Genomic DNA, 72,089 nt, shown 5'->3' with positions numbered 1-72,089 from the left:
AAAATTTTAAGAATTACAGTACACTTCAATACATAGTTGTTATGTTTTAAAAAGAAAACTGCTACTTATAATTACCTGAGAAATTCTTTTAAAATATTTATTCTAAAGCTTTAAACTGCTCAAGAGTCCCACAAGTTTGTAACTAACTACAGTTAGTACCTCACTTATTAAAAAGCACTGTTGAACACTATTCAGATCTATGATAAAAGATAACATTATGAAAAAGAAATATCTTCATGACATTTTACCTTAAAAGTATTGCAACTATCTCTTTTAAATACTATGTAACCAGTACCATCGTAAACCTCATCTTTTCTGCACAAGTCAAACAGGATCTGAAGTCAAGTTTGAAATTTCTCTTAATAAATCTATTTTAGTAGTGCCTGTCAGCCTGTCTCCCAAAATATTAATTCTTTCTTCTTCTTAAGAGCCTTTTCCGTACAGTCCATATAAATTTCCCCCCCCTCCCCCCCACTTCATTCACTGTTCTCAGAAACAGTGTATTTAGATCTGAAGTTATATGTGTCATTTTTTCCTTCTTCCTTACCCCCCTCTTCTGGTCAAGGCCTTGATCTTCAGCTGAAATTTTTTTTTTTTCATTTTTCACTTCTCCCTTGCAGACAGTGGAAAAAATATTTATTCATATGTACTTAAAATGGTTGCAATGATTTTTACATCTATCTGAGATAACTATCATGGGCCCAGTTGATACAAGGCCTTTCATGTATAAACATAATGTCTTCTGCAATAAAAGAAAATGATTGGTAAAATATGTCTCAAATTTATGTTGATTTGCTCACTAGGGAAAAATGTAACAAAATTTGTAGAAATGAAATGTGATACATAATATCTATTTGCTGAATATGATGACCTTAGAGGTTCGGGGCTTGTAGTAGGGTTAAAAAAAAAAAAAAGTCAAGGTGTTGTGCACTTACTGAGTTTTTATGCAAAAATCTGCCTGGAAATTTGCACCTAATATCTGAACTTTTTCTAGGAGAATAATGCAAGTGGCAAGGCAGGCCAAACAGATAAAAATGCTAAGCGTGCAAAAAGAAAGACCCAGCACAGTAAGAAAACAAAAAGAACTGTACTTCTATTGTAGAAAACTAATCTACAGTAAGATAAGGAAGAGCTTCAAAATGACTGCATTTTCTGATTAAATCACAAAGGTGACAAAGGAGAACATTAAACTAGATTAAGCTAGTCTGCAAAACCAATAGTAATAAGATCAATAAATTTAAGTTAAAAAGGCATGTGGAATCTGCCTGTTAAACTGATTGTGGTGATAGCCTATGCAGGAATAAGTGTTGCCCATTTCTTGGGATTTACTGGCTTGAATACTGATATTCAAGATCCATATTCAGCTATTTTTAAAGCTGAGCAGGGACAAAGATAGATTGTTTTTATTAGGACTTGAAAGATGAGTCCAAACTTGAACTGAAACACTTCTTTCTTAATCTGTTGTCTTGAACTATAGGGATAATACCATTGAATTATTTGACTTGAGGATATGCTAGTTAGTATTTGTACAATGCCTTAGAAATTCCAGAGAATTATCTTCAATACAATAGCAAGAATTATCTTCAGTAAAATTCAATAATGTCTAACAGAAGTAAAAGTGAAAGACTGAGTTTTTCATCAGTAGGAAAAAAACAACAACAACAACAAACAACAACAACAAAATAGCAGTAACTTACCAGGAAGCAAGTATAATATTATAGAAAACTAATGAGAATCAAATATCATTGAGATTCAAATCTATCAGCCTTATCAGTGATAGACTGAAGAAAATCAGATTTAAAGACAGCAGCACAATCCAGTGTTTTTATTCTTTCTGAAGTTTAAAGCTTTGTCACACAGACTCAAAACTTCAAGATTATTTTATGATAATGAAATCAGATAGCTAATTTTTAAATTATATAATGAAAAAGTAATGTATAAGTAGCATTTTTCATTATCTAATTCCTCAGTCTTCCATCACAAATGACAAATATTCTATCTGAAACCTTTTTACCCATTAACAATTCTCTCTACTTGTACTGTAATATAAATAAAGCTGCAAAGAACTAAAATGACACAAGGGAATACTAAGAAAAGCTAAATGAGCATGGAAATATATACTGCTTTTAAGCATATCTGAGGGAGGTCTACAGTGTTTCCATGGTTATATTCTGCTCTTCCATTGCTTAGGGAGATTCAGTAAATGAGTTACAATTGTGGTAATAGAATATGAGCACAAACTATTAGAATTACATATTGTAGTACTGTGGTCTACAAGGAGAGAAAACACAAAGGAGAAAAGGAAGTTCTGAGAAATCTGAATAATCCAAAGTAATACTTGTGTTTGAGATATGGTTTAGTGGGGACTGTTAGTGTTAGGTTAGAGGTTGGACTCGATGATCTTGAGGTCTCTTCCAACCTAGAAATTCTGTGATTCTGTGAGATAATTTTGCTAAACTCTACCATTTTGCTTGTATAGAGGTCAGTCCTAATAACTGATTATTGTCTCAGAATTGTCAACAGATATCAGACAATGAGATGAGGAAATTTACAAGATTTAGTAACTATTGGTACATTATTTGCATGAATAACAGGACAGTAATTCATCAAGAACTAACAAGATAATTAACTTAATTTTTTATGTTCCCTTTCATTAAGTTTCTGTCAGAATCTGTGCTTCAAAACATAATTAGTTTTACAGGACATGGAAGAAAAAGGAAAAAAAAAATCTTTTATCATGAACAAAATAAACTTACCAAGACTTTTAGGAAGGATAGGTAGGGAAATATAAGAGGGTGAGTAAATGAGGTCCTTCACTGTGAACTGGTCTGCTGAGGCTTTACAAACTGAGATCAGAGGTAAAGCAACAGTGCAGTGTTGTGGTGCATATCCATCGCAAACCACCTGACCAAGAGGAGGGATTGGATGAGGCTTTTTGTACATGACTAGTAGAAGTCTCTTGATCTCAAGACCTGAACCTCATGGGGAATTTCAACTATGCAATTATCTGATGGTAAGAAGACACAGCGCTGTCCAAGCAATGTAAGGGGTTCCTAGATTATGCTGGTGAAAATTTCACAAAGAGAGCGGGAGAAATCAACCACTCTAATGCTCCCCTTGTGCTGGTGCTTGCAAATAGGGATAACATAATCATGAACTGATTGAGTGTAGGATCTAAAGGAAAGATCTGGGAAGGTAAGCAGTACAATTAATAGCCTGGACTTAGTTCGGTTTATTTAAGGAATTGCTGAGCAGAATACCCTGAGTAATTGCCATGAAGTACAAAGGTGCCTATGAGACATGGTTTATCTAAGAGACAGAGAGAATTTATAAACAAGATATTGTAATGGTCAGGGAGACCAGGGATTTCACTAGAAGGCCCACCTTGTTAGATAAAGGCCTTCACAAAGAACTAAATTGCTAAAAGAAAAAAAACAAAAAAAAAAAAAAAAAATAAAGGAAGTGGAAACAATGATGGACAAGGATGAGGGAACCTTAAAGTATTGCTCGTACACTTGTGCATGAAATCAAAAAAGCCAGAGACTAGATGAAGTTAAAATGATCTAGTCATAACGTGTAACAAGTAGGAAATCTTCAAGATGGGCATAGAAAAATCAAGGAAGAGATCTGTTTGTACATACGGGAGAAAAACTAGTGGTGGACAATTTGGAAAAAAGTCTATGATTTACCTACTTTCAACTTCATAAATGATACCTGGGCACATATGGGAACGGAACAGTTTATGGATGTATTCAAATCTATGGCATCACATAGGGTTCACCTTAAAGTGCTGAAAAAGTTTTCTGATGTGATACTGAGGCTTCTGTTTAGCATCTACAAAAACATTTATCAAGTGAAAGGGGTCCCACATAACCAGACAGAGGATGATATTGCACTCATTTTTAAGGAATACAAAAGGGAAGATCCAGGGCTATGCCAGCAAGTCACCTTCAGTGTAGTCCTTGGAAAAATCTCAGAGTATATTTTCTTGGGGTTTCTTTCCAAGCATGTGAAGTAAAAGAACGTAATCAAGAAGATCCTTCGTGGAACAAACCATGTTTGGATTAAGGACAAACCATGTTTGACTAACCTTATTGCCTTTTGTGAAAACAGCTGTGTGGATAAAAAAAGGATTTAATAACATCTACTCTAGTATAGTTTCTGTCTCCTTCTGTCTCCTTTCATTCTTAGAAAAAAGATTTTGGGGGGTTTGCTACTCTGTATAACATCTGAACAGTTCAAGGCATAAATAACTCTACCCATCCTTTTATGATATTTCAACCTTTTTGCTTAGTTTTCTTTCAAGTAAAACTCTTCTCATAACTGAATCAATTATTTGAAAATGAACTTAAATGTAGAATTTTATATGTTGATAACTATTCACAGACCATTTGCCAAATTCTAAGTATTCATATATAAGTCCAAAAAATACGTGCTAATTTGCATAATACTGCAAAACCTTGCTATTTTTAAGATCAGACCGCTGCACAATTGCCATTGCAAGTACTTCACAAGTACTTGAAATAAATTAAATCGGACTACTAATGTAAATAAAGTTACTCTTTTCTCTGTATGTAAGATGAAACTTTAAATCAAAGTAGAGAAAGAAAAAAGATTAGACTGAAATAAATAAAGTAATGTTCTGAGGACCTGAGGAACACTAAGATACAAATAATCAGCTGAACCTTCAAATAACATTATTAAAATAAGTAACTTTATTGTTTACTTTTAATTATCTAAGAATAAATTCATACATCTTTATGGCTTAAAATGAATAACAATTGATAAATATATATCAATTAAATTAAAGGATTTTTTTGTTTCGTTTTGTTTTGTATCAATACAGTGTCTTGAAGAAGCTGACTGAATATATATGGGCTTTTCTGTTTCATGGGTCCTTAGAATTAAGTACATCTGACTGACCAATATGAAAGACTTAAAATAAAAATTTGGAAAATAAAATGTGAAATTGCGATTAAATGTACACTGATTATTTAATAAAACAACAGAGGCATATGGCATTCATTTTAAACATTCTTACCATATCCTTTTGTTATTTTTTTAAATCTTCTGTGAGCTAAAATGCTGTCCCATTCAGAAAAAACAGCTGTTAAGCAGGCATTGTCTTAATCAGGCAGATAAGACAGTATCTCCTCTGGTTAACTGAATGCAGGATTTATGCACTATGCCAGTCACTACACCCCAACCAGTTGAGCAAGGCCATGCAGAGGGCTAGGGTTCTAAGGAGGCTCCCAACTGCAGCAGGGGCCCTCACCCTAGCCTCTCCTGGCTCTCTCGCAGCGGACAGCCTGGGTCCTGTCACAGCACCTAGCCAGGCTGGGTTGGGCAGGGCCTATCCTTTCACCAAGGTTACTGACAAGAAGACACTGAATGTGAATTTTGCTACCACTAGCAGAAGCCCAGGGGCCCTGTGGTGCCTTGGGGGTGCAGAGTCTGTTGGGCCTGGGCCTGGACCTGGTCCAGGAGACTGACTGCCTCGGCTGCCCATGGCCAAGTGCCTCCTGGTTCCCCAAACAAGAGAGTCGAACAAGAGACCACCTGCCTTCTTGGACCATAAATATATATAACTACAACAGAAGTTACCACAGCTCCAAATCAGATCACAACTACATAACCTCAGATAACTGAGGAGAATTTCCCAGAAGAGAATTTCCACGATTTATGTCCCTTTCCTGGTCAGTGACATGTAATCAAGACCAGAATTTGTCTTCTCCAGACTCCTCTTTCTTTTTTTCCTCAGTTCTTTTCCTATTCATACTTCCTTTCCTCAGTTTATAGCAACTCCTCAGAAATCAGTAAAGGAACTGTGATCCATGTTAGGAGAATGAAATAATTCAGTGGAAAAATTATTGTGAGTTCTTGTATTCATGCAGAAATATTACCTCTTCTTGAGGTCATCTGAAACTGGTAGTTAATCACAGAGTCATAGAATCACTTAGGAAAAGACCTCTAAGATCATCAAGTCCAACTGTTAGCCTATCACTGCCAAGTGACTAAACTATGTCCCTAAGGACCATGTCTACACATTTTTTTGTAGGCCTCCAGGAATGGTGACTCAACTGCCTCTCTGAGCAGCCTGTTCCAATGCCTCACAACCCTTTCAGTGATGAAAGTTTTCCTAATATCCAACCTAAACCTGCCCTGGCACAACTTGAAGACATTTTATCTTGTCCTATCACTTGTTGCTTGGAAGAAGAGACTGAATCCCAACCCACTACAATCTTGTTTGAGGTAGTTGTAGAGAGTGATAAGGTCTCCCCAAGTCTCCTTTTCTCTAAGCAAAATAATGCCACTTCCCTCAACCACTCTTCACCAAACTTTTCTCTAGACCATTCACCAGCCTCTTGGCCCTTCTTTGGACACACTCCAATACTTCGATGTCCTTCTTGTAGTGAGGGGCCCTAAACTGAATACAGTATTTGAGGTGCAGCCTCACCAGAGCCAAGTGCAGGGGGATGATCCCCTCCCTAGTCCTGCTGGCCACACTATTTCTGATACAAGCCAGGATGCTGTTGGCCTTCTTGGCCACCTGGGCACACTGCTGGCTCATATTCACCCAACTATTGACTAATACCCCCAGATCCCCTTCCTCCAGGCAGCTTTCTAGACAATTTTCCTCAAACCTGTAGTATTGGATGGAGTTGTTGTGCCCCAAGAGCAGGACCTTGTTGAACTTGGCCTTGTTGAACTTCATGCAGCTGGCTTTGTCCCATTGGTCCAGCCTATCCAGATCCCTCTGCAGAGTCTTCCTACCCTTGAGCAGATCAACTTTCCCATCCAACTTGGTGTCATCTGCAAACTTAGTGATGGTGCACTCAATCACCTCATACAGATCACTGATAAACATATTGAAGAGAACTGGCCCCAGCACTGAGCCCAGGGGTATACCACTAGTGACCTGCCTCCAACTAGATTTGGCTCCATTCACCACAACTCTTTGGGCCCAGCCATCCAGCCAGCTTTTTTTTCCAGCAAAGCATATACTCATCAAAGCTATGAGCAGTTTCTCCAGAAGAGTGCTGTGGGAAACAATGTCAAAATCTTTACTAAAGTCTATGCATATAGTATTCAAATAAAATCCAGCGTAAATAAGAAACTATGGATGTATTTTCAGTACTTAGATGTTATTAAACTATGATGCATGAAACACATTATTGCTGTCATGATCAGAAAGACACCAGACAGTAATGCTTTTTCCTCTGTTTATGTATCCTCTTTGTGGAGTTCCTGCTGAGATGAATGTAATGGACTGCCTTGACAGAGTAAAAATTTGGATTTTTCTTTTTTTTTTTTTTTCTGTAAGGTTTTTGTTTTGCAAGGATATCTCACAATGTGTACAAAGGAGAAGGGAATTGTATCTTCCTTCACATCTCTGTATTTTTCTTGCAGCTGAAGCTGTTCTAAGGTTTTTGACCTGCCAAGCTGTTTTAGTGATAATCTGTTATGGTGAAGACTCTTAAAGACAGACGTTAAAGGATCAAGCTATGGAAGGATACTGCATTGCTTTCTCCTCCTAACTGTGCTATAGTAATATAGAGTATCGGTGCCTCAGGGCTACAAAAAGTAATGCTCAAGGCATTCATGTATAACATTAAGTACACATTGCCATGAATTTTGTGTTTATTCTAAGAAATAATTCCATTTATTTATCATCAGCTATGCTGTCCTTCAGAAAGATGGGAAGAAAAGCAGCTTGCAGACAAATCTATTAACAGCAGTGATGTAAAACTTTTCAAAAAAACTTTTCAAATTATAAAAATATGCAATCTTTCATGGTTAATATTAATTCATTTGCAGATATTTTAGTATTTTAATATTAAAAGGGTTTTAGGAAAATATTTGTGCTAAAAAGAATTTATGCTAGGAAAAAAACCCTTATGTTCAGAAATGTATGTCATCTTTGCTATGTTATTAGACAGTAAATGAAGCTACTACTTTGCTTCATGTTATCAATCTTTTCCATTCCAATTTGCACTTACATTATTAATTGCATACAGTAAATTTTATGATGCATGGCAGACCCAATAATCTGCTCCCATATGGCAGGAAACATTTCACATAACTTCCTCATATACATACTTACTCCCTATGAATAATTCTTCTAGATGTCTTCTACATGGAAAGGAGAAAAGAATGTGTGTTAGCATGAAAACAGTGTTTACACCACTGTTAAAGATTTACATAGAATCTGATTGTTGCTAAAATTAATAAGCCTTGTCTGAATTTTATCTACAAAGAGGGAAACCTACATGTAAAATGGTCTCTATAGAATAAGACTTCTGGAATTGATTGGAAAAGTCAGGAAGCACAAATTTGTGACTACTGAATGATGTTATATCATAAGCATTTTAGACCTGTAACTGAACTCCCTAAAGCTGGTATCATATAGTGAGATCATTCTTCCATTTAAAAAAAATGTAGACTTATCATGCAGATAGGGAATAAAGGACAATGTCCTTTGGAAGAAGTGGTACTACCAAATTCCACCATCCAAAAGAAAAGGAACGCCTTTCTCATACAGAGACTAACTCTCTAGGATACTCATCTGAGTCTCAGTAGACCCCATTCCATCGCTGTGAAGGTCAGCCAATGGAAAACCACCATCAAAGAATGTAACGTGGAATAGTTTGAATGATCACCATTTCAAAGTGCATGTCATCTTAGTCTTTTGATTATAAACTGCTTTGCAAGGGAAGAATTCAGCACAGTGTTATTCCCTCCTTATGCCTCACTTCTTTCGAATCTCTTTTTCACCTGTATGCTTCAATTTGTGGGCTTCAAAATCATATCTGGCATTTGTAAAAGGGCTTTGGATATCAAGAAAAAAGAAAGAGAGCATATAGCAAATTGGTGTGAGGAAGTACACCAAGGGAAGTGTTACTGTAGGTTTGACTGTTCCTGTACATGCTGCTTAACATCTGATCCTACTTACTGTCAGGTAGAAGTCGATAACTGAAATGGACCTTTAGTCTGCCCCCAGAAAAGCTGTCTTTAGGTCCTATACTACATTTCCAAATATCAGAGTCAAACCTAGATTCATAAGTAACTTGCAGTTTAGCACAAAATAAATAATGAAAATCAGATTAATTCCCTTGAAATCAGGAATTTCTTCAGAAAGAATATGTAATAGTGACCTGTAGATCAGAATCAGTATCACAGAATCACTAAGGTTGGAGTGGTCCTCTGGCAATCACCTAGTCAAAGTCCTTTACTCAAAGCAAGGTCATAAGCATCCATTTATGCAGTGATCATAACCCTTTGAACCTGGCAGTTCAGCCAGCTTTCAGTTCACCTCAGTGTCTATTTATCTATTCCAAGCCTCATGAGACTGTATATGAAGACTTTGGGGGAAACAATGTGGGAAAGCTTGCTAAATTCAAGACAAGCAAGATCCAATGCCGTCCTCTTGTCCACCAAACCATTTGTTTCATCATAAGAGGCTACCAGGCTGTACGACCTTCCCTTCACAAATCCATGTTGATTACTCCCAATCACCTCCTGGTCCTTCGTGTGTCTGGAAATGACTTCAGAAGATTTATTCCCTCACCCTCAAGCAGCCTGATCCAGGTCAGGCTGACTAGCCTTTAATTTTCCAAATCCAAACATTTACACAAAACTCTGTAAAGAAAAGCTGCTTAGCTTTGCATTGTAGTCATAAATATGAACTTTCAGAAGTCATGTTTTAGAGGTCTTACATAGTTATAGTTGGAACTAAAATATTCAGGCACTGCATTTCTGCCAGACAAGACAGACATAAAGACAAGACTGATGAAAAGACCGTTGGGGAAGTAAGCCATAAAAAGACAAATACATGAAGTAGACATGGTGAATTCTCCTTGTTCTTCTAAAAACAGTGTGAGGCATTTCATTGAGAGTTGTTAAATGTTAGTTGATTCAGCAGGAAAAGGCTTAATTTTAGTCTCTTTAGCATTTTGACAGAAAGAATGGTATAGAGCTCTGTGGCCATAAAATTAGTCAGATGAAGAAGCAAACCATGACACCTCTGCAGATCCAAACAGGCTTGAGTGAGACTCTTCTATGGACTATAATATAACTAAGTAAGCCAAAGGGTGTACATAAGCTGACCATGTTGCTTTATTGAGCTGTAGCCTGAATCAATATTATAGATTGACTTAGTATTCTTGGTATTTTCCCCAATTCTTACCTTTAACTGTGAATGTTAAACTGAAAGATTAGAGATTTGTTTCCAAAACCAACACTTCTTACTGTTTCAATTTAGTACACAATAGAAAATAAGTTTTCTGATACAGTTAGGAGATTTCCAGCCCCCCTGTCTCTCACCCGCACACCCTTCCCCCCACCCCCTGGAGCAAGGAAATCATTGTTTAAACTCTTTAACTGACTTTAGTTCCAGGAGGAGTGTAGCTCCTTAGTGTCTAGTTCATTAGCTATTGGAGTTTCTGTATTTGAAGTGGACATATCCACATAATCAGTGTTTGTTGTCTGGGTTGAGTCTGTGGTGTTCAATGGTGAAGCTCTACAACAGAGGCTGATTTAAATCCACACTGTCATTGGGGTTTGAATTCTAGTATCAAACAACTCTACGTATTGCCTCTCCTCTTGTTCCATCACCAGCCTATAAAGGACTTCATATTGACCATACTAGCCCTTAAAAAGATGCTTTAAAAATAAGTAATATGTTTCAGCCAGATAATTTTGTGAATTGTTTCCCTTTCAACCTGAAAAGGTACTAGGATTGACTGAAAGGACAGCACAGAGAAGTGTGGCTGAAAAAGTGAGGGACTATATTGGTGTTGGAGCCCAATTTATATAAATTAAGGCCAAATCCTGGGATGTGCAGGCCTACACTACAATTTCTTGCATAGTCTGTACACTCATAAAAGTCTCTCATTAATAGATTCTTAAAATACAGTACAATTTAATAATCTTTATGTTTTACATTTTATGAAAACAGAGAATGGGTTCAAGAGCTACTATGGAAGAGTATATAGTAAGAACACTTGCTAAACCGTTGATGTCTAAACTAATTTTAATCTGTATGAATTAATCTAAACAAATACCTGATATTTCAAAAGGTATATATTGATATTTAAACCTTTGTTCATACAAGATTAGAATTACAGAAGAACTCAAATTTTCTTAAACATTTTAATATCAAAGTATCCTTAGATATGTTTAAATATGAGTGGCAGAATGTCATTTATGTCCTTTTTCTGAAAACAAATATATTTTGGAAGGAAAATGTATTGGTTACCCTTTTGAATTAAATACAGTAGAATATATTTCAAAATAGAAGTTAAATGACAGAAGACTTATACTAACAAATAATTGTCAATTGTTTCCTTTTAACCCACTCGTGCACTCTGCAAAGGAAGCCAAAGACTTGAAAGTAACATTTTGATCTCTCAATGAAATTAAGTCAGAAGATACTAAATGAACTTTTTAATCACTAATTTTCAAAATAATTGTAGTTGGGAAAATAGCTATCTCACCTGCTGAGGGGACAAAACAGATTTATCCCAAAGAAGTATTTTTCTTAACACTTAGGAAAATCTTGTCATCAAAACTGATGATCAAGCTTGGGCAGAGGGAGGAAGGATTAGTTTTCTTAATGCATATTTAAATAACAATTTGACATTTTCAGCAAATTCTGGATACACTTGTGTTTGCATAGTAAAAAACTCTTCAGCATGGTAATCTTATGGGTTTATAATCAGTAAGTTGTTATTTAGTACCAGCATCATATGGTTACACTGAAAGAACTCTTTTGTGGAAAAAAAAAAAAAAAAAAAAGAGTACATTTCACATAACTACAATTTCCTTCTATCAACAAAACACACAATTCAGCTTTGTGCAGCAATAACAAGTATGAAACAGTGGGATCTTTCAGTCTGTCAAATTGTTATTAATTACAGAATGTTGTTAAAGGAAAACATATTATGCACAGCAGAATAAGCATAACAAAGGGACATTTACAGGGCAATCCAGCTGTCATTGAAATGAGCAGGAATTTTGCTGTTAACTTCAATATGAGTAGAATCAGCTTTATAAATTTAACCATGAGCAAAAAATGACAAGACTTTTGTAAGCCATCTCTCTCTCTGTGTCAACAGAAATAATCTGTTTCCACATTAAGGCACACAAAGTTTCTAGAAATATACTTCTGATGAGTGTATGACTTTTAGTGAATTCACAAGTATGTTTTACACATTCGTTTCTGCTTGTCAAAAGAGATTCCTCTCTAAATTTGTTAGCCATCAAACTGGTCCTGTCATGAGGATGAAATATCAGTTCTCTCTTACTAGAACAACTAACAGTTCAAGTTAACTGCTGGGGATCCTATTCAGTGTAGAAATGCTCTATTCTCTGACAAACAGTGTCTACCACTTGCCCATTCATACAAAGATATAGAGAAGATTTAAGAAGAATTTTAAGAAAATATATAAACATCTTATTTCAGTATTTGTATAATTTTATAACAAAACCAAAGTTAATTTCTACCTGAAAACTTAATTCCCTTTTCAGCTGTCAGCCAGCAATTTCTCTCAAGGTGCTCATCCTCTGGCTGAAGCTGTTCTGTAGCTTGCATTCCTTCCAACAGAAGCAAGCTTCAGAGAACTACACCTTGTTTTGGTCACAATATTATTTAGAGTGTATTCAGTATTTGGTCACAATACTCATATTTTATTAGTTGTATGAAACAAGTGCAATATCAATAGTTGCCTTTCAAGATATTGTATCTGCCCTTGATGTTTCAAAATAGAAGTTGAGACATGCTTTTCTGATTTCCTTACACAATTTTATTATTCTGACCTTCATCTTAGCGGAGGCTGCCAATAGAATATTCTTGAGCTTCTTTCAAAATAGATGGCTCAGAAGATTAAAGAGGGACCCTGAGATGCCATTTTTTCCCTTTGTTTATGTCTTCTCTCAAGAAACTAACTGAATTGTAGTCATAAATTTATGCCATAACATTTTACAAACTTCACATAATTTAGAGGCTTTTCAGAGTCCTACAGTATTTTTTTTTTAGTTCCTTTTTCTCCAGTAGCATGACTTACAATATAAACCTTTTCATGGGTCTGTAAAAAGTTACAATTTAGAAATTTAAACCCTTGTGTCTAACATTATTTCTGATAGTCTGCATTTCAATGTATTTTGATTTCTGTAGGAACCACACATGACATATTAATGGAAAAAGTAATTCATTAAGTACATGTGGCAACAAATTTTCCTGTTTGAGATATATATGAGATACTTTGAGATATTTGAGGTATTTTGGAGGAAATTCTTCACTCAGAGAGTGGTGGGGCATTGGAAGAGGTTGCCCAGAAAAGCTGTGGATGCCCTATCCTCAGAGGTACTCAAGACCAGGTTGGACGAGGCTGTGGGTAACCTAGTCTAGTGAGTAACCTCCATGGCAGGGGGTTGGAACTAGATGATCTTTAAGGTCCCTTCCAAACCAAACCATTCTGTATTTATATTCTATGATATTTTTGAAATGGAACTGAGTACTAATGGAGAAAACTGATTATGGTCAATTAGCAATTTAATTAATATAAATTTAAAATTAATTATTTTATTAATAAAATTTCTCTTACACTATATCTTAAATAGATTTCCTAAACCTGTTATTAGGATCATCATTACATAAATAAGCACTAACTTAAACAACAAAATAACCTGGATTACTTTTGCTTTGGATCATAATGAAATGAAATTTTTTTTCATTTTACTGGAGAGCACAAGTGACTATAAGTTTTCTATCTAATAAAAAAAAAAAAAAAAAAAAAAAAGTATTCGGAACAGGCCAGAACAAGAAGAATAAGTTATCATGATTAGATACTAAATTTCTCAGTTTACTTAACAGAATATTTTACATTACGATATGAAGTAAAAAGTTTATGTGCACTGAGAAAACTGGTTGTGTCTCCAAAAAGGAGGAGTGCTGGTAGCCCAAATTTAATTACATAATTACATGACTAGTGGGACTAAAACTGTCTGGGGTTAGCTGTAGAAATATGCCTAGAAATTTATAGATGTATTAGCATTTTCTAAGTGGCTAAGTGACACCGTTTACCTGTTGATAGTCATCCTGAATATACAATTCGGTGATCTCAGAATCACAGAAACACAGAATATCCCAATATGGAAAGGACCCATTGAGTACAACTTCTGGCTCCAAACAGAACCACCCAAAAATAAAACCATATGTGTTAGAGTGACCAACAGTAAATTACGTGCTGTTAAATAAACTACGTGAACAAAGTAGTTCTTGTTTTGTTTTGTTTTGTTTTTCACTTTAGTTTGGTTTGCTGATTTTTTTTCCAAGCTGTTACGTTGCATCCACAAAATGTGAATATTACAGCCAACCACTAGGTATCCTATTATTCATTCTGACAGATAAAGCAACAAATATTTCATAGATTTATTTTGTACATGCAATTTTTCATAAGTTTTCCTCAATAAACATTCAATAAACAGAATATTTATGCTGGTAAACCTGAAATCTAAGCCTATAGTCCCAAGGGCTACAGCCTAATCACTAACAAGTCTCAGTACAATTCCTTGCATTGTGAGAAAGAAACACTATCAGTGAAGTGAAGCATTATCAAAAGACAGAGATACCAATATGAGCACTAAGTATTTTTCATCAAGAATCTTCAAACCCTGAAGGAAAAAAATAAAGAAATCCAGGAGACTTAAATGTTTCTTAAATTGTGAGCCCTTCAGCTACAACTAAAACACTTCTTTATGCATATTGCCTATTGAAAACTCTGTAGTGTAAGATTTTTAAGAAAATTTGGAGCGAGTGCCTAACTTCCTTCTTACCACATCAGTGTACTCAGTTTAGTCTCCCGAGTTTCACTTCACTTAGTTAAAAGTTTATTAGAATTTATAATTACAATAATATAATGATATATAATGGATAACATATATAATATAATCATAATAATATTATTGTATCTCTTTTGAGTAAATGTCCTAACTCCTTCTGGGAATAGTTGATTATAATTAAGAGTTTCCAGGTTTTCAGGAGACGACTGTAGAATTATATAACATCTGACAATATAAATTTGTTGTATTTCTAATTTTTCTTTGTGTGGAACTTGGTATGAGAAAATAATTGGGAAAAGAACACATGGGAAAGAAATAAGAGAAAAAGAGAAAGAGGGACTACAGAAAGAGAAAGGGAGAGAGAAAGAATCACAGAATCACAGAATCATCTAGGTTGGAAGAGATCTCCAAGATCACCTAGTCAAACCTCTGACCTAACGCTAACAAGTCCTCCGCTAAACCATACCACTAAGCTCTACATCTAAACATCTTTTAAAGACCGCAAGGGATGGTGACTCAACCACTTCCCTGGGCAGCCTATTCCAATGCCCAACAACCCTTTCAGTAAAGAAGTTCTTGCTAATATCTCCAAACTTCCCCTGGTGCAGCTTTAGCCCATTCCCCCTCGTCCTGTCACCAGGCACATGGGAGAATAGACCAACCTCCACATCCCTACAGCCTCCTTTAAGGTACCTATAGAGTGTGATAAGGTCACCCCTGAGCCTCCTCTTCTCCAGGCTGAACAATCCCAACTCCCTCAGCTGCTCCTTGTAAGACTTCTCCTCCAGACCTCTCACCAGCTTCGTTGCCTGTCTCTGGACTCACTCAAGCACCTCGATGTCCTTCTTGTAGCGAGGGGCCCAAAACTGAACACAGTACTCGAGGTGCGCCTCACCAGAGCCGAGTACAGGGGGACAATCACTTCCCTAGACCTGCTGGCCACACTGCTTCTTATTGAAGCCAGGATGCTGTTGGCCTTCTTGGCCACCTGAACACACTGCTGGCTCATATTCAGCTGACTAGCAACCAATACTCCCAGGTCCTTCTCTGCCTGGCAGCTCTCCAACCACTCATCTCCCAGCCTGTAGCACTGCTTGGGGTTGTTGTGTCCCAGGTGCAGGACCCAGCACTTGGCCTTGTTGAACTTCATACGGTTGTCCTCAGCCCCGTTGGTCCAGCCTATCCAGAGCATCCTGCAGAGCTTTCCTACCCTCAGGCAGAGTGACACACGCACCTAACTTGGTGTGATCTGCAAACTTACTGTGGGTGCACTCGATTGATATTAAAGAGAACTGGCCCCAGTACTGAGCCCTGGGGGACTCCACTAGTGACTGGCCTCCAACTGGATTTAACTCCATTCACCACGACTCTTTGGGCCCGGCTACCCAGCCAGTTTCTAACCCAATGAATAATACGCCAGTCCAAGCCAAGAGCAGCCAGTTTCTTGAGGAGAATGCTGTGGAAAACAGTGTCAAAAGCCTTACTGAAGTCAAGGTAGACTGTCATGGTTTAACCCGGCCGGCAGCTAAACACCACACAGTCGTTCGCTCACCCTCCACCCTCCCTCTCTGGGACAGGGGAGAGAAATGGAAAGTGAAGTCCATGAGTTGAGATAAAAACAGTTTAATAAGACAGGAAAATAATAATAACAATAACAATAGGAAGGCTCTGCAGGAGGATCTGGATAGGCTGCACCGATGGGCTGAGGCCAACTGCATGAAGTTCAACAAGGCCAAATGCCGGGTCCTGCACCTGGGGTGCAATAACCCCAAGCAGAGCTACAGACTGGGAGATGAGTGGTTGGAGAGCTGCCTGGCAGAGAAGGACCTGGGAGTGATGGTTGTTAGTCGGCTGAATATGAGCCAGCAGTGTGCTCAGGTGGCCAAGAAGGCCAACAGCATCCTGGCTTGTATAAGAAGCAGTGTGACCAACAGGGCTAGGGAAGTGATTGTCCCCCTGTACTGGGCTCTGGTGAGGCCGCAACTCGAGTACTGTGTTCAGTTTTGGGCCCCTCGCTACAAGAAGGACATCGAGGTGCTTGAGCGGGTCCAGAGAAGGGCGATGAAGCTGGTGAGGGGCCTGGAGAACAAGTCCTACGAGGAGCGGCTGAAGGAGCTGGGGTTGTTCAGCCTGGAGAAGAGGAGGCTCAGGGGCGACCTTATTGCTCTTTACAGATACCTTAAAGGAGGCTGTAGAGAGGTGGGGGTTGGCCTGTTCTCCCATGTGCCTGGTGACAGGACGAGGGGGGATGGGCTTAAGTTGCACCAGGGGAGTTTTAGGTTAGATGTTAGGAAGAACTTCTTTACTGAAAGCGTTGTTAGACACTGGAACAGGCTGCCCAGGGAAGTGGTGGAGTCACCATCCCTGGAAGTCTCTAAAAGACGTTTAGATGTAGAGCTTAGGGATATGGTTTAGTGGGGACTGTTAGCGTTAGGTCAGAGGTTGGACTCGATGATCTTGAGGTCTCTTCCAACCTAGAAATTCTGTGATTCTGTGATTCTGTAATAATAATAATAATACAATGATGATAATAGTACTACTATTAATAATGTGTACAAACAAGTGATGCACAATGCAATTGCTCACCACCTGCTGATCGATGCCCAGCCTAACCCTGAGCAGTCCGCCCCCCCTCCCCCGGCTAGCCACCCCTATATATTGTTCTGCATGACACCAAATGGTATGGAATACCCCTTTGGCTAGTTTGGGTCACCTGTCCTGGGTCTGTCCCCTCCCAGCTCTTGCTGCACCCCCAGCCTGCCTGTTGGCAGGACAGAGCAAGAAGCTGAGGCGTCCTTGGCTTAGTATAAGCACTGCTCTGCAGCAGTTAAAACATCGGGGTGTTATCAGCACTCTTCTCATCCTAAGCCAAAACATAGCATTCTACCAGTTACTAAGAAGAAAATTAACTCTGTTCTAACTGAAACCAGGACAGTAGACCAAATCTACAGCCTTTCCCTCGTCCCTTAAGCATGTCACTTTGTCATAGAAGGAGATCAGGTTCGTCAAGCAGGACCTGCCTTTCATAAATCCATGCTGACTGGGCCTAATCACCTGGTTGTCCTGTAAGTGCTGTGTGATGACACTCAAGATAATCTGCTCTGTGAGCTTCCCTGGCACTGAGGTCAAACTAACAGGCCTACAGTTTCTCAAGTCCACCTTCCGGCCTTTCTTGTAGATGGGTGTCACATCTGCTAACCGCCAGTGGACTGGGACCTTCCCTGATATCCAGAACTGCTGATAAATGATGGAAAGTGGCTTGGCCAGTTCTTCCGCCAGTTCTCTCAGTACCCTTGGCTGGATCCCATCTGACCCCATTGACTTGCATGCATCTAAGTGCTGTAGCAGGTCTCCAACCATTTCCTCGTGGATAGTGAGGGCCATGTTCTGCTCCCTGCCGCCTTCCACCAGCTCAGGGTACTTGGTATCTAGAGAGCAACTGGTCTTGCCGCTGAAGACTGAGGCAAAGAAGGCATTAATCACCTCAGCCTTTTCCTCATCTCTCGTCACTAAGTTTCTCCCCGCATCCGGTAAAGGATGGAGATTCTCCTTAGTCCTCCTTTTCATGTTAATGTAATAAAAACATTATATATGATATATAAAATAATAAAAACATTTATATATTTTATATATATATGGTAATGAAAACATTTTCTTTAACAGCAGTAGCCAGATTGAGCTCCAGATGAGCTTTGGCCTTTCTAATTTTGACCCTGCACATCCTTAAAACATCCTTGTAATCCTTCTGAGTGACCTGCCTTCTTTTCCAAAGATCATAAATCTTTTTTTCCCTAAGCGCTAGCCACAACTCTGTTCTGCAAGGCCAGTCATCTGTGCCAGCTCATCTTTGGGCACATGGGAAAAGACCGCTCCTGAGCCTTTAAAATCTCCTTATTGAGGAGTGCCCAGCCTTTCTGGACTCCTCTGCCCTTCAGAACTGCCTCCCAAGGGACTCTGCCAACCAGTGTCCTGAACAGCTCAAATTCTGCCTTCTGGAAGTCCAAGAAAGAAAGAGAGAAAGAGAAAGACAGAGAAAGAGAGAGAGAGAAAGACAGAAAGAGAGAGAGAAGAAGAGGAAGCGGAAGAAAGAGGAAGCGGAAGAAAGAGAAAGAGAAAGAGAAAGAGAAAGAGAAAGAGAAAGAGAAAGAGAAAGAGAAAGAGAAAGAGAAAGAGAAAGAGAAAGAGAAAGAGAAAGAGAAAGAGAAAGAGAAAGAGAAAGAGAAAGAGAAAAAAGGGAAGGAAGGAAGGAAGGAAGGAAGGAAGGAAGGAAGGAAGGAAGGAAGGAAGGAAGGAAGGAAGGAAGGAAGGAAGGAAGGAAGGAAGGAAGGAAGGAAGGAAGGAAGGAAGGAAGGGAAAGAAAGAGAAAGAAAAGAGAAAGAAAAAAAAAAAGAAAAAAAGAAAGAAAAAAAGAAAAAAAAAGAAAGAAAAAAAGAAAGAAAAAAAGAAAGAAAAAAAGAAAGAATAAGGAAGGAAGAAGGAAGAAGGGAGGGAGGGAGGGAGGAGAGCCAATATCAGACAGATACATATCTTTATTCTTTTGTTCTGGAGAAGAAAGTTCCTCAAATGGCAGTTGTGGTATTCCTTTTACCTCATACTTGTTATTGAGGAATTAAAGAATATTGAAATTCTATGTAGAAAACCCATATGTTTACAGTTTTTTTTTCTCAGATGTGTATTTTGTGATGATTTAAATTCAAACTCATTCTACACTACACTACAATACATTCTACAGCAGATTTTATGTTTTTTTTTTTTTTTCTAACCCAGCTCAACCAAGTGTTTCAATACAACATTTCTAGTATCAGACTGTAGCAAATGATACTATGACTGAGAGCAATCAAGTGATAAGTAGGAAAAGCAATCATGTTTGGTCAGATGGAAGTTGCACCAGTGCAAGATAAAATGGGATAAGCAGACAGAAGTGATTTGTTTAGAAAATGAGTTATAATTACCATAAATACCAAGCTTCTTAGTAAGTTAATTAAAACAATCAGGGTTTCTGTTTTCTGGAACCAATTGTTTTCTTGACGTCCAATTCAAAAAAGTACGTAATATGTGAAATCACCTGTTTGTGTACATTGGTCCACGATTACACATGTGTTTAGGTCTTATAAAAGTTAAGCCACACTGAAACATTCTTGGTGTGCAAGAATAATTTCTATAATACAGTGCATAAAACATTCTGAAAAAAAAAAAAAAAAAAAAAAAAAACACACAAAAACAAAAAACTAACAATAAAAGAAAAAAAAAAAAAAAAACAAACAACTAACTCATGTATTTCTTTTAATTCGATTTATATAACAAAAACATGGCATGGCTGATGATAACTGAATTCTTTCTGAAAGTAAACTAGAAAGGGCTTTGGGGCCTGCATACTCATTCTGCAAAACAATATACAAAGTCCCAGGACTGTATAATTGTAACCATTAGAGTAACACATTTCTGTGCAATTGGGTTTTCAACTCACTGTAGAAATGCCAGAATTAATAGATTGTTTTTAACTATTAAAGCCTATAAAGACAATTCATTGTACTGAGGAGCCGATACTTTAATTACAATGAATTTAGCTGGTTGCATCCTTTGGTGGTCAGTGTACCTTCTGGCTTGATATATTTTTGAATTCTAAAGACAATTCTTTTGTTTGCTGTTCTTGATAAATAACAATACATAAACTACATGAGTTATTGACATACCTGTTTTGAACCTGAAATATGAAAACTTAAAAAAAAATAAAAAAAATTATTGTCATCACCTCAAATTGTAATACCTTTAATTCCTTCAATTTATTTTTCTATGCAGACAGAATGTTTGTCACAAAATTACAGAAACAAACTCATAATCTGTTTTATATCTGATTTGTTTTCTGTAGCACTCTCAGGGTTTCAAGATGCGAAAATCAGGTACAGTTCACTACATTTTGTATTTTTCAGTTATGGAAATCATCCAAAAGCTTGAATCTCATTCTGATAAAAAATTGTATGACCATGTTTTATAATTTAAAAGAGAGCATAAATAAACATTCAATTTTCTAAGTGTCCATTAGTGTTTCCCCCACAATCTTCAAATGTCCAGGAAGAAATGCAGTTGCATAAACACGAAGCATAAGCTACGTGATAGGGATATTCAAAGGGCCAGGTGTCCTAGAGGTTATCATCCAATTAAATTAACAAGCAACCAACATTTTTATTGTTTTTTCAACCTTTCAGTCAAAGAAGTACATGATGATTCTTTTCAACACAAGCTGTCAATAATGCAATAAAACTAATATTGTTTGAAGAAATTCTGTTAACCTCTACCTTTAGCAACCCTTACTGCCAGAATCTGCCCCTCTGGTTATACATTCCATCACTCAGAAGAGATTATATGGACCTCTCCTTCAGATAATACCCTACCAATATTTGTTATAACATTTTTCTTATTTTGTGTTGTGTTCTCTGTTGATTTTGTCACTGTAGTAGAATAATCATCACATGAGTCAGTCTACTGAGAGAAATAAGTCATTTGTCAGAATTACAACAGTTTGATGGCTGGAGTGAGGACAGAAATATCTATGAGAATTGCAGGCATTGAAACAACAGTTCTATAGAGAAGCAATTACAGTAAAGACTCTTGAGGTATTACCTGAGTTGAGAAAGTACACAGTGAAAATGTATTTAAAATATTCAGTACAAATATCAATTTCCTTAGGTATACAGAAAAAAATAAAATAAAAATAAAAATCCAAATTTAATCTGATAGTTCAGATTCTGTATAGCAACAGTCATTTACTGCAACATATATAGACATAAGGCTAGCTTCTGTTCTCAGGTGTAAAAAGTGGACGCTCAAACCTGTGACCTTTTGAAAGCTGAAACTCTGTTGGCAGAGACTGCAATAGGGAGATAGAAGAGAAGTGATGGTAAAAAATTTTAGGAACTCTTATTTAAACCTGTCCAACCTATGTAGATTTATGTCAGAACAACAGTATTCACAGAATAATTCATTTTTGGATTATGCAGCTTCACTTTACCACTCTCACAGAAGTATGTGGGGCTTTTGCCCCACTTCATGCACACCAAACAAATCACACTTTGTCAGACTTACCATATGTACTCCTCCAGAAAGAGCCATTTACAGAAATATTGAGTGACCTCTTCTTTGTGTGGAGGTCCTGAATCACAAAAACCAGTTATTGCTGAAGTCTGAGAGCAGCGTAATTTCATTCTGCTCCCTACACTGTGAAATATAGAACCATTGGTGTCATGAAATCGAAGAAGTATAAAAATGAAAGTCCTTACTGATAGAAGCATGTGCAGTTTATATTAAATTAAGAAGGATGGAAACAGATCTGTGGCTTTTGAAGTACACAAAAAACTACAGCAGCACTGAAGACACCAGCAGGTCAGGGGTGTAAATGGAAATAACTACTTTAGGGACAGGTTGTTCAGGACCCATATTGAAAATCTGTGTGTCACATATTTTCACAAAATCAATTTATTTCCAGCAACTTGGGAGCTTTAGGGTTTATGAAATATAGTTATAGCCCAACTGTCAGCAAAGAACAAGTTTTCTAAAAGTAGAAAAGCTATTGAAGGCTGTGCCCCTTCAAAACAGACAAAACAAAACAACAAAACAACAAAACAACAAAACAACAAAACAAAAAAGGAGAAACAAATAAGCAAAACTCCAAACTATTTCCTTCCGTAGAAGTTTAATGAATCTTTTGTGATATTTACCTAGTAAACATATATATATGTGTAATATGTGTGTTCATGTGTGTGTGTAGATAGAATAAAAAGCACACACATTTCTGTGATCATATGGGGTAAAATATTGATATGAATTAATGAAAGACATTTTACTCTTCTCAAAAATAAGTGACATTTTTTAGAGAAGAATCTGAGACATTTAATATCATTTAATAACAAGCTTAACTGTAGCTAACAAATTTTGGTATATTAAATGTATTTTAAAATGAAATTTAATATATCCAAATATATTTTAAAACAATTACAAATTAAAAATAAATAAGAGCTATTTTTACAAAGGATATGTTAAATATCATAGAGTTGAAATTGCATAAAATTAATTCAGCAAACTATATTATTAAATATATATCTAAGTACAGCCAAAACCATTAAGAACTGTGACAGAAAATCTGTTCTTAACCATTCTGTTTGAGAGTTTTACTAATAATAGTGACAAGAACAGTTTTGTGACTTCTTTGGAAGGGTGCACAGATATATTCAACATTACCATAGAACAGTCCTTTATTATTATTATGTTCTTTATTATTGTTTTATTACTATTTTATTATTATAATATTATATTTATTATATTATTTATTATTATTATTATATTTATTATTAATATATCCTTAATATCAGCTATGATTCAAAAGACTGAATTAGATTTTTTTACAACCTCACTGATCTCCCCAAGTAGCATTTTACTTTGTGACAAAAGTCACAACCTGAAATGAACAAACCACAAGCGAAGTTGGAGTATGCTCCCTCTTAGTATCCAAAAACCAATTAGAATCATGTCTGATATTTCAACACATACATCTACTCTCTTGCAGTATATTTTTTTTAACAGGGGAAGATCAAGGGATAGTCTTGCTGCAGCCTGGTAGCACAAAGGTCTGTGTAATTAGGACCTTCAGAAGGAAGAAGTTGCCAAACAGCTCTTTGCTTTTGATGGTCTCTTAGGGCTGTCTGCAGAAAATGGTAATAGCTTTTAGCTACAACATTTGGGGCACAGTGCAGCATCTGAATTGAAGGTCTTAAAAATAGCTTATAAAGCCCCCTTTATGCCTGCCCCTTGCCTGTCTTGCTTGCTTCCTCTTCACTGTTCAAAGCACTCAGCAGTTAAAGAAGACAGTCAGTAAGTGCAGACTTTAAGATTCAGAATCTGTATAAGAGTTCTCATTTACTGGTGCAGGCTGTGGTGCATTTACTTACCTCTGAATGATGCTTCACATCAGGCAGATCAGAAAATCTATTTTTTTTTTCATCCTAGACTATCACATTCCGTATGGGAAATATATTTCTAAGGGAACATCCTGTAGGAAACCCTGTTCTCTGCTTTTCAAAGTATATCAGATCCTCAGTTTCAAATGTTGTCCAAAGTGGGACAGAAAAGTGAACACAAGGTCAAGAACTGTCTTGAAGCAAAATTACATTTCTGCAAAAGTCAAGAGAAAAGAAAACTCAACAGCTTACTCTTACTCTTTTCTGGAACAGCCCTCGCTAACACTCAATCTTCTGTCACATCACAGAGAAATGACTAGCATTTTAAGAATCAATTTCCTGGATAAATGATATCATTGGGCAAGTGAGTATCAAATGCCTTACCTGAAACACAGAAAATATGTATTTCTATAGCTGCTGTGCTTGGGACATACACACACTTTCTAATGAATATTTATGTATGTAAAACTACATGTACACAGGCACATACACACATACATACACAAGTGCGTATAGTTCTTAAGCCTGTTCTACACATGAATACCCTGCAACACTGATCTGAATATTAATTTGTAAACGTACTTAATTTCATCTTACTTATTAGCAGTCTCAAAATAGTGCAGAGTATTCTCACACCCCTCCACTTAACATCAAGGAAGTCACAGCAGTTGCAGGATAAACCATATCACTAAGCTTATGTCAGGAATATTTTCTCTATGAAAGCATATTTTCAGAGAGGAAAGAGTGTTTTCTACTTCTTGCATCTTTTTTGCTGTTAAAATTCTGCTCTTTACACTATTGAAACAAGTTTCCCTTGTCAAGTGTCACTCTTTTTAAGCTTCCATTGAAGAAACAAATATAAACTTCTAATATAAATCCATCACATTGATCTGGAGAAATCTTCAACAAAAATCATAAAACATCTTTTCTTATATACTAGTGAAAAAATATGCCTCCTTCTCTAATAAGAACTGTGCTGAAACTCAGAAAATTGGGCTAAAGGTGTATTCTCATAAACATAATTTTATGTATTTTTGTACATGCTTCACCATTACATAAATAATTCTTTTCCCATTTAAATATTTTCAAAGAATTTTGTCAGTGAAAAATATTCTTTCTTGTTATTTTTTTATTCTCATTAAAATAATTCCAAGATAATTTTCCTAAAAATGCATTTATTTCAATATTATATAAAAACAGCTTTTTGCAATCCAACATTCACATTAAATATAAGAAAACAAATTTTCAATAGCTTTTGAAGAGCTGAAGATCAGTAAGATTCAAGACTCACTGCTTATCAGCTATGGGAAATATAGTTGTTATATACACAGGGTATGACTGTTTTTAGGAGTGTTATGGTTTAGAAAGCAGAAGTAAGCTGGAATGTTTATTTTAAAAGATCAGAGGAAATAATATAAAGTTGAAAGTACGGCATACAACAATAGGAGGCATCATTTGTGTGAAAAACATTTAACAATATGGATTTATTCAAACGCTGGTCAAAAGAGCTACAGGCATAAGATGGCAAAACTTTTAAATAAACCCCTATGTGAAAGAAAATTATTTATTTTAAGGCAAAGAACATATAAAGCCCAACACACAAATCTCCATGTAATATTTGCTATCTTTTTGATACTACTACACTACTACTGCTTTTCTCTTGTTTTCTTTGTCTTCATATTATGCATTTACAACTTGTATTCCTACATATTATTATAGGGGAAAAGAAATCACAGCAGTGTTTTTATTGTTTACAACAATAGCTAATTGTCCTTTTCTAGAAAATGTCACAACTAAAGTTCCTGTCTGAAAAATTTGCATTCAGTCCTGGCTAGCAGATTTGCATGTTTCTTTGTGAAAAAGAAACTACACCTCCCATAAGGAAGTGGAAAATAAAAGAGAAAATAGAGTTTAGTATTGAAATTCAATTTTTATAAAGAAATGTCTCAGTTCCTTTCAAAGACAAAGATAGGTTGGACTGATCCACAATATAATTGGTTTTTTGTTTTTCTTTATATCCAAATAATCACCTAATAAAAAATAAATAAAGTGAACTGTTCTGTTTTAAACCAACATGAAAATTGAAACATATATATATGTTTAGTAATATGTAAACTATTAATTGCAGTGTTTTGTAAATATGCTTAAGAAGGCCTTCAAATTTTATACAGCCTAATCAGCCAGGCTCTGGGGCATAGCCAGAATCTGAAATATCACATGAGATTTCCCTTAACCCTAGCAATCTGAATAAGTAAACTAAGGATGAAAGTGATGACAGTACAAACCCCCAATTTTTCTACCCATCATCATTGAAAAAAGTAACCAAATCACATTTTGTGACTGGTTGATGAAATAGAGATCACAGGTCATAGAGATGACATAGTAACTGTCAAAAAAGTCAAAGGATATTAGATTATCCATTAAGATAATGCCCTATAAAGACAAAATCATTAATCTTTGACAAATTACCTCTTGTAATGAGTTAGTGGCCACAAACTCATAGAAACATATTTAGAGGTTACTTTTTTTTTTTTTTTTTTTTTAATCGAGGTCGATTACATCAATTTTGTAATCCTTTCTTTTTTCTTTCTTATGTTGACACATTTTCTGTCATGACAGTAGCTCACTTATTTCCACAGTTCCACACTCTCTGCATGGGTTAGCATGCTATGAGAGTAGGTGTTTTCTTTAGTAATACAGTACACAATGCTATGATCTGACAGTATGATACCTGCCTAATGTGAGCATTCTGTCATTTCTTTTGATCCAAAGTTGTCTTACTAGCTTCCAGTATCTTTCTGGGTGTTAGAAATTAATTCTGAGGAATGCAAGAGATTCCAGTATGTTTTCAGTAGCCAACATCACATTAATTCATAACATATTCTGTGCTTTCAGTCAAAAAAGGCACACAGAATCTACTTTAGATGTGCACTTACGATGTGCACTGACTTTGCATCGGGGTAATATGTAGAGCTTGTGGCTGTAATTCAGATTGAAAGAAGAAAATTGAATTTTCCACTGACATCTGACATATAACACAGTCTGACGATGTATTTAACTGATGTGATCACAGAGCTGATCTAAAGCCTAAGTGCAAAAATCAGGGATTGTGCTGTGGCTGGCTGTTACCAGGTGAACTTTCTTCACAGCAGCTTGTATGATGCTATGTTTTGGATTTGTGACTAAAAGAGTGTTGATAGCATACCAGTGTTTTATTGCTGAACAGTGTTTGCACAGTTTCCATTTCCCAGTCTGGCCCCACAGTGAGTTGGCTTGGGGTGGGCAAAGGGACGGGAGGGAACACAGCTGGGACAGGGATGTTCCATGCCACATGGCATTACGTTCAGCAATAAAAATTGAGGTGTAATATCTTTCCAGAGCAGCTATTGCTCGGAGACTGTTTGGGCATCAGTCTGCTTGTTAGATATGGTGACTGCTTTTGTATCACTTCTTTTCTTTTCTTTTCTTTTCTTTTCTTTTCTTTTCTTTTCTTTTCTTTTCTTTTCTTTTCTTTTCTTTTCTTTTCTTTTCTTTTCTTTTCTTTTCTTTTCTTTTCTTTTCTTTTCTTTTCTTTTCTTTTCTTTTCTTTTCTTTCCTTTCCTTTCCTTTCCTTTCCTTTCCTTTCCTTTCTTTCCTTTCCTTTCCTTTCCTTTCCTTTCCTTTCCTTTCCTTTCCTTTCCTTTCCTTTCCTTTCCTTTCCTTTCCTTTCCTTTCCTTTCCTTTCCTTTCCTTTCCTTTCCTTTCCTTTCCTTTCCTTTCCTTTCCTTTCCTTTCCTTTCCTTCCTTCCTTTCCTTCCTTTTCTTTTCCTTTTCTTTTCTTCTTTTCCTTTTCTTTTTTCTTTCTCTTCTCTTCTCTTCTCTTCTCTTCTCTTCTCTTCTCTTCTCTTCTCTTCTCTTCTCTTCTCTTCTCTTCTCTTCTCTTCTCTTCTCTTCTCTTCTCTTCTCTTCTCTTCTCTTCTCTTCTCTTCTCTTCTCTTCTCTTCTCTTCTCTTCTCTTCTCTTCTCTTCTTCTCTTCTCTTCTCTTCTCTTCTCTTCTCTTCTCTTCTTCTCTTCTCCTTGTTTCTCTCTCTTTTTATTCCTTCCTTCATTTATTGAACTCAGTCTCAACTCATGAGCTTTTCTTGCTTCTGCTCTTCTGACTCTCCTCTAGGGTGGGGAGGGGAGAACGAGAAGTTGTGTGGGTATTTAGTTTATGGTCAGGGCCCACCAACCACAGAAACTATATAGTGATTTCTCATTTTACATAACTTTCCAGTACAGGTTGTTTGCATTTTAGTACACAACAGAATTGTAAATTTACATATTATCGTTATCACATTCGAGACAGTAATTAAAACTTCAAATGGAAAATACCTTAAACTAAAAACCTGGTCTAAGCCATAAACAAGTTACACCAACATTCAATATAAGAATTGCATTACAGGTCTAAACACAGTAAACCTAAAATTATCTGTCCCTTCCTGTTTCCATTGAAAATGATCCTTTTTTACACTTTCTTTTAAATGATATTCCCTTCACTTTTCCCATACCTTCTGTTTCAGTGCTATTTTCAGTGATATACCTGTGTACACAAATATGGAATTTCCATCACTGAAATACAAAGCAGGAATGAAATGTCAATATTCTCTTTGTAACTGATGTTTTATTCCTACCATGTATTTCAATAGGTAGAGTAAATGTCAAATAAATAGCAATTACACAATGAATACATGACATTTTATATATTTGGTGACTAAACATGACAAAAAATATTTACTGAAGATATATTTTCATTGAAATTCTGACCCGCCCCCAGGAAAAAAAAAAAAATACAAGCAAGAAAATATTTAGTCTTAGTTAAAGGACTGTTAAATTTCTCTTTGAATAAATTCAAGCCTAAATTCATTCAGTGTGACATTTAAGAAAGAAGGCATTGCTTAACTGAAGGACAAGGAAGTGAGGCAGGAATTTTAATTTTTCTACATGGATTTTTAGTGCTGAAGGAAGACACACAATTGACAATACTGGCAGCTAAAATCCTTTGCATTATCTATGGACTTGGTATGCATTGCTAACATCAGGTAATCTCCTGTCCATCTCACAGCAATTTTGGTTAAATTTTGACCTCTGGAATCATTCCTGGAGAATCAAGAAAGCTGCCTGTCTGTTCATTTTATGGCTTTCATGGTGATACAGAAAAAAAGAGATTTGTTATTACAGAATCACAGAATCACAGAATTGTAGGGGTTGGAAGAGACCTTGAAAGATCATCGAATCCAACTCCTCTGCCAAAGCAGGTTCCTTAGAGCAGGCTGCCCAGGTAGGCATCCAGACAGGCCTTAAAGAGATTGGCCAAATCCCTCTGTCTCCCACACCTCAGGTATTTATACACATTGATGAGATCCCCTCTCAGTCTTTTCTCCAGGCCAAACAGACCCAGGTCTTTCAGCCTTTCCTGATAAGGAAGATGCTCCAGGCCCCGTATCATCTTTGTGGCCCTCCGCTGGACTCTTTCCAGGAGATCCCTGTCTTTTTTTGTACCAGGGAGCCCAGAACTGGACACAGTACTCCAGGTGAGGCCTGACCAGGGCAGAGTAGAGGGGGAGGATCACCTCCCTTGACCTGCTGGCCACACTCCTTTTAATGCATTCCAAGATCCCAGTGGCCTTCTTGGCCACCAAGGCACACTGCTGGCTCACAGTCAACCTGTCATCCACCAGGACTCCCAGGTCCTTCTCCGCAGAGCTCCTCTCTAGCAGTTCATCCCCCAGCCTGTACTGATACATGCGGTTGTTCCTTCCCAGGTGCAGGACTGTACACTTGCTCTTGTTAAACCTCAGTTGGTTTCTTCCTACCCATCTCTGTAGCCTGTCCAGGTCTTCTGGCACAGCCTTCTGGCATGTCAGCCACTCCTCCCAGCTTTGTGTCATTGGCATACTTGCTAAGGGCAGACACTATTCCCTCATCAAGGTCGTCGATGAAGATGTTGAACAAGACCAGACCCAGCAACGACCCCTGGGGAACACCATTAGTAATAGGTCTCCAGACAAACTCTGCGCCACCTATCACCATCCTCTGAGCTCAGCCAGTCAGCCAGTTCTCCACCCACCTTACTGTCCACTCCTCTATCCCACACTTTTGCAGCTTTGCTCTCAGGATGTCATGAGAGACAGTATCAAAAGCCTTGCTAAAGTCAAGGTAGATGACATCCACTGCTCTCCCCTCAGCTACCCAGCTGGTGATGCCATCATAGAAGGCAACAAGGTTGGTTGAGCATGACTTCCCCTTTGTGAATCCATGCTGACTACTCATAACCTTCTATTCTTCCAATTGCTTGGAGATGGCATCCAGAACAAGCTGTTCCAACACCTTTCCAGGGACAGAGGTGAGACTGACTGGCCTATAGTTTCCCAGATCTTCCTTCTTGCCCTTCTTGAAGACCAGAGTGACATTGGCTATCCTCCACTCTTCAGGCACCTTTCCTGTTCTCCAGAACCTTTCAAAGATGATACAGAGTGGTTTGCCAATCACCTCCGTCAGCTCCCTTAGCACACGTGGATGCATCCCATCAGAACCCTTGTTTTTGTGTGTGTTGAGCCCACTCAGACACTATCATGATATTCTGTAGATGTGTCTACTAAGAAGAAGAATGAAACACCTTGCATCCACCATAAATTGTCACTCACTTTATCTTAATGAAACACCTTGCATCCACCATAAATTGTCACTCGCTTTATCTTAGTCACTGGATATAAACATGAGAGAAAACTGCTTCTGCAACAACCAAGCTAGTAGATCCATCATATTGAAAACTCTAAGTAAACAGAGATTGAGGAAATATACATGAGTTCTAGACAGCTTGAAATGAACTGAAAGTTTTCTTCAGATATACAATGAAAAAGCAATGGACATTTTACTTTAGTACTTATTTTTGTAAATGGTGAAAATAGGAAGGTAAAACAACTGACTATCCCTTAAAATTATAAGGTTAATATAAGACTACATCATTAATGTAGGTTAGTTTAATAACAAAATTGGCTTTAGAGAGCCATGTTACACTCTGGAATGAACTACTTAATTTTAACATTTTACACTTGTGCCTTTAAATTATGGTGTTGGCTTTTTTTGGTTGGTTGGTTGGTTGGTTGGTTGGTTCTTTATTCTTGCTTAGTTGGTTCATTGGTTGGTTTCTATTTCTTTTAGACAAGTCCATGAAGACAATCCTCTAGAGATCAGCATTTTAAGTTTTATAAATGACAGCTTCTACTAGGACACAAATATTTTAGACCACATTTGTGAAAGGAGACTCACAAAATCAATAAATAAACTAGGGATTTTTAGCAATACTTGAAGAACAAGATGAGAAGATAACTGTTGTAATATTGATATCCATTTAACATGATGTTGTCTACAATTATATACCTAATACTGGAAATTCTCTGTCCCAATTGTATGTTCATGTTCAGGTAATCAAAATGTTTTCAGTTTTAGCTAAGCAATGTGATAAATTGCCCTTACATGCATGTAAACAACAATTGATCATCTTTAGCTGCTGTTCATCAACTCTACTGATAATTCTAAAATATATTAAGTATCTACCCCAATTTATAGTTTTGACAAAGAAAACAAACACAAAACAAAACAAAACAACAACCAAAAAAAAATGGAATAAATGTATCTTTTTGACCTTTCCAAAACTTCAATGTTCTCCTTCATATTGGTGATAAAAAAATCTGTGACTGTGCTAAGCTGTATTCATTTCCGTAACAATAATGGACTTAGGATACAGTAGTTTTCCTGACCATAGATGAAAATAGGTGTTTGTACACTTGGAAATGGTGTATTTCAGCTCCTCATCACAACGGGGAGACATGGCATTCTTACCTGGAGAGCAATTGTTGTGTTTCAAAGCCATTGTGCTCATTATGTAAGAACTTTTTTTTTTTTTTTGTCATTACTTTGATGATAATAAATGTTGAATTACTGATACTAATGTCTTGTCTATTCTTGAAGCCAGTAGAAACCTGTAGTGTAAACCAGTTTCTGGCAGTGTCAGGTAGAGATTTTATATCAGCATTGTTTTTATAAAGATTTTCTTAAATCCAGGTGAAAAATATTCATACTAGAATACCTGATGTTACATGGTTGTATGTAAATAATGTTGATGTTCTTGGGAAGACTTTTGTAATTTATGTGAGATTATTCTCTGTGAGTAGTATAATTAAATTTAATTCATGACCATAACTCTGAGGAAAGCCTAATTCAAAACCACCTTTTTCAAACATCCATAGTTTTAGAGCTTGGAATCTGACTATTAGTATCGTTCACTGGTAAAAATGAATGTCCTTTTCACATTGAAGTGTTTATTTGTGCATGAGTGAAAACTGTTTTAAGGTTCTTTTAAAAATATTACCAGAATTTGATTTTGCTTCTTTGGTCACATCCTTTGATGACAGCATTTTTACCATTTCATTTCATCTGAATTTGTATTTTGACCATTTCATTTAATTTAAGTTTCTTGAAGAATGAAGACATCTTGTGTGCCATAATCTTTATAATTCAACAGTTATATCTTTAGAGAATGTGTTGAATAAATATTTGAAATATGATGAAAGCTGTACTTCCACACCCTAATTTTGTTCTGCTGAAAAAAATCGGATGGTTACTTCCAACCAATCGAATGGCTGGAGCAAGACATTGATTGATGATTTTACATGTCTTTCATTTCATTCTAGCAACACTGTACAGTATATACCAAATTTTAGACAGGATATATATGGAGCAGCTTTCTCTACATCTTAACTCTAGTGAGGTATCAAAGCACTCATGAGCATCTATTTTAGTATTATAATTATGAATTATCAAAGTGATGGACACAAATGAAACTGCTGGATAATGCTGAGCACTGCAATTTTGTGAGTGATATTATAATGATCGATAGTGCTATTATTTAAGTGGAAAGATTTGAGTGTCTGTTTATGTGTTGGATGTCTCCATGCCATCAGTATATGTAATGATTGTGCCACTGACGCAGATATACATCATTTGTCATGACTGGAACAGGTAAACTCTGTCAAGAGTTTCAGATTAAGAACATGCATTATAGTGCATTTGAATTACGACATTAAACTACTTGATCTGCCCCATTTTAGCTCCAATAATTTCTATTTTTTATGCTTCATATTAGCATTAGGTCAGGTGAAAGAGTTCAGAGAGTATGTGAATATTTGTGTACATCAAATTCTTGTTTTATAACAGTTGCAGTTCTCACCTACTCTGTTGCTCCATTCTGCTTCACTGTGCACTCAGTTTTCATATTCAAAATAGATGTCAGTAAAAAATAGCATATCTTGTTTGGTTTGTGGCCCAATCAACACACTTAGATTTCTGCCTGTAACTGTCACAACATAACTCAAAATGGAATCCATTTCACTGAGTCTAGTTTCTCATCTTTGCTCTAAAACTTTCTCATAGCCTCATTGCTTGCCTGCTTATATCTGAATGAATGCATATAATAACTTTTTCTTCTCAATACATTCAGAAACATATTTTGGAAAATGTTTAAATTTCCTCTGCCTGACACCTTATGCAAAAGGTGTAAACTGTAGGTGTAACCACAAAAGATGTAACTGCTACTGTTCTGATAGAGTGTATCATTCACGAAATATGAAGATGCGTATCTTCAGCTTAGTCCAGCACAATCCTCAACCGTATTGCAAACCTGGAAAACAGAGAAGAGGCTATAAATATTAAATAGGTAATGGAGAACAAGTGGGGCTAGCATGGTGGTGAAACACGGTTTTATATAAATAGAAGGATGTTAAAAAGTTTTAGAAGAGTACTTAACAGTCAGGTCTATTAAAATGTTGCTGGAGATCTTCCCAGATTTGTGAACAGTTGCATGTAGAGCTTTCTGAAAGATAGATAGGTATCATTTATAAGGTAGTTGGCATGACAAACCTTTGCTACCAGCAAAATAATTAACTGTATGTTTGTTAATATAATGACAAAGTAAATGTTCAAAAGTATTTTTTCTAGGAAAATATGTTTCTTGACAGCATTTTTGCATGCTTATCACATTTTACTTATACCAAAAATACTTTTTCTTTTATCATAGAATGAATCATAGAATGGCTCGAGTTGGAAGGGACCTTAAAGATCATCTAGTTCCAATCTTCCTGCCATGGGCAGGAATGCCACCCACTAGATCAGGTTGTCCAGAATCCCACCCAACCTAATCTTGAATACCTCCAGGGATGGGGCATCCACAGCTTCTCTGGGAAACCTCTAAACCTCCTCTCTTTTAGTTTTAAACCATTGTAGTGGTTTTATGTGGCAGAGTTCTGGTAGCAGGGGTGCCATAGGGGTGGCTTCTGTGAGAAGAATCCAGAAGCTGCCCCATGTTAGATAAGGGTCCCACCGCTGGCCAGAGCTGGGCCAATAAGTGATGTTGTTTGTGCCTCTGTGAGAACAGAATTAAGACAGGGAAAAAAAAATGCTGGGGAACAGCAGCTGGGAGAGAGAGAGGAGTGAGAAACAGCTTTGCAGTCACCAAGGTCAGTGAAGGAGGGGGAGAGGTGCTCCAGGCGCTGGAGCAGAAAAGTTCCCTGTGGCCTGTGGTGAGCGACATGGTGGAGCAGGCTGTCCCCCTGCAGCCTATGGAGTAACACTGTGGAGCAGATCTCCATGCTGCAGCCCGTGGAGGAGCCCCCCGTGGAGCAGGTGGATGTGGCCTGAAGGAGGCTGGAGCCCATGCAGGAGCAGGGTGTCTGGGAGAGCTGCCACCCATGGGGGACCCAGGTTGGAGCAGTTTGCTCCTGGGGGATGGACCCTGTCGTACGGACACATATCCGTAGTGGTTCTTGAAAAGCTGCTGCCTATGTGAAGCCCCCACAGGATCAGTTTGAGAAGGACGGCATCCCATGGGAGGGACCCCACTTTGGAGCAGGGGATGAGAGTGACCAAGAAGGAGTGGTGGAGACAAAGTGCTATTGACTGACTGCAGCCCCCATTCCCCCATTCTCCTGCACCGCTTGGGGGAGAAGGTGGAAGTGGGTGGATGGGAAGAAGACATTTTTGATTTCTTTCTTTTGTTTCTAATTTCTCTAGCTTTTTGGTAATAGGCAATAAATCTTACTGTCTCCCTACTCTGAGTCTGTTTTGCCCATAACAATAATTGTTGAGCGATCTCCCTGTCCTTATCTCAACCCCTGAGCCCTTTGCATCGTATTTTCTCCCCCTTCCTTTTTGAGGAGGAGGAGTGAGGGATCAGCTGTTGTGGAGCTCGGCTGCCCACCCAAGTAAAACCACCACATGCTTTCCCCCTTTTCCTGTCATTATCTGCCTGAGCAAAAAGTTGCTCTCCATCTTTTTTTAAGTCCCCTTTATGTACTGAAAAGTTGCAATATGGTCACCCTGGAGCCTTCTCTTCTTTAGGCCAAACATTCTGAGTTCTCTCAGCCTTTCTTCACAGGAGAGGTGCTCCAGACCTCTGATCTTCTTTGTGGTCCTCATCTAGACCCATTCTAATAGACCCACATCCTTCTTTTGCTGGGGACCCCAAACCTGGATGCAGTACTGCAAGTGGGGCAGAGTAGAGGGGAACAATTACCTCCCTCAACCTCACATCTGTTGATGCAGCTCAAGACACAGTTGCCCTTCTGGGCTGTAAATCCATGAGTTCTATTCCCAGTCTGTCCTCACGTCTGGATTGCCCCGACCCAGTTGCAGCACCTTGCACTTCAACTTTCAACTTGTTGAATCCTATGAGGTTCACATGGGCCCACTTCTCAAGCTTGTCCAGGTCCCTTTGGATGGCACCCCTTCCTTCTATTGTATCGACTGCACCACTCATCTTTGTGTCATCTGCAAACTTGATGAGGGTGCACTCAATCCCACTGTCTATGTCATTGATAAAGACAGTAAACAGCACTGGTCCCAGCACAGACCCATGAGGAACACCACCCAACACGAGCCTCCACCTGGACATAGAGCCCTTGACCACAAATCTCTGGGTGTGACGTTCAAGCCAATTCCTTAGCCACTCATTTGTCCACATTTCAAATCCCTGTCTTGCCAATTTGGAGATCAGGATGTCATGTGGGACTGTATGAAAGGCCTTACAGAAGGCCAAGTAGGTAACATTGGTTTGTCTTCCCTTGTCAACTGATGCCTCCACTCCATTATAGAAGGCCAACAGATCAGTCAGGCATGATTTGCCCTAGATGAAGCCATGCTGGCTGTCTTGGATCACTTCTTTGTCCTGCATGTGCCTTAACGTTGCTTCCAGAAGGATCTGTTCTATGGTCTTCCCAGGCACAGAGGTGAGGCTCACCAGTATTAATTTCCCCAGGTCCTCCTTTCTACCCTTTTCAAAAACTGAAGTGAATTTTCCCTTTTTCCGGTCATTGGAAGACTTTAACTGACTGACAGGACTTTCAAATATGATTGGGAGGGGCTTTACAGCTACAATAGCCAGTTCCCTCAGGACCCTGGAAGGCATGTCTCTGGGCCCCATAGACCTGTATCTGTTCAGCTTCATCAGGTGCTCTAAACCTGCTCTTTGCTTACAGTGGGAGGGACTTTGCTCCCCCCAGCCCTCATTTTCAGGTTCAGGACTCGAGAAATGTGGGAAGCCTGAATGGCATTGAAGACTGAGGTAATGAAATTGTTGAGTATGTCAGCCTTCTCCATATCTGACATTAACATTTCTCCCTTGTTCATCAAATCTCTCGTTTGCTTGGCTTTTCTTTTCTGGCCAATGTACCTATAGAATCCCTTCTTGTTATTCTTCACATCCCTTGCCAAGCTCAGCTCCATCTGTGTCTTGGCTTTCCTGATCCTATCCCTGTACATCCTGACATCATCCTTGTCCACTTGTCCCTGCTTCCACTGCCTGTGCATTTCCTTCTTGCACCTCAGTTTGACCAACAGGTCCTTGCTCAGCCATCCCAGTTGTCTGCCCTCCCTGCCCTCTTTCTTACACAGGGGATGGAGAGTTATTGTGTTCTATGGAAAACATCCTTAAAGAGGATTTTGTATTATTATTATTTGCTTATTTGTAATAGGAATGTGACAATCTTCCTTTCATTAATTAATCTTTGCAACGGATCACATAACTGGGATAATTTACTGTACTAGACAGATACATCAGTCTGTTCATGGAGCAGGGAAAAAGATGAGATACTGTTGTACTGACTCGATACCTAAAAATAGCTAAAATCACTCATTGATAAGTAACCTTTTTGTAAGAATTATCTAAAGCAACTAACCTATTATATGCTTCAACTAACCTAAATATTTACTAAATAATTATATGTTTGTCTATCATCAAAGCACACTGTTACCACCTAAACAAAACCTGCCCTTTTATTTTCCATATTTGATCCAGATTACTTCCTGAACTTATCTCATCAACCTGTAGCTGTTTCCTACATTTATTACTCATTTATTCTGCTTTACAAAGAGCAACATTTATATATTACTTATGCCAAGATTTTTTCTTTCAGTTTGTTTCTAGAAAATATCACCATGTTTCTACTTCAGATGACCTTCCAGCTGTTTTCCAGTTATGGTAAAAATGAAATATATGCCCCTAAGATACCTTTTCATTTTCTCTTATATTCTCTCCCTTCTTTTTCACTCATGCTTAATTAGTATTCATTGCTTACTGTTAAAAATCATGCATAGACATGCAAAAGTGTTTGACTTGATGGCCAAATTTCTTGCACTTTTTTGCTAGTTTACACTGGAATCGTGCTAGTTTGTTTACCACAAAATTCAGTACTACTTAAATAATCACAGGGTTTCTTACAGAAAAAAAAAAAAATAAAATATATATATATATATATATATATATATATATAATATATTTATATATTACTAAGTGTGAGAAAATGAAGTAATAAAGTGCCTTTTGTTAAAAGTGTAGAGCAGTGTCATTCTTGTTTGTGATACCCTGCAGCCTCCAAAATCCTTGAAAAGCCTCTGTATTTCATCAGGGAAGGATCAACCTTCCCCACGTTTCAGGGGAATCATCTGATCTTGTCTTTCCAAATAATATAATACAAAAATAAAGTATTTAAATGAAAAAGACTACTGTCCATTCCAAGTTGTTACTCTCCTTATTTAAAAAATTCTGTTGCTAAGAACTTGTTCCTTATCTGCAGTATATATAAATTGTGTGCAAATGTATATAGACTCCTGTAAGGCCATTTAATTTGTGCCATTTTAAATTTTTTACACAAATTGAACAGTACTTTCAAATTGTTAATTTCTTAACTAGATTCAGTGAATAAATAGTTTACATCTACACAGGTTTCCCCACTTTCCCAAAGCCTAAAAGAGTGAAGAAATAAAACACACAGAACCTCAGTTTTGACATACCTTTTTTTTCCTGTATGCTTAGATGGTTGCTTTGGGCATTCATCCCACTTCTCCCACTTCTCCTGTAGCCCAGAAATATAAACCATGATTTTCAGAATTTTTCAAATTCTGAAGGCCTTTGAATTTCAATGCCTTTTAATTTTTTTTGTTTGTTTGTCTGTTTCCTTTTCATTTTCAGCACAGTATCTTCATACAGTTGATTAGCCTGTAGGTTTTTCTGGGCACTGTACTATGTCCTGGGCCCAGGACTACTTCCACTAGAAGACTAGCCCATTCATTTTTGACAGTATCAGCCTGTTAGCTAAACATATAATAGTAAAAAAATACCCTAGGATGCCTATTAGCCCTCAGAGTAAAGACACAAAGTTGACATGTGTTAATTTTGCCTGTCAGTTTGCATCAGTTTGTAATGAATGAATGTGATACAGTGTGGTGACATAAAGACAAGCATTGAATCTTTCTATCAATAGACACTTAATTTGCTTTCTTAACAGTTTAACTGAACAGATCCTCCTTCTTCAGCATGACAATGTGTGCACACTCACTAAAGAATATGCCAGCAAAGCACAGAAAAAATGGGATACAGGACCATGTCTCTTATTTCAGTTCATGTGAGATTCTGTCAGGGGCTTCCTAGCAAGAACAACATTTCAGGACATGATCTCTTATATTAACTCTCCTACATTCTCTATGGTGGTTGAGCTTTAGAAATGTATCATTGGTTCTTAAAGCATACTTGTGAAACATACTTTTTAAAATACAGCTACAAGTACATGTCCTGCTATATACATGGCAGCTAATCTTTGGCATTTTTGCAGCATCATTATTTATAAGAACTTTTGGCCTACTGTGATGTTTTGGCAAAGAGCAGAGTGCTTGTGTTGTGGGATCTGTTGTCCTTACAACAGGTAGACAAATCCCATCATAGTTACCACAATTCACATAACTTTCTCAAGTAGAGGCAGAATTGCACCTTCCAAAGGAGGCTGCAGCAGGATATATAATTAATTGGCCAGTAATAGTATACGTTCTGCTTTCTGTGCTGTACACTCAGCGTCTCCTGACTGATCTTTGCTGATCAGAAGCCTACATTAATTCTAAAGGGGGAGCTTTATTCTGTGAATGATGCTGAGCTAAAACAGTCAAGGTTTTTGTTGTTATTGTTGTCATTGTCTTCTTTTTTTTCTTTTTTTTTTTTTTTTCTGACCTTTATTTTAATTAATGTGAAAGGATTGGGCTGTCTTTGCTGATGTTGTTGTTTGTTCTGTTTTGTTTTTCACTGTATGGCTTTCCTAGCCTGGAATCCACTAAAGCCTAGCATCATTTTCCCTTGAGCACAAAATTTTTTATGAAGTCCAGCCAAACTCACTATGTCATTGTCTCAAGTCTCTGACAGTTTACAACATTGTCTCTAGTCTTTTTTCTCTTTGATGTAATTGTAAGAACCTATCATATTACCACTAAGGCCTTTGACTGTGAATAATTTTATTTGGTTTGTAACCTTTATTTGTCTTGTGCTTGCAAGCTTTTAATGGACTGTATACTCTTGTTTTCTTGTCTGTTCTTATTTTTTATTTCCAGTCTCATTTATCTCCTGACATCTACTTACTTCAGAGCCTCCTTTTTCCTATTTATTATCTTTATTCATCTGCAGAATATTCCTTCCCTTTTGTTCTATGTTATTGTATTAAATACTATGAGTGTGGATTTGGCATATCTGCTGCACGTAATCGGGGGGGGTAGGGAGAGGCAGGAGGGAGGAGGTGGTTTAAAAAAAAAAAAAAAAAATGAATTATTATCAGTCACTTTCTTTTCATACCTCAGTTTCTTCACAGTGAAGAATTATGGATTCAGTCACCAAACATTCACATCCATTGACCATTGTTCAGTTAGGGCCAGACTTTTAGACATGGCTGAAGTTGAACAGCACGTGAACCTCACTAAGATTAATTCTGTGAGCAGCAATGATGGCATAATGCAGCTAATATTTCTCTGCCATCCAAAACATGTTTCCTTGAATTCTAGTTGTCACACGGTGCCTCTTCCTGGGACGTATTTCCCCATCCTTTTAGAAGATCATAGTTTAAAACAGCTGCCACAAAAATACTTATTGTAAGACCAAGTTCCTTGTCCTATACAATTATCCTCTTTAAGCTGTAGCATAACCATTGTGATAACAAAAATAAAAATGTACAACAATAGTAGTAGTGGCAATATTTTATCAAGAACTAAAATATTTTAACTATTTTAACATTTCATGTATGTAGTATGCCATAAAATATATAGAATAAAATATTAATGAAATATTACATAATAATATAGACTTCTGTCTCTCTATTTAACAACAGAGACATTTGAGCTAAGTGGCAATTATTGAAATATAGAATAAAATATAAACTGATTGGTGTATTTCTTCCAACAGCATGAATACATTTGTATTTTCATATTGCCATCTGTATAGCATTAACCACATTGAATACTGAATAATTCTGAAAATTGGGCTATTTTAGTATCTAAATATATGTGCAAATGATTGTGCAATGAAAAAAAACTAATTGAAAAAAGAAACCTCTATAAAATGGAGTATAAGTACTTAATTTCGACTATTTTAAGAATGTTAGCAAAGGTTCTCCAAATGTATAAACATCCTGAGCTGTGTAGAATGTAATGGAAAAGAAACTCTCTTGTTCAGAATCCATTTCTATATTAGACACATATGCAAGATGTCTCCATTCTAGTTGAATTATTTGCTGCTGGGTTATAAAGGTGAGCTTAGCAGTACCGTCAGCCGTATCAGTGAAGGAATATGACTGTTTAGCCCTTTTAGATGGCAGACATAACTATAACTAGCTAGATTCTTCCAAGAAGAATAGGTTTTCCAACTTGAGAGCTAGTCCCTGGTGTTCTTTTTCTCAGTACTCACTGGGTCACTGTCTTTAACAGAGGATTATTATTATTATTATTATTATTTCTTCTCCTGTTGTGTTCAAATTGTTAAACAGTATACCTGACACCAACAAAAAAATAGTGCTGCATAATAAAAGTGCTGCATAAAAAAATATGGCTGCAGAAATCATGACAGACTAGAAAAAAAACAGGGGTAGGGTACTTATGATTTTTTGGATCATTTCAGCCAAGTAATATTTTTAACCAATTTACTCCAACATTTGTGATATTTTCAAATAATTTATGCATAAATTGTAGCCTTGATCAAACCAATAAATATCTAGAGATCCCAACTCTACCTTAAATTTTGGGAACAGTATTTTGTTAGCTTTGTGAACATTCCTAAGCTGCTGCCACATTTCCTTTCCCCTTTCTTTTCATGTATGATATTTTATTCCACAGAATACTGATGGCTTTCCTTGTAAAGAAGGCCAGAAAGGATTGCAGATTAGTTCTTCATAGAAGTTACAAATTGTCAGTAAATATCCTGGAGTCCTGGAAGGAGTCTCAAAAGATCATCCTGCTTATCCCATTGTCTTAAGGAACGCTCATCTGCAAACTAGTGAATTCTGACAAGTGTTTGCATAGCCTGTTCTTACTGTTTCCAAGATTTTCCAGATGCCTAACCTGTAATAAATGAGTATAGAGAAAATATTCTTTCAGATTTTAAAACTATTGTCACCCCCTTGATCCTCAAATACTCACTTTTGGTTAGCTTATTCAGTCTTCTGGGTAAAACACATTTTCTGCATTTATTTCCATTCTTTCTAGTTGCTGTCTTTTGGACAACACCAAAGCAACTCATACTTTTCTAAAATCTAATCTAATCTACTTCTGAAGAGTATATACTTCTGCTTTATGCTTTCCCATGTGATTGTTGCCTTTATAACAATCCCATGATACTTCTTTGGCTTGAGATCCACTGTAGCTCCTGGCTGCTACCTAACCAGCTGATGTCTCATATATTCATGCAGTACTTAATCCTACTAACATATAGTACTTTGTACTTTTCCCTGTTGAATTTCATCTTAGGTTTTTCACTCCATTGCTTCAATTTGTCAAGATAGTTTCAAATTCTGTTCTTGCCCTTCAATGTACTTGCTCTCTTTCCTTCCTTGGTATTGTTTGCGAATTTAATTAGCACACCCTCTATTGTCAATTTCTCCTTCTAGCCCCAGTCCTGTGGATTCCACTCCACATGCCTGAAAGCAGAAAGTAAACACTAAAAATATTTCTAAATTATCTCCTGTGGCCAATTACATTCCTAGCATGATATTTATGCATATTGAGGTCAAAGATGGAGAATATAAATGAGCAACTTAGGCACTTAAATTATGTTATAGCATTACACAGAGGGCACTTATAAATACTGGATAATATTAGAAATTTATAACGCAACCTTATACCAGTACAACAAGTAAGATTGCATTACATTATCTCTATTTCTGAACTTCTTAAGAATCAAGTTATATTCTAAACAAACATTCATACATATTTATGTCCTTTCATCATTGTTTTAAATTGTTTAGTGTGAGTTTAAGATATAACTTTCTATCATTTGGTTCCAGGAGAACATTCACTATTTATCATGTCACACTTTCTGTAAGAGTGAGTAAGTGAATAAAAAAATAATTTTTCTAAATTGATGGAAATGGCAAAGAAATTTAGAAATAAGTAGTCATTTTTATTACTAGAAAGTATCTAATCTTTCAACTGTTTGTTTACATCAGAACCACATTGATACTCTAAATATGATGATTTGATTTATATATATATATTTTTTTACTTGCTGTTTATTTCAGTTCTTACATGAATCCCATATGCTTTAAAATTGCAAATATATGTGCATATAATCAGAGAGCTCTAGTATCAGTATCTTCTGTCTGAGAGTAGCCAGGGAAATACACATTTCCCTCACAGAGAAATATAGGAAAATTAGAGTAGTGGTAACTAATGGAGTCATCTGATCTTAAAGAAAACTTACTTCCTCATCAGTTTGAGGGTGGTATTCTTTGAAGCATAAGGGATTATAGCTCTTTCTAATTTTATCTAAAAGAACTGTTGATGCCCTTTTCCATATAAATGTCTAATCTTTCTCTCAAATACTAATAAGATCTTGGCTTTCGTGATAAGCAGTGATGATCTATTCCAAAGCATTTATGCATTTCTTATTTGTCATGTCTCATGGCAGAACACCACTGACTGTCATTTTACAGCCAAGGAAAATATTCTTCTCTATTTTATCCTACCTGCTTAAAGTTTGTCTAATGATCCTTGTCAGTTTTTATCCAAGGGGACCTCACTGCTTAAGTGAAACACCATATAACCTAGATACTGAACAACAGTCCTGTGCTCTATAAAACCAGGCCCTTCTTTCTTCTGACACCTTTCTAGTACAATTCAGTTCCTGGTCTTTGCCTAGTTTGCATGCCATAAGAACAATCTTTAATAGCAAATATAACAACGTGGCAATTACAACTGTCCTATCCTACCCAAAGGTAAGGAATGTTATCCAGCTTTTATGAATAATTTTTTATTATAGGAAAATAATACTACAGTTTAATAAAATTATCTTTGGATATCCTTGAATAAATCTTGCTAGTTCTTCATATCTCTTTTTTCTTCATAGATGATCTAGCACTCCATTATAGATAAAAGTATAATCTATGAGATTTTCATCAACCATATACTGAAATGTGATTTGGTAGATTTATTTAGCCATGTAATTCCTTTCATATTCCGTTACAAGAATTTTAAGTAGCTATGTGCTGATTAACTTTGGAGGACGTCCAGAAGACAAGTTGTTTCACCATATTTTATTCAAGATGTTTGAACTTCACAACCACAAAAAATAATAAAATAATAAAATAAAATAAAATAAAATAAAATAAAATAAAATAAAATAAAATAAAATAAAATAAAATAAAATAAAATAAAATAAAATAAAATAAAATAAAATAAAAAACAACCCACACCCACACACTGGAAGAAAATTTTGCAGAACTTTGTATATTGCCTCCACTGTTTCCTTCTCATTTGCCAATATGCAAATAGAGTTATAAGAGCCTTTACTACAAGGAAATACCTGTATTTAAACAATAAACACAACTGGAAAAGGGAGATCAGTTAAAAGTCAAAAAAAAAAAAAAAAAAAGAAAGGCCACAGAAAATTTGTTTTAATAAAGAAATATGTTTTCAAGCATGTAACCCTTCCTATCTAGAAATAAACTGCATTCATCTGAACACATAGAAACAGCATTGGATAGAGTCATAATGAATGTGCATGAACTACCACAAGGAAGTGTACATTAGATGCAACATGCAACATGATATCTTTGCTCCTGCCCTGACAAAGAGCCATAGCCTTCAGAACGTGGTATTACCAATGATCTCGGCAAATTTACAGATATCCCAGAGGGGAAACAAAGTAATCAATTGATTGTCACAGAACCTGAGTGAGTCATCTTTCCACCTTCAATAAAGAAGGATGAAATGAAGTACTTGCACAGTGGGTCTGATGGATATGACAGGAAAATGATGTTCCGATTAATTAAAAGAAAAAAATATCAGGTCTATTGAAGTAACTACTGAACACCTCTTTCAGAAAACACCAACAAAAAATCCTCCGAAATGCTAACATTTGTTATGAGCATCCAAGAAGGTACTTGGAAGAATAATTTTCCATACTCTGTGATTTCCCACTACTTCAAATTACTTCAGGTATTCAAGCCTGCTTTTTAGCCCAACCACACAGCAACAACAACGTGTGTATTTTTAATTAATAAACACAGGCTCCTATACAAAGTTATTTCACTTTTTTTGCAAAGGGATAACTTTCACTATTTCCACCTTCAACAACTTACTGTGGCTACTCTTATTTCCAAATAGCCATACTCAGTAACCACAGTTCTTGTACATTTTCCTATTTGTGACTTCATTTCAAAGATTCATCCATTCAATTTATTTCCACCACTATCTTTAAATTTCTGTAGCATACTAACTGAATTGAAGCTCATTTCAAAAGTAACTGCTGTGTTTAAAACTTTAGCAAAAGTCATGAAAAATTTAATGTAGCTTAAAATTTTAAATTTATTTCTGTACATGTTATCAGGTTATAAGCTGCACCACATTAAAGACCTTCACAGAAACCACTTCAATTTATATTAGTGTTTTTTTAATGCCATCACATATTAACAAATAATTATCTTTATAATTCAAAACTATCATTTTTAGGGTTTATAGATCCCGTTTAACAGAATTTTGCAATTTTATTCCCAGGAAATGAGATGGATTTCATGGACTCCAGTTTTTGTTTGTTTTGTTTCATTTCTTTCAAGGTTTTAGTAAACATTGTTTGAGTGAAAACTTTTCCATTGTTACATAGTACAGAATTTCATAAATGTAAGTATATAAGCATGTACAATCATGGATATCTTCAAATAAAAATAAATTCATAGTCTTTAAGTGAGAAAATGTAAAGTTGTTTTGTTTTATGGAATCTTCAGAGGTAGAATAGAAGGCCAGAATGTAGATAAGGAATGGCATCAGCAACTGCAATGACACTGTTTCACCAAATATACCACGTTCTTAAACCAAGAATAAACATTTATTTTTTTTTTCTTCTCGTGGACTAAAAACTGGGGAGATATCCACTTTATCACTGCTTAGTCAACTGAAATATTCTTTCTTGTTAGGCTCTGTACAATGCTCTAACTTAAACTTGATATCCACATATTTAAAAAAAAAAAAAAAAAAAAAAAAAAAGTGTATAACGTTGGTTTTGCATATCTTTAAAAATGGCTAAAGTAGCAGTTAAATAATGAAGACAGTCAGAAGGCAAGCTTTCAGATTCAAATGGACAAAAATAGGTGAAAGAGGAATATTACATCTCTCCTTACTTACCACCTTACTTACCACCTGCACAGTAAAGCTCTTACCTTAAATTGTTCTGGCTTATTTTCCTGTCATTATGATGAGGATCCTCCAGAAACACCAGAAAGCTTTGCCAGGGTACTGATGGCATCTAAAGACTTCCCATCTAAATCAGTGTGAACATACACTTGGCAATGGCAGCTCTCCTATAGCGTCTTCTGCAAAGGATGAAAATGTGCCATTGAGTTTTCCTAATGAGGGTATCTAATGAAAATCTCCTTCCTTCTATCACAGTTCTCTGAAACCTTCTAGACAAGACAGGACAGAATTACATTTTTAAAACATTTTACTCTTTCTTGTATGCCAGCTCTCTATACCATATCACTCACTATTCAAATTGTCTTTTTTCCTACTTTGGATCAACAGAAGAGATGTGTATCAAAACATGACTTTATTTGTATACAATAATCACTATGTGTGCCCCATAGTTGCCATTATGCCATACTCTGCTCTGCAAGAAAAAGAATCCCAGAGCTTTCTTGGTCTCACAGAATGGGAAAACTGTTTTCACTACTGTAAGTAACTACCGAAAAACAGCAGTCACAGAAGTCCCTTGTACATCTCAAAGCTGAAAACTTACAGAAAGCAATCTGTAGTAAGTATGATACTGTTTCAGGTTTTAAGCTCTGCCTTTGATCTTTGGCCTTGTCTGGAATAACCAGTTTATTCATATGAACATCACTGTGTCTTAAGATAATCATTTCAGAAAAGAAATATAATAAATAAAATAAAATAAAATAAAATAAAATAAAATAAAATAAAATAAAATAAAATAAAATAAAATAAAATAAAATAAAATAAAATAAATAAAATAAAATAAAATAAAATAATTTTTCAACAGCAATAGGAAAAGAAAAAGAGAACAAATAACATGCATGCACATAGACCTTGAGTTTGCTTAAAAGATGCTAGATTGGGTAAGGTGAAAAACAGATCTTCTAGTCAGCTTCTTCAAGGAGTTACCTGCTTTATGAGACAGAAACCTCAAGAGAAGATGATGTAATGATGATGTAAATTCTTTTTCCTCTCTTGCTGAAGAGTTTTCCCAAAAATACGTCTGATACAGCATCTGCCCTATTATCCATTCTTATGTACTCAGAAGCATTTTTATGTGACACTTAATCCACTAAAGAAATGGGCTTAAAGTCTGAGTAGAGGCTTTATGGCTATCATTTCTTATGGTGTGAGATGTGTAACAGGGAAGTTACAGGAGTTTTTCCTTCCACAACTAGGCAGGATTTACAGAGCATAAATGAATATAATCCCATAGTTCTGATTTTTCTTCCTTCTACAGATAAGCACATACAGCTATGTTCTTGGTCTCTCTGCATTCTAATGATATAACAATTACGCAAAATAGGCATAGAATCAGAATGCTTTTTTCACTGAGTCATCATCTTAGTGACATACACAGACTGAAATTAAACTCTCAAAGAACTCAGTGTGACCATGCTATTCTTATTAAATCTTTCAAATCTCTTGCTATTTTCATTGTCTAGACTTCAATCTTTTTTCTCCTTAGTCAACTTTCACAGAATCACAGAATTGTAGGGGTTGGAAGAGACCTCGAGAGATCATCGTGTCCAACCCCCCTGACAAAGCAGGTTCCTCAGAGCAGGCTGCCCAGGTAGGCATCCAGACGGGCCTTGAATATCTCCAGAGAAGGAGACTCCACAACCTCCCTGGGCAGCCTGTTGCAGTGTTCCATCAACCTCACTGTGAAGACGTTCTCTCACATGTAACTGACTGAAGGCATTGAGATAAAGTCAGTTTTCTTCCATATATCTCATAACGTATGGAATAGTTTTAAAACACAATTTATGTATAGCCAATTAATTGTAAAACATTTTTGAAGCATAAAAGGTAATTTTAAATGGAAATATTGATTATCAATTTTATTTAGCTATATTTCAGCATAAAAATACTGAGGCCTATATGTCTTATCCTTTCTTTGTATTGCCATATTGCTGGGCTAAGAATAAAGTGTAGAGGCTTTACAAAAAGTCTGAATCTCTGGGTGCAAAAAGAATCTTAATATGACTGCTTTTACAGCTGAAGTAAAACTTTGTTGACAGTGATATGTGGTCACAAACTGAACAGCCTGGATTTGTCTGTAAGTATCCTTTTTGCCTACCTTTTAATATGTAGTACAGGGATTCACAGTCCAAATAATTAAGCTGTATACCATTTACCTCCATCACTAAACCCCATTTTGACACTTTTATGTCCTCTGCCTCCCCAGTGCTTTCACTATAAATTTTACTTTGACAGCTGAGGGCACTTAGTCTAACCTTCTCTTGAGCACTCATCTCTCCAGTTACCTGTATCTAGCTCCCATATAACTGTCAGCTCTTGCCTTATAAGCATTTGTAGTATGGATAGGATTGCTTGTGCTGCATAGTAATCTTAAGCTGGAAAGGAGGCTTTTCATTGGTTGCCCTGAAAGCCTGACCACCTCTTTTTATCATGAGTCTTCCCTTACAGAATTATTTTTCCTTCCTTACACACCTTCTTTCTCTTCTTTCTGGTGTAGTATTTTTTTCAGTTCAACACAGTCTTTAACCCCCACCCCACACTGCCATTAAAATATTTCTGATTCCAAAAATATTTCCTCCATGCCCTTTACTCAACCTCTTTTGCTTGCTTAAGGAGAATTATATATACCTAAAGTCTTTCTTGAGATTGCCAAATGCAGCATTAGTAATTGTGAATCTCTGCTGTCTCTCAGTTGCCTAACCAGTGAGTACCAGCTTACCCCATCATAGACTGATAGCTGAATAACCAAAATAGAATGACCACTGTTCTCCTGGCCCTGTGGTTGGTTTTCAGTTTATTGATGATTTTTGAAGTAAGAAGAGTCAGGCTGGCCAAAAAAATTGCTTAACTATTGTTCAAAGCTTGTGGACTGTACATGTATGTTTCACATCACATACATCTGATGAAGAGCATAATGCTCCCCTATGATGGCATTCTTCTTACTGTTCCCTCAATTATCTTTCAGTTGCAAGCAGACCAATTTCTTTCACTTATCCATTCCTCACATTTCTTTCACTAACCCACTTGGCAGCATGAAGGAGGCTGGAGTGGATCCAAAAAGGTTTTAGCATCTGTAAATACTGAACTGCAATGCTAACCCTTTGCTAACCCAGGAAGCTAAGTAAAATCTCTAAAATTAAATGAAGTATAAAAGCTCCCTATACACTGTTAGACAAAAGTTAAGCTTCAGAGAATGAAGTACAACAGCCAGCAAGCTGAGTAGGAAACACAGCTAGATAAGGCAACTAAGGATAGGAGTATATCTTAAACTTACACCGCCCACAACTTTGATTATCACTTTTCTTTGTAAAGTCAAGTGAATTTTTTATTTCAAGGACTTTAGCTTTGGAAAGGAAGAGCTATTGTATGTTTTCTGAAAAGAGGAGGAAAAAAAAAAAAAAAAGAAGGACCTGGCCATGCTAATCCTATGCTAATCCTGTTCATTGTTTTGCAGTCAAGTACTTAGATCATTTACCTGGATGGCTTAGGAAGAAATCTGTCCTTCCTCTGCCAATGTAAAAGAGCTATTCCTGTGCAGAGTTATTTAATCTTAGCTTTTGCAGGGCTATGTTCTTAACTGAATAGGCATCCTCCTTCCTCCAGTTAAAGCTGTGCTGTAGCACTGTGTTATGTTTCTGCATGTATTTATTAAATGAGAAAGTGAAGATTCATTAGAACACGGGGAGAGCAGGAGTAATTGTGTATCTTCAAGCTAGTGATTAAGGTGCTCACATGGGAGTGGGAAAGGAGAGTCTGGTTCCAGACCCAGCTCTACTCTCCTTATGTACACTAAATTAAACACACCTTCAATTTCTTGACTCTGAGACAAAATGACAAGGCATGCACTACATTCATATTACTAAGTCAGGGCTCCTTTTCTGCACAGCTGCTCTCCAGCTGGGTGGCCATCAACATGGACCAGTGCCTGGGCTTTTTCCTCCACCAGTGCAGGACTTTGCACTTCTCCTGATGAACTTCATGAGGTCTAAAGACCATTTCTCCAGTCTGTCCAGGTCCCTCTGGTCCCTCCCACAACCTTCTGGTGTATCCACCACTCCTCACCATTTGTGCCATCAAGAAAACTTGCTGAGAGTAAGCTCCACCCCATCATCCAGCACACGCATGCTGTGGATGGACCCAGTACTGGACCCAGTACTGACCCCTGGGGTACACCACTAGCTTCCAACTTCACTTTGCACCAATGATCACCACCCTCTGGGCTTGCCTGTTCAGCAAGTTTTCAATTCACCTCACTGTCTCCCATACATCAAGAGCTTGTCTATGAGTATCTTATGATGATAGATTCCAGTGGTGCCATTGTTTGATTTATTACTACTGATTAAGATGTAGTATTTAAGTATTTTATCTAATGATTGTTTCTGATAAAATTCATAAAACAGTCTCTGGACTATATCAGGCTGGACTGTATAAGATAACTGCAACAAATTTTATTTAATAGTGGAAAGGAGCAAATATACACTTAAATAAAAATGCAATTAAGCTAAGAAAGAAATTGTGCAGATTAAATTAAGGTTGCAATTAACATTAAATCAATAGTTTCAAATTATCTCATCACCCAAAGTACTGAAACAGGTAATCAAAACAAGTTATGACACTAAAAGATATTATTACTTTGTGGCCTCAACTTAGAAAATGTAGAGTAGCCTGTATCATTTTTTGTTATATCCCAACGTTATAACTAATGAAACCCACTGGTTTAGGTAATGAAGAGCAAAAATTATCTACAGATTGCCAGTGTCACTTCTTATTTTGTGTTTACACCATCCTTATTTGCTCAAGGCAGAAATAATTATATCTTCTTTATTTTGTAAAAGTATAGGCTGCCCTTCCAATTTTAGAGTAGTTCTTTATTTTCCTTCCATTCACAGAGGAATAGAGATAGCACACTTAACCTAAGTGTGGCTATTAATTTTATGTGCTACCAATGTTTTAAAAAGCACTATTTTAACCCAGAAAGAGCTACTGAATTTGTAGTGACACTTAGGTTCTTGTCTTGCAGATACTGGGATGACCCACACCTGTTCACTCATATACCCTGCCTAGCAAGAGAAAAGTCACAATAGCAGAAGATTAAATCAAAGAACAAAAAAACTTTTTAGGCTCTGTGGCAGTTGATGTTTACATCTTAAAATACAGGTAAGCTCTTCCATCAGTTTTTGGATAGCTGAGACAGCTGCCTGAAGTGTTTTACTTCCTGCCCCAACACCTTTCTAGAGACAAACGTGGATTCAGCAGTTGTTATGAGAGAAAGAATGGGAGGAAGGGGGAAGGGGGGAACTTTTGCCATACTTTGTAGTGATTTTTCCCTGTTTATTTTCCCTTAGTAATAATCTTTTATGACCAATTAAGTTAATTGAAATAGTAAATGAGAAACAAGTCATCATTTTAAGAGATCACCTAAATTTGTAACAAGCAAGCACTTTTGATACCACTGCAAAATATGTTTCTACTCAGGGTTCCACATTATCATGTTCTTTCTTGGATACACCAATTGGCTACCTTCTGCAACGTACAAGACTAAGCAAACAGATTCTGGAGATACGCTTTTTTTGTGTGTGTTAATTTCTTTTGGGTTTAATTGTTGCATTATAGTGTGGGAAGTCATATATCTTAACAAGTTAACTTGTTAACAAGCTAACGTCTGATACCCAAACTTTTAAAGTAAAATCAGGAAATCCAGTTGGAAGAGACTTATTTACCATTGTACTAAGTGCCTGGAAATAATTGAATTTTTATCATTTAAATTGTTAAGAGATTCTAAAACCAGTTCTGTTGTTGTTGATTTACTTTTCTACATGGAATTGATGTCAGACTGCCAAGATAATTGGCCTTTCCCTTTCTGTCCTTTCCAGTGCCTTCAAATTTCACGCAAACATTGTAATTCTACCTGACATCACTGATTTATATCAGTGGGTCCAATGGGGACATCTACCATATTATTTAATAATTTTGTCCAATCTCAGATGCATCATAATTTTATATTGTTATTTCAAAAAGAAGGTACACCATTAAGTTTCTGCTTTGAAAACATGGAATTGCTGACAATTATTCATTTGCTTAGAATTATTAAATAATAATTCATGGTAATCACCCTTTTGTACTTCAAAAATATCAAATGCATCCTTTCTAGTTTTCCACTCTGCATAAGACAAGCTTTCTTTTGACTGATTTTTGACTGATTTTCTATATTTCTTTTTCCTGACTTCCACATCTGTTCCTTGATAAACAGCTATAAAACTGTAAAAGTAAATGTCGTGGTTTAACCCGGCCGGCAGCTAAACACCACGCAGCCGTTCGCTCACCCTCCCCCCTCCCTCTCTGGGACGGGGGAGAGAAATGGAAAGTGAAGCCCGTGAGTTGAGATAAAGACAGTTTAATAAGACAGGAAAATAATAATAACAAAAATAATAATAACAATAATAATAATAATAATAATAATAATAATAATAATAATAATAATAATAATAATAATACAATGGTGATAATAGGAAAGTTATAATAATATGTACAAACAAGTGATGCACAATGCAATTGCTCACTACTCGCTGACCGATGCCCAGCCTAACCCCGAGCAGCCCGGCCCCCTCCCCCCGGCTAGCCACCCCTATATATTGTTTAGCATGACGTCAGATGGTATGGAATACCCCTTTGGCTAGTTTGGGTCACCTGTCCTGGGTCTGTCCCCTCCCAGCTCTTACTGTACCCCCAGCCTGCCCGTTGGCAGGACAGAGCGAAAGGCTCTGTCCTTGGCTTAGTATAAGCACTGCTCTGCAACAATTAAAGCATCGGGATGTTATCAGCACTCCTCTCATCCTAAGCCAAAACACAGCATTCCACCAGCTACTAGGAAGAAAATTAATTCTGTTCTAACTGAAACCAGGACAGTAAATAAAACTTTTTTTTTTTTTCCCAAAGCTCACATACATTTTATTCTTTTCCCTTTTTCCCTGATGAATTAATAGACTATGAGAATTATGAGACTGTTCTTAGAGGTAAACTCACTCAGTTAGAGGGAAAGATGAATTTTATATCAAAATGATTGATATAAAATTTTATTAAAAAAAAAAAAGAGTCTTAACTAGCAAAAAAAATGTACATGTGTTTGCTTGGAGTTGTAATGTTGACTTTAGAGGTGAGCATACGAAATGGCACAGCAAAAAGAAATCATGTACAGTAATATAGGCAATTTTTCAAGTCAAAGGTAGTCTTACCACTAATTTCGGTACCATTTGGTTATCCCTTAGAGTGGAATGGAGCAGAGAGAACAACATCAGGAAAGAGGAGAACAGGAAATTGAAATTTAAGGACATTGTAAGGGAGAACAAAAATAGTAAGCAACACAAAATAATTATGTAGACAGTACTGAAAAAGACATTTTTTTTTGTTTAAATATAGTTACTGTTCTACAAATCATCCTTGCATCCACGTAGTGTTTCTTGTTTGTTTGTTTGTTTGTTTGTTTGTTTTTTCCTAGAATCAAGCATTAGGAAGACAGCTTTGGTTTTAATTGACATTTTTCTTTTACTTACTGTTCTCTACAGTTTCAAGAGCATTATCTCTTGAGGACTTTCTACTGTTTTTATAGGAAAAGCTGATTTAGATAAAAATTTTTAGATAAAATCAGCTTTTAGATTTTAGATTTAGATTTAGATTTTTAGATTTAGATTTTTTAGATAAAAAGCTGATTTTACAGCCTATGCTTATTTCTGGTGGGAACAAAAAAAAAAAAAAAAAAAAAAAAAAAGATGAAAGGTGAATGAATTTTATCATTGCTGAAACTGGATAATCTTAGCCTTCTTCCTGTTCATATCAGCCTGAGAACCTGAGAGAACTTTTTTTTCTTTTGTTAAATATTTTCATTGCCCATGTGTTTACACCTGAAACATACCCACATCATCCCTAATAACATGCATGTTTACATCTATTTCCATTTTAATACTGTACACATTATGCACACTACTCCAAGAGGCTTTAAAAACAGACTGCATTTAGGGATGTCAACAGTGATGTCAAATAATCTCATTAATTTACAAACAAGATAAGTTTTAATCATTAAACTTAATGTTTAACTTGGTGAAGTATCCTATATACTACTTAATAATTCAAAATTTCACCCAATACCCAAAATATGTATAAAGTGACAATCAAATCAAGATTTTTCATGTGTGCTTTCACATCCTTCAGACTGGCATATTTATGAGAAATGTCAAGTTACATGAACAAAATATTTACATTTCTTATTCTTTTTTTTTTTAGATAATAATTTATTTTTGATCATTATATCCTGTATTTGATCAGAAATTATACTCTTATACTTTTTGATCAGAAAGGTGAAGCTTTTTCTGATCAAAGAGTAATAATATCTAATATTATAGAGATAATATTATTATTACAGAGGTTATAGAATCCTTGCCTGTAAGGGCTTGATCCTTTATCTAGACCTGATTATTACTCTATGACTCGATCAGGGACATATTACCTTCATTATACTAGTACATGAGTCATCAAACTCATAGTTCTGTAAATAGGGCACTCATTTCATATAAATCAAAGGATTCAGAAAAATCCCATCATAAAAATATGCAACAATGTGAAATGTAAATTAGTAACACGATAAGGCAGTGAGAAAAATAGTGCAAGTAAACTCTAAAGCAATTTGGAAATCTTTAAGAGGAGAAAAGTGGTGACAGAGAAGCACATTTAAATTAAACTTTGGATGAATACTGGATAGTATTTTTCTTCATTACTAATTCCTGTGTCCTACTTTCCTCTGATCATTTAATTGAATACAGTGAACAACAGTTCTCAGCTTGTTTTGGTCCATTTAACTATGACAACATGCGCTAGACCAAGATTTAAAGGCCTTGTTAGAGATGAATACAAGTGAGGCTTTCTTTTCAGTAAAGTGGGTCAGTATTCCAAAATAGGAAGGCTTCAGTATATACTGATTTTGAGTTAAGTAAACAGATTGTTCGTTAGTTCTGTTAATTTCTTGACCTGAACATTTTTATAAACATTCATTTTTTATAAAATCTATCAGTTAGGCTTGATGATGTCATTGTACAGAAGCTGTTTGGATTATTTAATCAAAACAATTATTTATATCCTTTTTAATCAGAAACTTTTCAATGTTTTATTTGGAAATAGATAACTTCTATTTCTTCTACAACTTTTTTTTTCCCTTTTAAACTATAAAAAGTTTTTTATATTGAGAGACAGAAAAATAGAAAGAAAAAAAAAATAATATAACAAGATATGGCCTCTTCTATGACAGGATAATGAAACCACTTCATTTTCAAAAGGTATCACAGACACGAAATGTATGTGCAATTTATGAGGATTTGAGCAGAATTTGTAAATGAAGCTTAACGGGCTATTTGCCTCACTTAATGTACAAAGCATATAGATTACACTTTCAAAACTTTCTAGAGGTTTGTCAGAAAACTGACAAGTAATAAAAGTCAATGCTTTCATTGGAGCTTAGGCTCCATGAAAACCAATCTCACCTGCAGCAAGGTCTTGGAAGTAAATATCTTTCAAGGGTAATGAATACCAACACAACATATAAACATGTCATGTCATACACAAACACATATGCACATATTCTAGAGACTACTGGTATTGAACATTTTGCAGAAGGTGCTCAGCACCTTGCTGGTGTGCAGCCCTGGTAGCAGTGCTGAAGTCATCAAATGCAAGAGAATTAGATGACTCCTGTCCTTCTACAGTAAATGTCACCATCCATCATGTAATAATTTTCCAACTGTTTCATTTGCACATTTCTTTCATATTCATATACACTTGGAAGAAAAAAATACATAATCAAATGATGAATATCATTTACTGACATTTACTGATATCATCTATCTGGACTTTTGCAAAGCATTTGACACTGTCCCACATGATATCCTTGTTTCTAAATTGGAGAGACATGGATTTGATGGATGGACCACACAGTGTGTAAGGAATTGGCTGGATACTCGCACTCAAAAAGTTGAAGTCAACAGCTCAATATCTAAGTGGAGATCAATACTAAGTGGTGTTTCTCAGGTGTCAGTATTGGGAACAGCACTCTTTGTCAGTGACATGGACAGTGGATTGAGTGCACCCTCAGCTAGTTTGCCAATAGCTGTGTGGTGCTGTTGACATGCTGGAGGGAAGGGATACCATCCAGAGGGGCTTTTACAGGCTTCAGAAGGGGGCCTGTGCAGACCTCGTGAAGTGTAGTGATAAGACAATGAGTTATGTTTTTAGACTGAAAAGGGTAGGTTTAGATTAGATGATAGGAAGAAATTCTTTACTTATGAGAGTGGTGAGGCAGTGGAACAGGTTGCCCAGAGAAGCAGTGGATGCCCCACCCCTGGACGTGTTCAAGGCCAGGTTGGATGTGGCTTTGAGCAATGGCAGGGAGGTTGGAACAAGATGATCTTTAAGGACCCTTCCAGCCCAAACCATTCTATGATTATGTGATTCTATGAACACAGCATTAATACAGCAATAATATATTTTTTTTCACTTAAAATGACACCAATATGAATAAACCTTTCAATTCCCTAAAAAAATTCACAGGCCACTGCTCACCACCTGTTGACCAATGTCTATCCCATCCCCAAGCAGTGGTCCTCCCCAGCTCCAGCCAGCCACCCCGTGTAACTGTTCATGACACCACATGGTATGGAATGTCTCTTTGGACAGTTTGGGTCAGCTGACCTGGTTCTCCAACCAACTCACACCCTCAGACCCCTCGCTGGCAGGGTAGTATGAGAAGCTGAGAAGTCCTTAACTTAGCGTAAGCACTACTGTGCAACAATTTAAACATCAACATTAGTCTCATCCTAAACCCTAAACATCATACCAGCTGCTATGAGAAACATTAACTAGGTCCTAGACAAAACCACTACACTACTTTTTTGCATAAAATTGCCATATTTATTTATTTATTTATAAAGAGCCCAACAGCAGCAAAGACATGTGAGGACAGGAAATCAGCAAGGCAGAGATTGAGATAATGGGAAAAAGTAATAACTCGGGAGAGAAAAATGGAAAACTCATGAAGCACTGTCATGAGAGGGCCCATGTAAACTCTGGAAGACATAGTAAACTCATGACAATGTGAGAGAAAAAAAAAAAATACAAAAAGGGCATCCAAAGAACAAGTCCAGAAGAAGATAGTAAGGACAAGTATCCTGAAGAAAACAAGGATGAAAGAGGGTCTGTAGTCACATGGAAAACAGGACAGACAACTTAAGATTAATGAGGAAGCTCTTATTTTTAAAATTAGTTGCCTGTGCTTATACGCACAATGTTACAGTATACAGTTCTTCAACACCCTAGCAAGGTGCTGCTTTCTTTAGTTGAATTAATCAGCTGCATATCATTTCTCCACTATCCTTAAAAATAAAATAAAATAAAATAAAATAAAATAAAATAAAATAAAATAAAATAAAATAAAATAAAATAAAATAAAATAAAATAAATAAAAATTAAAAATTTATCTGATCTATGAATGATTGACTCAGTGAGATGTCACCAACTTTATTGGTGATTCATTCAGTAACTTTCAAGTGTGATTATTTAAGAAGAGTTCAAAGAGCATATTAAAAGTAGTCAATATTTTAATGCCAAAAACAAGCTACCAAATATTTTCATACTAAATGCCAAGCATTCTATGGAGAACATGTAGTGGAGAAGTTTCTTGGCAGGCTTATTCAACCCCTTATTTTATTTTTATCACATTTATGTTTTGGTATTTGTTTTGTGTATTTATTTTATGTATTGGCTTCAGGAGAATCCTCTTTTAATTTGGCTCACAAATGTTATAAATGAAGTCTCATCTCAATCTGAATTTAGTAATATTTATAAAAGGAATATTTATAAAAGGTATAAAAGGCAAGTAAACAGCGCTGGGTGTGTGGGGAGTCTACGCTCCACCAACATGCACACACGAACATCAAACATTCTAAATACATTGCTTTTACATACTAAACCCAAGTACGCCTACGCATATGTACAATCAGAAAAGGTAACAAACAATCCTTTAAGTTCCATGACTTAACAGTCTCCATTTTCCATTCCTTTTGAACAATATGTCTTGCTTTAAGTTGTCAAGCAACTCAGCCTTTGGGCCTTATGTATCGCATTCTTCCTGGGTCGAAGAAAAGCATATCCATCTCCTTTTCAAGGCCAATAGGGCTTGGGTCAAAAGGTACGTCTGGGTCACCAGGGGGCATAACAGCAAAAGCCTTCGATGGAAGTAGCGGTGGGGGGGGTGCAATGGCATAGATTGTAGCCCTACATGGCTCTTTAAGGCCTCAGAGATTGCTCACCAGGTGCCTAGTAATCCCACTGCAACCTTGCCATTTTTAGTTGCAGAGTCCCACACCTTGACCTCAATTTGGTACCATGTTTCAGGATCATAAACTGTCCGATTGTTAATAAGGAGAATAAGCTGTAAGGTTACCAGGACAGTCTTTGTTTCTCAGGATGTATGATTCCCCATAATGCGCAGCTGCTTACCAGCAAGGGGCAGTTGTGTGCACGGGTCCGCTTCTCTCAGTTTGAGCCTCTTTCCAGCTCCAGTGCCGCCTGTTTCCAGTGACTTTCTGGATGAGCTTCTTTGAGCAGTTTGCTGTGTTTGGCCGAACCTATCTTCATGAGGCAATCAATGTGCCTGTTCCCGTCTTGGTGTCTGTTCTGCTAGCCTGTTCCTTTTCATTCCTTCTTTCTGCTTCTTTATTGATGACATAACTTCATCACATTGTGTTGCCTTTTTCTTTCTTTTATCTTGAGGGCAGGCTCCCCTCTTATACTCTTCACCCCATAGCAGTTCTTTCAAAACAACTTTTCATTGGTCAAACAACTTTGAATATAACAGCAAACACACAGAAACTTCCATGCCTTAACTGGAGACTGCATGGAGTCTCCTGAATCACCCTTCTTTGTTCCTTCTAAACTCTTTTACATTCCTGATGGCCTCATCCTTAAGAGTCTGATGTTATCATCAACCACGGGGCTTTCTGACCCCCATGGCCACACTACCAAATCTCCCCCTTCTTTATTAATAATAAGCATCTTCTTGACATGAATATATATATATATATATACTCCATATATAACACAAAGTAGAAAACAAGGGTCTGAATCTCAGCTGTTGCACTGACTAGTCTTAATACCTCAAGTGACTGTGTATGTGACTTTAAGTTCAAATATATCCTGAATGACCAAATATCTAAATTCTGAGATTTCCTGCCTCCAAACAGACCTGTTTGTGTGATGCAACAAGGTTATGCAGCAGAAAAATACAATTAAAAGCAGCAGTAACATTGTTCATGACATGATTATTCAAGGCTTTGAAATGTGGGACTCTGCAGTATGATTTATTCGAACAAACGAGGTAGTTAGAAGGAACTTCTAATAAGCTTCCTGGAATTTAAATTTTTCTTTAGGACCTCTAGATATTTATACCATGAAAACGTCACCCAAATCTTATCTCTCGCTGTCTCATTTGCTAAGCAACATCTCATTCTAATGGGTAACACAATCACAGGTGGCTTCTCTGAGTGTAGCAATGCCTTCAAGTCTGCTTGCTTAGAGATTTTTGTTATTTGGTTAGATAACTAATATGATGAAGTTTTGTGAAATGAATGAAGTCAGTAAGAGACAGAGACGTGTAACACAGCTCAGGGTATAAACTTGGTCCTACACCTCACTCACTACCTGACTGTGAAGCCCAATAATATAGTACTGTCACAACTAGCTAGAGGCCACAAGTTCTCTTTGAGCTGGAAAGGCCTCAGTACAGAGGCTTGTCAGATCTGCTCTGACTGAACTTTGCTTGACCTGCCTGTAGCTTTGTTTTATTTGATTTAGCTGTGACAGCAAATTCTCTAATTCACCAAGTGTCTACAGATAATTTGCTTTACTTTTGTTTATCTTTCTATGCTGCAATTGAAGCATTAAGTAGCAGTAACAAGCAGATATTCTATCTAACAATATTTTGAATGCAACGCTATATTTGGGGATTGAAGTTCATAAAAAATCCATATTGGAAAGAAAATCAGTTCCTCTTTTAAGCTTCCTTGAGGGTTAAAAAAAAAAATCCCATTTTTAAAGGAATATTGGTAATGACAGCACTGTTTACATTAGAAGGTATGGCATTCAATCAAGTATGTATAGCATTTGTAAATGTAAAGCTTTAATTGACACCCTAACAAGTGTAAGAGAGACTTGCAAGAAAATTTGAAGTGTTCTTTGAAATGTGTACTGATGGCTACTTATAATTTCCCTGTTGTTTTTTTTTTCTCTCAAAAAGTTGTATTTCTCCATTACTCACAGCATCCCTGACAAAGAAATTTATAGGTCCCTTCAAATGGAGTTCCTGAATGTATTTTACAGTTGTCTGACAATTCAGCCTCTGTTATATACTTCAAATACAAAAGCAAATGTAACAAAACTGCAAACCAACATTAATGAATATTTCCCTCTGTTGTGGTTATGCTTATGTTTAGCCTAACTTTGAGGTTGTATATCAGATTTACATCCTCAGTACATGTCCCTTATCATGTATTTTCAGTGTTATGCTTCTGCTTATGGTCAAAAGCCTCCATAAACAACTTCAAATATTTTTATAAAACACACAGATGTACTGTTAGCAGTTTTCAGTTTTCATCTTTAAGATTATTTAGAATGTAAGACAATCTGTTTAACACCTTTGTGAACTATGTTCTAGTTTGGGAAGCCAAATAAAACAACATAAGTGAATTTTTCAAAGAAACAAAGAACTGGAGAAAGATAATATTTGCATTCCAAAGTTTCTTGATCCTGCCAGATGAATAGCATCCCACACAGAAAATAAAAAGAAAATGGGCACAGCAGCTTTACAATTGTCTGTGAAAGTTAATTCTTCCTGTACAAAACAAGGCTAAAAAAAAAAGATGAATGCAGAATGCAGCATTATGTTGATATAAGTACATACACGTACACACAAGAGGGAGGGGATAAATTAAGGTCAATCACATTGTAAGTGTTGCATTTCTTAATGTATGAGCAATTGCTATCAGAAGAGAAAGACTGGATGCTTTTTGAATTCACTAGAATTTAAAAATAGAAAAATGCAATAAGCAATCCATCTTTACCTTGTTTTTAATACATCAGTAAAATATGAATTAGCATGAATCTTTAATGAGCAACCTACCAGAGTAAAATTTATAGCTGGTAGTACAGGGACTTGCCAGCCCTGGGAGAGAATGAGAAATGTTTTGTGTCTGGGAAACAGCATGGGATTAGGCTGTAGTGGCACACGCTCTCATTTTTCTTCACCAGCCAGGAGCCAGTAGCACATTGTGCATCCACAAACTGTGGGTAGTGAAATGCACTCCTGCATATGCAGAAGTCTTCATGTGTATGTGTTATTCCAGGACAAAAGTTCTTCTTCCTATAAGGCTGCTCCAAGTGGTCTCACTCTTCATGGATATTTATTATATCAAGTTAACCAATCCCTTACAGTCTGAAAAATGAAAGAAATAAAAAGAAAGCAAATAATATTCAACAATATTTCATGAGGAAAATATTCATTCTCTGGAGGTCTTTTCCTGCATGCTAGATTTCAAGTGTCTGTAGCAAGTTATAAACATTGTAACTGTTCATAAAACCATAAGAAAATCAGATGTCATTTATAGTGATAAATATTAGTCACACAACTGGCTTGCCATTTCATATAGCATATCCACACAGCTCTATCTCATGCAGGTACCATAGTTGCTCTGTGAGCTAGTTAAGGCTGATTTAGACATGCAGTTAAGTGGAGATATCTCTAATTCCTCTCAAATATTTGGATTTCATCCCAGTTTATATATAGATATAGTTGGTTGGGTTTTTGTCCAAATATATTTTTGCAGTCTCCAACAGAAACCAGAGTTTTGGAGTTTCTTTTGCAATGAGATTATGAGAGATTAAGTGTTCAGGTGCCACAGTTGCAGCTGCTAGAAACTACACATATAAGCATCCATGTCTCTGATCACCACTTTCCTTTTTTCACTTCATATTTTGCTTCATGTTATTTTTTCTAGTATGTTATGAATTTTCTACCCAGGCTCAGATTGTTCATCAAAGAAATCCAAGTCAGAAAGAAGTATCTAGGGCTGTGGAGAAGCATTTTTGTCACTACAAATAAACGATGAGAGTCTTTGAATGACATTCTTCTAGAAAAAAAATAATCACCAAAAAATCTCCTTTTTCATCTTGTCTCCATAAGCACTTAAAACATCTCATACTTTGCTGTTGTTTCAACACTTGCGTGTGATATAATGCACCTAGGATGTGGTAGGAGCTAAGAGTTGCATATGAATGTGATTTTTTAGGTTTTGGAAATCCATACATTTTAAGAAGGTTTTTAATGCTCTTTCACTATATATATATATTATTTATATATTACATATATGAGGTATACACAAGGTAACATAAAGTCAAATTTTTTTGTTGTTTTTATCATTCAATGGTAACCACTGAAGTTTATATAACAAAATAATAATGAAGAATAAAACAAACAGAGTGGGTACTATTACCAATGAATGCTGGGCAAGGGAAAAAAAAATAAAATTGTGAAATATCAGGAGGATATCTGCAAGGAAGGTTAATTCACTTCAGTATTGTCTGAACCTTGCAAATGAAAATGACTGTGGATGTAGTTACAATACTAGTCATAATGGAAAGCATACCTATTAGATATTTTTAAAACAACATTTACATTTGTTTGTTTTAGTATCTGAAACGTATCAATTTTACTTGACTCCTGTTTTTCTATGTAGTCTACTCAATAACAAGATATGTAAATTTAGTGGATTTATGGGTGTGCTGACAGATTACAGGATCATCTAAGTTCCTAGGTATTTAATAATATTCCATGCTATACTAACAACTTAAAACCCCATTTGCTCAAAGGACTCTGACATATGTGTTTTTTGAGTAGTATTGCTGTTCAGAAATGTGATAGTATGTGACTATGGAACTATAAATGATTTCTACATTCCCGTCCCCCTTCTTTTCCCACTCAGACATATAAAAGCTGAACAAAACTTCAGAGGAACGATCAGCAGTAGAAACTTGACAATTTATTCATTTTCGATTCCTTCCCAAGATTTCTAATACCTATTATTTGTACAGAAGTTATCTAAAATTATTCCCTTTCCTCTGTTTAACCAAAACTTGGGACATACAAAATTACTGTACCTGACTTTTCACTGGAAAAGAACAAGAAAATAACAATGGAAGGTAAAGTTCAGGAGTGGAGCATTGGATCCAGTTCTGGGCTGCCCAATACAGACATGGACAGACATGGACATTCTGTAGTGAATCCAAAAGAGACTTAGACAATTAAGAAACTGGAGTATGTGTCATACAAGGAGAGCCTGAAAGAGCTGTATCTGTTCACCCTGCAGAAGAGAAGGCCTCAGGGGATCTTATCATTGTGTATAATTACCTGATGGGAGGGAGTAAAGAAGATGGAGCAAGTCTCTTCATTATGATGTTCAGTGACAAGAAAAGAGGCATGGGTCAGAAACTAAAATACAGAAATTTGCATAAAAAAAAGGTTTTTTGTTTGTTTGTTTGTTTTTTACTGTGAAGGATGGACTAAACAATCTCAAAAGAATCTTCCAACATACGTCATTTTCTGAATTTGTGATTCTATGATGAAAATAAACCCAAATCTGGTATCACATATGATTAGTGAAATTTCAGAATTTCATTCAGAACCAAATCGTCTGATTTCCAAATAAAATGAAAGAGCAATTATTTCCATATATTATAAGTCAAGCTCATGCAGAATAAATATTTACTAAAAATCTTTGACAGATTTTCCATAATTTGACAGTAAAAAGTACTGTCAAATTATGTAAATGTAAATTTGGCTACTTAGGGCTTAAGGTTGAGTTTCTTAATCTCACATGAACTATGAAATATCAGTGTCATATGAACTGAAATATCAGCTTAGACTTACTCTTTTTTTTTTTTTTTTGTCCTAAAATTAAGGTATATGGTAATATTTCCTAGCCTTTTACTGAAACGTCTTTCTTGGAGACATATTTAAGTCCTATACTAAAAAAAAATAATGTTTTGTGACTCTACATTATTGGTATGTATAAGGCTCATAAAAGGATGCTAGAGCGGATAGATACTGAGATTTCTTTTTCTGTGGAAAATAAATATAGCACTTGCAGTTCTAAATTACTGTAGCTCAAGTAATTTTGCAATACAATGTGGACAGCAGAGTAAAAGAAAATTGGAGAATAAATTATTACAACCCACTAAAAATATGTTCACAATAAAATGCTTATATTCTGCAAAATTTGTTTTCAACTGATGTTTCATTTTTAGCACCCTCTAAATTATAGATTTCATATATTTGCAATACTTGAATTGTAAATCTTATCCATACTGTGCCCAATAAGAGAGCAAGCTGTTTTATAAATGTTTTTTTTTCTTTTTTTTCTTTTTTCTTTCCAGCTTAGGTAAGGTGCACTGTCAGTCAAGAGTAATTTTATTATTAAGGTATTTTTTTTCAATTATAGTAAGAAAATCTAAACTGCAGTGTCTAGTGGGGTTGCTTGACACAGAAGATACACAAAGGTAAACGAGAAAATACAAACAAACAATGAAACATAAAAAAGTTGCTCTGCAGCACTCTTCTTGACAAAGGAACAGATAAGGATTCTCCCAAGAACTAGGCTACAAATTAGATTGTGTTCTTGAATTTCCCAATTTGGCATCACTGAATCTTATTCAGCTTCATATATAGTAGAACCACAGCATTTCCACAATCAAATTGTCCTTCATAGGACGAGCAGCCAACTTGTTAAATATGTTCATTACCAGCAAATTCTGGCTAGTTTCTTAAGATTACTTCATAATTGATGTATCTATTACTGAAAATTTTGAAAGCAAAATATTTGCTGGGCAAGAGCTGATACTTTGGCATATTTGAAAGTGTTATAGATGCTAAGTACACAACTCTGCTTTGTTGTCTTAAAAGTTAATTTCTTCATACTGTTCTAGTTGTTTGTAATGAGAAATCACACTGTGATAACTGACAATTTTCCTTTTGCTCCTTGCCAAGAAAAGTAGAAAGAGTTGCAACTCTAGGGGTAAACAATTCAATAAGCTCTCAAAAACAAAAACGGACAACCAAACAAAAATAAAACAAACAAACAAACAAAAAAAACACATGGCTATTCTGAACTCTGAAAAGAAACTAGGTCACATGAATGGAAGTGTAAGGATCCCAAATCAGAGGAAAGTGCAGAGACAAAAAGCCTCTGGTCAATCCTTCAGAATCTTATTAGGGTTCAAGATTTTGAAAGCTGGAATGACTAAACCTTCAATAATCCCTTATAAAAGAAAACCACCAGGAGATGGGTCCAGCATGATAATGTGTTAGTATCTTTATAACCGTTTAATTTTTTTTGTATGCCAATATCATTCATCCATTCCCACCTGTGGGCCTCCTAGATCCTGGATCCATAGTGGAATGATGAATGTAAGATGGGAATACCGGAGAGGATAAAGCCATGACTACTCTAGAGACAGATGTGCCCTGAAGAAAATGTCCTGCATCTGTGCTCCCCTGAGTTCCACAAAAATGTGATCAAATGCAAGCTGTCCACTGCAACACTTCAGATTGGCCCCAGGAACAGTCTAGCTCTTTGCCTAAGTGTGAGGAATGTTTTAACAATTCCAATTCGTGTCCATAAATTCGTGTCCATAAATTCGTGTCCATAAAGAACAATTCTGTTTGAATCCTGTCTGCCTCTGGGCCCTGCACTGGCAATTTAGTTCTTGAACCACAGATGCAGTGTGTCCCAGTCTCCCCCTCATTCTAGTCAATTTATCACGTCTTCAGAAAACACTCCTTAAATTTATGAACCTGTTTGCTTTTGTTATTCTGGACTTCTATTTCTAACAGTTACAGCCTTTTTTCCTGTCTTCTTCGAGATTAACTTAACACTGCTATAGATGTGTCTGTGAATGGCTGGGGAAGAATGTTTTAATTACTCGTGAAGCGTCAAATAAGAAAGCTGTTTGTGTTTGATGTCTGGGAGTTTCAGAACAACTGATAACAACTAGTGACTGTTATGAGATACTATGTGGATCCTTGGTATCTGGCCAGGGGGGGCCAAGAGATTAAGAGGAAGAAAAAAAGAAGCTGAAGGACGGTTGGGAGACAAGACCTGTGGAGAGTGTACAGAGAGTGTTCCATAAACTTGGAATAGTGCCGAGTAAGTACAAAGGGTGAGAGGAAGACTACGAGCCTTCAGCATGAAAGACCCCTAGAGACCCCCAGAGGAGACTGATGCGCATGCTCCAGTAGGAGGAACTGGACCCCGGAAGCTAATTATAATAATCTATTTTTTTAGAAGTAGTAATGAATATGTATTAGTCTAGGTGCATAAAAATCAGCTGCTTGATGTAACTGGTGTGCGTCCTGGTGGAGCAGAGACTCCCGGTGCACCCAGTGCTGTTTGCTTACCTCTATTCCTTTATATTCTTTTAATAAATCCTATTTTTTTATTTAATCCTAATTTGAATCCTGAGCCATTTATAACAATTTGGGGGCTCGTCCGGGATGGCTATAGTTCCTGAATTCTGATTTAATCTAGGAGAGGCGCCCCACCATTTGGTGGCTCCTGTTTGAGTCAGATCGGGACTAATGCCATCCTGAACCTGAATAAAGGTAAGCAAAGAATTTGATTTTTTTTTTTGAGCTCCCTTGTTGCCGGCTGTTTTTTGCCCGTAATTCTGCGCGCGAAGATCCGGACGAAGACGACAGGGTCGTTTGGATACCGTCTGGTTGGATTCCGGTGTCCGGGATCAAACCGGATGAAGACGACAGTCGTTTGGATACCGTCTGGTTCGATCCCAGACGAAGACAGCAGAGACGCTGGTGGATACCGTCCGATTGGAGTCTGGACGAAGACGACTGATTCGTAAGATACCGTCCGGTTGGGTAAGGGTAGGGTTGCCAGTTTTTGTGTGTGAGAGTGTAACTGAGACTTCTAAAGTCAGCGTGGAGGTCTTTTTGTTTTCTCACTGGTTCTAATCTCCTGTCGGGGGGGCTGGACTGGTGAGAAGAGGGATACGTGGGTGGGTGATAGGTCCTAAACCCCCTGCAAGACACTCTCACTGGGCAGCCAAGGGCTGTGGGAATTGCCACTAGTAAAATTCCTGGATGGGTCAGATAAAATCGAAGACCAAGGACCAGAAAGGGAGCAAATTACCAGATATATGACCAAAAAGTCCATTATGAATAATGATTAGAAATTGGAACAATAGGGGCCCCAGAAACTTATAGTTACCAGTTTAATTATATTCTAGTACCTCGGAATATTTAATTTATTAACACAGACACAGCCTGAGAGCTTAGTTTTAGAGTGCAAGTGCATAACAGGGACACAAATTGACAGAAGACACATTTGTCAACGTGATTGAACATCAGAACAAAGAATTGAGGGACATTAGAGTCAGATGTAAGGAGCATTAAAGACTGCGTGCAGGGCTTATAAATCACACAAGGCTCAATTAAATTAAAACAATCTGTTTCTTGAAAATAGAAATATAATTAGGTCACCACAGTAACCTGAACTCTCCCTATGCTTCCTTCACAAATGACTTCTTACTGTTGGTTACTGCTCAGAATTAACATTTAAGTTACAACCAGATTATAATCAGACATTAAAATATAAGATTAAATATGTCACATACTGTTCATTTCGATGGAAGAGGCAGAGATGAAGAACTCTTTCATCAAATTATCAACAGTATGCAGTGGTTTTGTGAAGAATTAAAAAACCTCCTAATTTTAGTCATTACATTTAGTCATTTCTCACACAGTAAAATGAGTGCCTGTTCTGCAGCCATCTTAAATAACATATAGTGTCCAAAATCTACCTGTGTAACCTTTTTATCTTAACAAGCTAATCAAAGCATGAAATCATAGGCCAAGTGAGATAAACTTATTAAAAGGTAATCATTTCTTCTTTCATTTATAATGCAAGTACTTACAGTGCTGTGTACATGTATATATCAACTTGCTTCCAATGGACTGCACCTCTTTAACTTACAAATTCAGTATCTTAGGAAAGAAGCTTGTACTGTTAACAATTTTGTTTATCTGTACCAAGATAATTGGTAGAAAGATACCATACTATAGCAATTATACTAGAGAACATTTCATTCTGGAAATCAGCATCTGCACAATCCAGGCCTGACTGTCAAATATACATATCAGCACTCACAAATAAAGCAGTTTAATAGCTTTTTTTTTTTTTTAATGAAAATACATATTCATATCTGAATAAAACATTGATCCCTAAAAATAAAATAACTTAAACAAAAATGCTCAAAATTATGTTCAGTATGGTGGACTAAAACAACACAATGAGAATGTACAAACCTCTCTGGCTGCAGGGCAAATGTATTTTCTTCTGGTTTATATACATATCTGCAGGAAAGCAAAAAGACTCTACATTCAGGCACAGCATGGATTTTAAAGGTGCTAAGACACCTTAGCTCCCAATTATTTCAGATTCTGTTTTGGATCATCCTGATATATACAACAAAAAAAAGCTTAGTGTCATCCCTACAGTATATTTTTAGAGCTACACACATAACAATTACTCTTAAATTTATCAACAGACTGCGGCAATGTGATGCATACACACAAAATCTTTTTATGCACAGCATAATGTAGAAGATGATAGGTAAACAGAGAAAGTTCTATACAGTGTATATCCTTCTAAAAATCAAGGGCCTCAAGTGGAATTTTAAATCACAGATTTAAACAAAAGAAAAATAAAACAAGTCAGTCCAAATACATAGGCAATCTTTTTTTTAATGGATTTTAAGATATATGACACATCAGCTAAAGTGCAAAGAAAATAGCAGACTTCTATTAAGTTCAAATGACTGAGTAATAAGCAATCAGTCAATCATTTAGGTAAGCTATGTAACACTTGATAGAGGTCAGATACATACGGAGCTATTTTTACGTACTGCCAAATACATTGCTACTTTGGGCAAAATCAGCCAAAGTGTACAAATCATGACCCATTTTAGGCAATGTGACAATAGTATTTAGTTATTTTAGTTCTAGAGCACACATATACAAAACCAGCTGCATTTTCCTTCAAACCTATTGCAATTTTTTACATGATAAAAGAACTTCAGTTGTTTATGCTTAAAGAATATCTAGTTAGATGGTATGTATGAGCTAGGTATAGTTGCTTTTTTCTTTTTTTCCAGTATCTGTCTAGAGTTGTGTTCAAGGAAAGCTTTAGATCAAATTAATGCAAAGGGAAAGATTACCATGAGGTTCAGGTTTATTTGTAATAAATATTTCTAATGTTTAGAAAATAATAAAGTGTTTCTAAATAAACTGCTTCTACCCTTTCCTACTGTGAACAACAGTAGTTGCCAGAGCAATAGCAAAAGTAGAGCAAGAGACACACGGCTCTGAAAAAAGCACCAGCTTCCTCAATTGTTTCTGCTGACCTCAGAGAAGAGATGCAGGTTTGTAATGGTAAGATGAATGTCAACAAGAGCTGAAAGCAGCTTCAAAAGAAAGAGTCAAGGAGCAATTCATGGCCCAAATGGTTTGCAATTACTTCTGCTAGTCAACATGTACAGAAAGGTTGCTTGTCAGCTCCCTAGAAATTGCTTCGGTGCTATTCATTTTCTCTCTCCACCTTGTATAACCCATTTTACATTCTTTTCTTCACCTGACACTAGCAGGACAAAGAAGAAGCAAAATAAACTAACAACCCCCACCCCCCAAAAAAATAAAAATCTTTCTGTTTCTGTCCCTGAAGTGTAAAAGAAATAACAATAAAAAAATGCCACCACTATTATTTTCTGTTAGACAGCGGAAAGGGAGAGTATGGAAAGGGAAGAATCAGTTTTTTCAACTGGCTACTGTGATGGATATAGGGGTCAATATAATATTTTTGTATTTTAAAACAAAATAAATCCAAGAAAGGTGAGCACACAAAATAAAGAACATAAAATAGAGATCAGTAGGTCCAGCATGAAAGACTGATGCTCCAAGAATACAGAAGAGAGCACCAGACACAACAGTGATGGATTAAGCTGAGGAAAAATAAAAATAAAAAAAGTTTGATAAAATACTTAGGTGTTTTAATGTTTAAGTTAAAGGGAGAAATAGAAGAAAAGAACAAATAATGGCAATGTTATAAAAAGGGAACACGGTGCAGAAAAAAAGCAAAGGCAAGTAAAAAGTGAGTAGCATTTCAGACAGCAAGTAGAGTCAATTGGAACAAACTACTTATGAAGGCTGATCTTAAAATCTAGGCATTTTCCCTATTCCAGTATACAGTTATTACAAGTAGTAGAAAATAGCAGACATCAGTTTTAAGCTAGGATTGGAAAGTTCCTAAAAAAGGCTAAATCTAATGCTGAGGCTGTGACAACTCTGATTATTCATCTTGTGAAATTTTTATTTAAATAAAAAAGGCTGTAGGTTCCATCAGCTGAAATATCAAAGGTGATTTCCACCCATAATTAAAATTATATGTAAATTTGAGCAACTGATGTCATCTACCTGAACTTGTACAAAGCATTTGACACCATACTATACAACATCCTTGACTCCAAATTGTAGAGACATGGATTTAACAGATGGACCATTCAGTGGGTAAGGGATTGGCTGGATGGTCACACTCAGAAGAGTTGTAATCAATGGCTCCACGATGAGGTAGAGACCAGTGATGAGTGGTGTTCCTCATGGGTCAATATTGGAACTATTTAACATCACTATCAACAACACGGATAGTAAGATTGAGTGCACCCTCAGCAAATCTGTGGGCAACTCCAAGCTGTATGGTACAGTCAACATGCTGGAGGGTAGTGAAGCCATACGGAGGAACCTAGACAGTCTTGAGGGCTGGGCCCATGCCCTCCTCATGAAGTTGAACAAGGCTAAGTGCAAGATTCTGCACCAAAGGAAGCAAGGCCAGAAGGTCAAGGGAGGTGATTCTACTCTACTCTTGACAGACCCCACATGAAACACTGCATTCAACTTTGGTGCTCCCACCATTAAACATAGAACTGTTAGAGAGAGTCCAGACAAAGGCCATGAAGATGATCAAAGGGCTGGAGCACCTCTCCTACAAAGACAGGCTGAGGGAGTTGGAGTTGTTCAGCTTTGAGAAAAGAAGGTTCCAGGGAGACCATATAGTGGCCTTCCAGAACTTTAAGGGGGCCTACAGGAAAGCTGGGAAGGGACTCATTGTCAGGGAGTGTAGTGATAGGACAAGATATAATGATTTTAAACTAAAAGAGGGTAGATTTAGATTAGACATTAGGAAGAAATTCTTTACTGTGAGAGTCATGAGGCACTGGAAAGTGAGGCACCCAGAGAAGCTGTGAATGCCCCATCTCTGGAAGTATTGGAACTAGATGGTCTCTGAAATTCCTTCCAACCCGAACTATTCTATGACTCTGACATGCAGTTAGTATAATCAGATTGATCCGTTACAAATGAGTACATGGCTAGCTAAAACCAAACAGTTCCTTGACTAGCATTTCACTAGGCAGTATTTATCTTTCTAGCAGTAGCCTGTGGTATCAGGTGAATTATTTTTTGTCACTGTCATTCCTGTCTTCACCATCCCAGAACATATGTTTCTGAGCACTTGCCATTCCCATTTTTCACTCACTTACACTTCTATTTTTGCTGAGAGGTATTATAGCACTGTCTTCCTATGCCTTACCCTGCCACAGAGAACATTTCTGCCTCTAGTCAATGTCACCTCCTAGTAAAAACAAAACCTTGTGTTCAGCTGTGTCTTTGCAGAACTCTGTAAGTGACAAGTCAGGCTGGAGATGGTGCTTGTTGAAAAAGCAGGCAAATGGAGCATATGGTTATGCCCAAAAGCAGTGTATAATGGCTTTCTCACTAGTTAATTCAGATCCTTTCAGATCCGTTTGTG

At 36.5% G+C, this 72,089-nt stretch overlaps 1 long non-coding RNA gene across 1 annotated transcript; it reads right to left on the bottom strand.

The window, feature by feature from the left end:
- Positions 1–27,805: 27,805 nt before the first annotated feature.
- Positions 27,806–52,665, bottom strand: LOC137850620 (uncharacterized). Its single transcript, XR_011092682.1, has 4 exons — positions 52,632–52,665; positions 46,041–46,193; positions 33,620–33,685; positions 27,806–33,493 (listed from the first exon to the last, which is right to left on the bottom strand). It is a non-coding gene; the product is annotated as an uncharacterized lncRNA (long non-coding RNA).
- Positions 52,666–72,089: the final 19,424 nt, after the last annotated feature.

Source organism: Anas acuta, chromosome 2, assembly GCF_963932015.1.
Source record: "Anas acuta chromosome 2, bAnaAcu1.1, whole genome shotgun sequence".
In the NCBI taxonomy this organism is placed as follows: Eukaryota; Metazoa; Chordata; class Aves; order Anseriformes; family Anatidae; genus Anas; species Anas acuta.
This window is presented reverse-complemented; position numbering and strand designations above follow the sequence as displayed.